Source organism: Lactuca serriola, chromosome 3 (assembly GCF_051521515.1).
Source record: "Lactuca serriola cultivar US96UC23 chromosome 3, Lser_US96UC23_V15, whole genome shotgun sequence".
Classification (NCBI taxonomy): Eukaryota; Viridiplantae; Streptophyta; class Magnoliopsida; order Asterales; family Asteraceae; genus Lactuca; species Lactuca serriola.
In genome coordinates, this window is record NC_136410.1 from 19,634,988 (window position 1) to 19,707,076 (window position 72,089).

Sequence of the window (72,089 nt, forward strand, 5' to 3'; positions counted from 1 at the left end):
CTCCAAGTAATCAACTACTACTACAAGGTATGTAATTCTACTAGCTTTATTTGATTCAAGTACCCCATGCCATGCTAGTTAGGATAAGAGCCTTGGAAAAATAATTATTTGCATGTATCTTAGTCAAACATAGATCCAAGGTTTCTAAGGTTGCATGTACACCATAGGAGTGTTAGAATGCTCAAAACCCATCTGTTGTATCAGAGCCTAGGCTTGTTTACTTGATACTTGATGCACATAGCTTGAAAATCGAATTTTATGTTCACCGCACGTATGAACTCGACGAGTCCATGAAGAAATGCATGCTACTCGTCGAGTCTATTCACGCACTCGACGAGTAGAGGCTGCAGTGTCCAGTTTTTTGAGTTTTGCTGCTGGAAATGGACTAGAAACATTATCCTAAAATCTTTTGGTGTTTTAAAACTTGTTTTAGATGGTGTAATGTTTATTCTAATCCATTTACAATGGCTATTATCAAAAATTACAAGTTTTATATAAGTTATTTACGATTCTTGAAATTATTGATAATCATGTTCTTGTACTTATGAACTAGATGATCATAGAAATTGTTTGTAACCTCCTTGGTAGTTTAATTCTTGATCATTATGTGTTTTAATGGAGTCCATAACTTGTCCTCAAGTTATGGAAAACCAAAGGTCACACTTTAATTAAAAACCATTATAAGAACACATGAGTTATAAAAATGAAGAGTCTTCATTTTAATACTCAATTAACTCATCAGTTATGAGAAATGTAAAGTTTGGAAAGTTTACAAAACTTGCCCTCAAGTTTTGGAACAAGTAAAGTCATATTAAAACTTTAGTTCCAACCCTTAGAATTTTAATTATTAAAATTCAACCCTTATACTTTATAATATTATAAGTTAATAATAATAATAATATATATATATATATATATATATATATGTATAAGAACAAAGTCGTCTTACCATTAGTAGGCCTCATTCATGAATCCGGTCTAGAAGGGGGGGGGGGGGTAAAAGGTTGTTGTCTATAAAATGGCAACTTAATGGGTGTCCATTCTCACCCACCGCTTCCTTGATCTGTGGAGGGTCGTTAGCCGAAAAAGGTAGGACATTGACTATATTTCTCATTTAAGTATGATGAATATACTAAAGTAACTAAACCTTATTAAATTCTCAATCTTAGTTACTTTAGGAAAATGTGAATAAGGTGCTATTCCATGAAATTACACTTTGCACTTTGCACTTTAGTTCCCTATCTCATTTAAGTATGATGAATAAGGTCACTCTGTACGTTGCCTTGACTACCACATGGACCTGGTCTCATATACTCGGGTCGCAGATCCCCATAACCCAAACTTATGTACTACATCAGATTGAGGATCCTCCCCCACATAATACCCAGTTCTCCCCCACTTAGGGTTCGAACCATCGCCCATTGACATACCAAACAGACCGCACTACAGACTGGCCCACCAAATGTACCCTTCCCGACTCATGGAAGGTACCGCATAACACTCGATGACCTTCCAGATAATGACCAAATAACTCCAAGTATCCCGAATCTCAGATGAAAACCTTGGAATCCTCCCACTGTGACTGCCTCTGGTCACCCAAAATTTCGTACCGACACACCTCCGGACATCTCGACTGCCCCAAATTAGTTACGAATCTCAACCCTTACTGTCGATACACAACGTAGATAATGAGGGCCACCGCCCCGATATACTCATCTTGATTACCTGAAATTCTTGCTAAAATATGCCTTACTATACTCACTAAGGCATATCCTTGTGCTCATCCATCTCAATCCCCTCTGATGACTCTCTCACGGTATAAGAAATACCTCACAACAGACATACCACAAATACTCTGGTGAAAAATATCACAACTATATGCTACCCCACAGGGCTTACCTCCAAACTCTGAAACCAGAAACTCGTTATCTCTTTCGCTCCACACGGAAAGCGGAAATAGTGTAATTCTCGTCACATAAAGTGACATCTCAACCATCGGCTGATCACTCAACCCACACCGCAATCCTCCACAAGGAATTATCTTCACTTCTCCTTGAGTCCCGCGACTCCAACTGGAAGCTTGCCAGTCAGGCCCCTTGGAATCTAAACTCACATTTTTCTTCTCAAGGTACACTTTGTTGAAGCTCGAACGACAAGGCCCTCTGGCCCCACAACTACCATATCCACTCTCAGTCTGAACAACCTCAGCGGGATAACTGGTAAGGACGGAAGCACTCTCTGCTCCACATCATGGTACCCGAACCATGTTATCTTCCCCTCAATCTGCTACTTAAAACATATGGAATTCTCCCTGTTTCAAGTATGGTTCCTCATCTTTCAATAGTACGGTCCCATACTATCTGCCATATATACCCATACTTTCCACACGGATCGTCCCAGATTTCCTAGTTAGCTACTCGACCTCATCGATCACCCATACCTATGCACATGCCCGCTTTCCAGCAAATACTCACCTCTAAACAGCACACTCATCGCACTAAAATTACTCCCTACGCAATCCTAGGTTCTCACACTTCCCTGCAATCAGCCGCTGAAGAACTCCTCATGATGCTAGCCATCTACCTCCTGAATATCTTCATATTCACTTAGTAGCTGACTCCCATCATCAAGAGTTCTACAAAGCACAAAGCAAGCAACATTCGGGCATCAAATATCCTCTTCCAGCACATAAAGCCACTCTAGCTTACAACTCTAAATGCTCTATCCACAACTCAAAAGGCATCACCGAACTCAGGCAACCCTACCTCTCGTGGGTATCTAACTACCCTCTCAATAGATTCCTCAAATGCACTTCTAGGTATCTCTCCTAGATTACTTCTCTACTCAAATCTCTCTCTAAAATATTCCTGCTAGGCATTCCTACTCAGCACACACATAGAGCAAATTGCAGATAATATCAATCAATAGAATCCCCTAGGCTAAGACATCATGAATCAGGCAACTCTAGACCTAATTTCTGAAATACCTAGCCTATCCTCTAGCATGCAACTCTAATATCTCATAATATAAACAAGTAATGGTATTTTGGAAAATCACCGCTTGGGCTATGGCTGATTGTACACACTGCTCCATCTTGTTTTCTCTTTAAACTCTTACTTGTTTTAGAAAAATCATTTCCTTTTAGAAATTTTTCTCAAATCCTCAGTTTGAGTCCAGACATACCCGAGAGTACATCCGAATCCCTCAAACCAAGGCTCTGATACCAACTTGTAACACTGTAAATTTTCAAATAAAATTTTCATTTTTAAAATCATATAAACTCAATATCACATTTCTCAAAAATCACAAAATGTATAAGTTGTCAAAACACAAGTCAACAATGTTTGATAAAATCCCAGAATCCTCAAAATCATGATCTCTAACTGGTGTGTACAATCAAGCTGGAGCCTTCTTGCGATCCTGAAAAGTACCTGAAACACATATCATAAAACACAGTAAGTACGAAGCTTAATGAGTTTCCCAAAATACCACACACAATAATTAGCCTTTCATGGCTATATCTCGATAAGGACCCTCCGGTCCATGTGTCTCAGTGAGGACCTTCCGGTCTCACAACTCTGTTTGGACCCTCCGGTCCGAACTCAGTAAAGCACAGAATAATATACAACATAAATCACAAAGAAAAATGCATGATATCACATAACTCAGTATAAGCATATAAGACCCTCCGGTCACACTGCATTACCACTCAGTTAAGTATAGTGAGAAGACTCACCTCAGATGATGAACACCTCCTATAAATGTTGTTGTTGCACACCTGCCTCTAACACTAAGCCAAACCCATAATTAACCCAATTAGGATCTAAGACCAAACCCTCATTCATTAAGTCTAAAGATATTCCACTAACCGTCCCATAAATAACCCAAGCCCATTGGGCCCACCAAGGCCCAACCCTTAAACTTAAGACCAAATGGCAACCCCAACACAAGGGCCCAAGACACACACACACACACATATATATATATATATATATATATATATATATATATATATATATATTCCTCTGATCCAAAATCTCCAATATAGCAAGCCCAAAATCCAGGCCCAACACTTAAGGCCTAATAAGAGATTTACCCCAAAAAGCCCACAAAGAGATTACACGGGGCGTACCTCCCTTGGTACGCTCAGCGTACACACAAATCCTAATCGGGGAAACTAGACTAGTATGCGAGGCATACTAGGGCTTACGTGAGGCATAATGCTCAAGTCCAGAAACTCCATTTTCGACTTAACCACTTCAGCCCATAGCATCCAAACCTATGGGAAGCTTTTTTACAAGCTCCTAACTGATAAATTTGGCGACTTTATCAGTTTGCATGGCTTAATGGGACCAAAATTCCAAAATAACCATTAAGACTCTCTTAAATCCTCTTAACACATGCATGAAGAAGTCTAGACGACCAAGTTCTCATTTTTATGAATCAAGGCAACCCAATACACTTAAAAGGACAGGAGATTTGCTATGGACTTCACCAAACTCACAAAGTTCCAATCTTGGGACATAAAACCCTAAAAATGGACCCAAAACAAGAACTATCACAACAATGAGCAAGTTTCAAACTTTATACATCTAGAAGATGCACCAACAAGGGTAAAACTCAGATCCACAAGTTAGAAGCACAAGCTATCCTCTTTCAAGACTCATTCTTCATCAAGAGCTTCAACAAAAAAACACTTAAATGAGCCACCACACTCACACAATCCATGGAAACGAGATTAGGGTTTTAAGAGGAGTTGGAGGTTGGAAATGGTGGCTGAAAATCGGGCCATCATGTTCCTTAAATTGGGTCACCTCAAAATATTAGGGTTTACATTCTTTGTCTAATACGCCCAACGTGCCCTCTGGTATGCCCAACGTACTAGGTGGTCTTCGCGTCCATGCTACGCCCAAAAGTACTTTGAGCGTACACATACTTACACCTCTTGCGTACTTATCTGCCACCCATTTCTCAATAAGGACTAAACCTACCAAAACTTCAAACTATCATAGCTTCTTCGTTATAAGTCCGTTTCCAAAGAACCTCATATCCACGGAAAGGTGGCGAGAAGCCCTATGCTTCTAGTAACTCCTCGTAGCCTTAAGGCTTCCTCATGCCTGGGTTACAACCCACGAGCCCTAAATCATAGACGATCCGAAATAGGATGTTACAAACTCACCGAGTTTTCCCTCATCTCATCGAGTTTCCCTTTCACCCAAACAGATCGGGAAAAATCCCATTAACTCGTCGAGTTTACTAATAAACTCGTCGTGTTGGCTAGAAATCCAACCTCTTAATGCATTAAGCTGATACTTTCGAATCTAGGGACTCCAAATCTCAGATCTCAATCGAAATGATGTCTAGAAGGGTAAAGTTTCCAACTTTACCCTTAAGAGCCATCCACATAGAAGCAAGCTCAAACCCTAGGCTCTTTATAGAGAGTGTTAATCCATAAAGCCCTTGAACTCTCCCATTCTAGCCCCAAAACATAGATCTGGTGTCCAAAGGTTGGATAATCACGTAAAGTTTCCAACTTTACATCCATGCAAGCTACAACTACCCTTTAGACTTTAATAAGGACATAATGAGGGACTTATTGCATGAATGGGGCTTGGAAAAAAGAAAAGTTTGCAACTTTCAGCCATAAGAAGTCATGAAGCGTTTAGATTTAACATAATAACCCCTAGATCCTTCAAAATCTTGGCTAGCCCAAACAAAATCCCATAAACATGTCAAAACTTCCCTTAAAGAGATCTAGGAGATAACAAAGCAAGATGTCGAATTTATACCTCAAGAAGACTGCCTTTGGTGAAGAGTTTCTGGATCTATACTCCTTCTTCTAAACAAGATGCTTCCACATTCCAAGCTCCCTCCAAGAACCACCCAAAATCAATTCTCAAGGCTCGCACACTCAATCTCGAAAGGATAAAGAACTTAGGGTTTTCTGGACAAAGGGAGGTTGGTAAGGCGGCCAGCCAAGGGGTTAAAGTCCTTTAAATAGGGTGCATCACCCTTAAATTAGGGTTTCATCATTATCTGTCAACTCCTCGAGTTGGAACTCCCCGACTTGTTAAGTTGGATCCTTAAAAGCCGCAGACACAAAAATCTCTACACGACGAGTTGGAGCTCCCCAACTCATCGAGTTCTAAAAAAACCCAAAGTTGAGAAATGAAATATTACGTGGACCAAGCGTTACAAAATTACCCAAAATATCCATAAGGTCAACTTGGTCAAAGTCATGGTCAATGGTCAAAGATAAAAGAGTAAAAGGTCTCCCCACAGACAGAGTACGCCCTACATACTCCAACTCTACACCCAACATAGAGGGTGGCTCGACTGATTACGAGGTCCTTTGGGGCTACGCACTGCATACCCTTAGGTACGCCCGACGTACTCAACCAACTTCCTAATTCATTAGTAAGTGATTACTCCCTTAAGACCCTACATCCAAAACTGAAATCCAATCCCCAAATAACCTCCTTAGTCATAAATTTTCCAACTTTATGATATTTCATGGCTAGGAAGTGCTCAAAATCCAAACCCTAACTTACTACCCAAGACCCAAGCTTCAAAACTCTTGCATGGATGGGAGAAAGGGACTAAAATCACATTTTTATGACTATAAACACTTAAACACATCTAAAAGGATAGCTCAATTGGTCTAGATTAAGCCAAGATCTTATATACCAAGTTTATGGGACAAAAAGGCACAAAAACACAAGAACTAGCAATATTGAATGACATATTCATCAAGTTCATAACTTTATACCTTCTAGAGCTTGATAGAGAAGGTTCTATTGGATTAGGTGTCTAAGCTCATAACTATAATTGGTATTAACTTGAATTGATAATAGCACAGTCATTTTGGGCCGCCCTCTAAGCTAGCAATTGGACATGATTAGATTGGAGAGAATGTTGATATATTATTTGATTAATCAATTTGAATAAATTATTTTTTAATATATTATGAGAAGAATACATTAATTAGAAATCATAATATTTAATTAATAATTGATCAAAAATAATCAGAATTAATTTTGGGATTAATTAAATAATGCAGGGGCTGTTTGGCTATTTATTGATAGTTAAGGAAAAGGCTTTAGAACCTCCTTAAGAGAGGTTGGACGAAATCTTCTAGGTATGGCCTAGAAATTTCGTCCATAGGCTCTTGGATTGAGGCCTGTGGGCTTCTTGGTCACAAAGCAAAGGGATTAGGGTTTCCACCCTTAAACACTAGCTTTGGCTCTAAGCTACCTCACCTATATAAAGAGCCTTGGCCTTCACATTTTCAGCACTCCTAACCCTAAGAAAGATCTGGCCGAAATTCTCATTCTCCTTCTCTATAATCCTTAGTTGCTAGCCGTGGGTGTGAACCATCAGAGACACGACACTTGTAGTTGGTTTTCTTATCTTATGAACTATTTCATTCATAGGAAAGTTTTGTATTCTAGAGATTCATAGTATGTTTCTATATGTAAAAGACATACATCAAAATGAGCTTGCATGTGCCCTAATAAATTAGAATTATTTTGATTGTTTTCCGCTTATGGCATTGCAGCTGTAACTTAGATTTCCCATCAGTGGTATCAGAACCTCGTGCTTTCTTTAATGTATTTGCACATTGGTGAATCGAAAAGAAACCTGGTTTTGATTTAGTCGCAAGTCACAACGTAAGCCTTGAAGCTCACGACGTGAACTTGGTCAGATCCGAAAATCTGGACCAAATCTGGTGTACCTAATTTCTTGGATGATTATCTGCTATATTTAATTGCTAAATTTGATTATATATATATATATATATATATATATATATATATATATATCATGATGATTTGAGTGTCGTTAGCTGAACGAGTTTGATAGGACAACCTAATCATCACTAATAAGTATAATGAATTATAAAGTAACTAAACATATTTTTATAAAATTTCCAATCTTAGTTACTTTAGGAAAATTGTGAACTTGTATGCTAACCCATGAAATTACACATTGCACTTTATGAGTCATTAGTAGAGCGCGTGTGGTTAACCAACACACTAATAGGGAGAATAAAGAGTGGCAATGGAGGTCTCGAAAATTATCATTGATTAATGGAGCGCGTGTGGCTAATTGACACATTAAAATGAGATGATAAATTATATCGATAGTACCAATTTAATTTGTATGGTTATTCACATATTGTTTGTGATCCTCGGTATCCCAATCACAAATGGAAGGGCATAATCGATATTAAATATGCCATTGAAAAGTTTAATGATTCTCAAAAGGATCTAGGAATTTCATTAAAACTAATTTCGTTCAAATCTCATTTTTCAATGGTGAAATTAGTAAATCGTCACTTACCTACCTTTATGTAATTTACAATTAGATTACGTCATCCCTTTTCTAAGTTGTAAATTATTTATTTGGATCCTAGCCTTGATATTTCATTTTGGGTTTTATATTGAGGATTGTTCTTATCTAACTAAAACTATCTTTCTTCTCTTTCAGATGTCTACTCCTACTGATGCTTCTGGTTCCTCCTTCTCAAAAAACAACAACTTATCTTTGTTGAACATCTGTTCAAAGTTGCAATTGGATGGCACCAATTACAATAATTGGATGCGCAACATCAAGATGACCCTTTGCTTCGAGGACAAAGAATACATCCTTGAAAAACCTTTGGATGAGATCGACGAAACGAATGCCACTCTTGAAGAAATGGTTGCCTATAGGAAGCACTATAATGATGCCAAAAAAGTTGTGTGCATCATGGTGGCGACAATGACTCCAGAATTGCAAAGGCACTATGAGGATTACTGGCTGTACAAGATGAACACGGACCTTATGGATAAATACCATAAGCGAGCTCGTCGACAAAAGTACGAGGTGGTAAAGTCCTTCATTTCTAGCAAGATGAAGGATGGATAGTCTGTGAGCAACCATGTTTCAAGGATGCAATGTTACGTGGGCAAGCTAATCAAGCTCAATGTGAATTTTGATGAAGAGTTGGCAATCAACATAGTGTTGAACTCTCTGCCAAGTTGTTATGATCAGTTCATATTAACCTATCATTTGAACAAAAACAATGAAACTACTTTGTCACAATTGCACAACCTCCTTCAAACAGTTGAAGCAATAATAAATGGAAAAGCTATTGCCTCCTCTCCTTCTAATGTACCTGTTCTAGCCATAAGGCAAGGGAAAAGGAAGAAGAGGAAAGGTCCTCCCAAGCAAAACTAGAAGGGAAATTCCCAAGTCGTGTTGTCAAGTACAAGACCTAAAGGAAAATCTAGTTCTGATGCTCCCCCTGTCTCTGACCCCTAAAGAGGCCACTTGCTTCATTGCAATGACAAGGGGCATTAGAAACAAAGCTGCCCGAAATACTTGCAGGATATCAAGGATGGCAAGGTGAAGCCAACATCGATAGGTATTTACACTATCTTATCTAATAACATCATCATATTCTCGTTCTTAGGTCCTTGATACAGGATGTGGGTTTCACATTTGTTCTGATTTGCAGGGGCTAAAAAGAAGTGATGATGTGGATCATGGAAGGATGAACATAATCATGGGGAATAGACGATTTTCACCTGTCACCAAGATTGGAGTTTATCATTTAGTGCTTAGTAGTGGGTTAGGGTTGGATTTAATAAATTGTTGCTACTCGTCAGAGATGACACGAAACATCATTTCATTTCATGCTTTATTTAGACAAGGTTTTAGATATTCTTTTAATAATGAGAATGGTTCTATTTCTGCTTAAAAATGGTGGATTTTATTTTGAAGCTTTACCTTGTGATGGCATGTATGAAACTATTATGGTTGTAGACAATTTAGGAAATAGTGTTTTTTCATACTGATTCATCTAATGCTATAGACAAAGCGTGCTTGTGGCATTGTCGTCTTGGACATTTTAACAAGAAATGCATGGCCCAACTCCAAAAGGATGGAGTGTTGGAATCATTTGACTTAAGATCAGATGACACATGCGATTCTTGTTTATTGGGGAAGATACAAAAAATCACCTTTCACTGGTTTTTGTGAAAGAGGTGAAGGATTGTTGGATCTCATACACACAGATGTGCGTGGGCCCTTCAGATCCACCACAAGGGATGCAAATCAATTCTATGTGACTTTTACTGATGATTATAGTAGAGATGGATATATCTAGTTAATAAAGTGTAAGTCAGAAACCTTTAAAAAGTTCAAAGAGTTCAAACATGAAGTCGAGAATCAATTGGGCGAGAAGATAAAGATGCATAGATCCTATAGAGGCGGTGAGTATCTTAGTATTGAGTTCCATTACTACCTCAAGGAATGTGGAATAGTTTCACAATTGACTCCTCCTAGGACACCACAACTTAATTGTGTAGCTGAGAGGCGTAATTGAACCTAGTTGGACATGGTTCATTCCAGGATGAGTCAAACTTCACTTCCAATCTCATTCTGTGGGTATGCCTTTGACACTGTCGCCCACATTCTTAATCTTGTCCCAACAAAGAAGGTTTCCAAAACACCTTACGAAATGTGGACATGGAAGGTTCCCTCATTAGCACATATCAAGGTTTAGGGTTGTGAAGCTTTCATTAGACGAGAGACTCACGACAAGCTTGAACCTCGAAGTAAGAGATGTAGTTTCATCGGTTACCTACAAAAGTCCTTTGGATATTTGTTCTATAGACCTAGTAAGAACGTGGTCTTCAAAGCACGAAGGGGGGTCTTTTGAGAGAGAGAGAGAGAGAGAGAGAGCTCATATGCAAAGAGGACAGTGGGAGTACAATTGATATTGAAGAAATTCAAGAATCAAACGATGAAGGAACATCTGAAGTCTCTAGGGCTCAAACTAAGGAAGAAATTCCAATTAAAGCAATTGACGAGTCATTACCTCCTAGGCGTTCTCGTAGAGTTAGAATGCCACATGAGTTTTATGGTTTCCATGCTACTACAGATGGTGATACGTTTATCAGTGATAGTACACTGGTAAATTTAGATGAGCCAGCTAACTACAAGGAAGCCATGGCAGGACCTGAGTCAACCAAGTGGAAAGAGGCAATGGACAGTGAGATCAAGTCCATGTATGACAACCAAGTTTGGAATTTGATTGATAATGTACCAGGTTGTAAGATAGTTGGGTGAAAGTGGATCTTCAAGAAGAAGGTCGACATGGATGAAAAGGTACACACTTTCAAGGCTCGATTGATTACGAAGGGTTGTACTCAAACCCTAAGGGTTGACTATGATGAGACCTTCTCACCAGTAGCTAAGATAAAATCTATTAGGGTAATGCTAGATATGGTTGCGAAGGGCTTTACTCAAAGTATCCTAATAAAGTGTGTAAGCTTGAGAAATTAATCTATGGATTGAAGCAAGCTTCTTGCAGATCGAGAATTCCAAGAGGGTTTTATGGATGCAAATGGTCTGGGAAAAGTTGCTTATATTCTGGGGATAAGGATTTTGAGAGACGGAAGTAAAAGGCTAATTGGACTTAGTCAAAGTACATACTTGGAAAAGGTGCTAAAGCATTTTTGTATGGAGATCTCTAAGAAAAGAGGACTGCCCATACAAAGTAATACCAAACTGAGTAAGACTCAGAGCCCGAGTACTAATACAGAGATAGAAGAAATGAGTAGAGTTTCATATGCAAATGGTCTGGGAAAAGTTGCTTATATTCTGGGGATAAGGATTTTGAGAGACGGAAGTGAAAGGCTAATTGGACTTAGTCAAAGTACATACTTGGAAAAGGTGCTAAAGCATTTTTGTATAGAGATCTCTAAGAAAAGAGGACTGCCCATACAAAGTAATACCAAACTGAGTAAGACTCAGAGCCCGAGTACTAATACAGAGATAGAAGAAATGAGTAGAGTTTCATACACTTCTGCAGTTGGATCTATCATGTATGATATAACATGTACTCGCCTTGATGTGGCTTTTTCTTTGAGCATGGTCAGTCGTTATCAGGGAAATCAAGGTAGAGCTCACTGGATAGCAGTTAAGAATATTCTCAAGTATCTACGAAGAACTAAGGACTGGGTCCTTGTACTTGGTGATAGTGATACGTTGAGAGTAATTAGGTATAGTGACGTCAACTTTCAAACAGAAAAAGACAACTTTCGTTCTTAATCTGGCTGAGTGTTTACCTTAAATGGAAGAGCGGTAACCTGGAAAAGTTCCAAACAGAAGACGGTGGCTAATTCTACCTGTGAATCAGAGTACATAGTAGCGAGCGAAGCATCAAAGGAGTCTATTTGGTTGAAGAACTTCATCGGAGACCTTGGATTTGTTCCAGCCATCAAGGAGCCAATGGAGATTTTTTGTGATAATGAAGGGGCGGTTGCCTTAACAAAGGAACCAAAAGATCATGACAAATCAAGGCATATCGATAGAAAATACCATTTCATTAGACATAGAGTAGAAGAAGGTCACCTCGTCATGAAGAGGGTGTCATCAGAAGAGAATCCAGCAGATCACCTCACAAAGGGTCTGAGTAGGGTCAAGCACATTCAACATGCTAGGAGCATTGGTCTGAAGGATAATATTAGTTTTAGTAGTTAGATAGGTATTTAGAAACTTGTAACGAAATAAATGTAGTTGAATTTTGGTGATTAAGTAATTGAGATTTATTTATGAGTTAGATTACTACCTTTTATCTATTGTTTATTTTATGTTTCATTTTTCATGTTTTACTTCCATAATAATTGGATTATTCAAACTCCACAGTCGTTTATACTTTTGGGAGTAAGTAATGAATTAAGGCTGTCATCAATTGGGTTGTAGATTGTCTAAGGGTTTAGACATATCAATGGTTTGCTGCAACGTTCATGAGTAGTTGAAAATAGGGATTTTAAGTATTTAATTAACCGATGCTCAGAGAATTACTTCATAGAATTTATCACGAGTGGTTCTGAGACGATAATATCTTATAGTCTTTAAATGAAGATATATGAGTTGTTACAAGTTGGTTGTGCATTGATGATATGTAAACACATCAGTAACTTGATGTTATAAAAGGTATTATTGTGCATAATTTGATGAGTAGATAGTACAAGCATATAAGTTAAAGTTTATTTGTTCCTTTTTTACCTTTATGGGGAAAAAAGATATCTTTGGGCCCCTCAGTGATTTGGTGTTGACTTATAGTGTCGGTCCCAGCCAAGACTTGATTGATGTGTTCGATTTGAAGTTCCATGTCATTACAAATCAGAAATTTGTAAACAAAGTATTGGGCAATGAGATTGATTCTGTTCAATGTATCATATCCTTATGATATCTTGCAGGATGGAGGATTAGATAATCACTTACCTTAGGACATGTTATTGACTAGGTTAGAATTCGACAACAGCTTTTGGTAGCTACAATTTGCTAATCAATTTGGATGATTATACTAGCAGTTATAGTTATTAGACTTATCCAAATGGGAGACTTTTGGATTAGGTGTCTAAGTTCATAACTATAATTTGTATCAACTTGAATTGATAGTAGAACAATCCTTTTGGGTTGCCCTCAAAGTTGACAATTGGACATAATTATATTGGAGAGAAGGTTGATTTATTATTTGAATAATAAATTGGAATAAATGATTTCTTAATATATTATGAAAATAATATATTAATTAGAAATCATAATATTTAATTAATAATTGATCAGAAATTAATCATAATTAATTTTGGGATTAATTGGATTAATTAAATAATGCAAGGGCTGTTTGGCAATTTATTGATAATTGAGGAAAAGGATTTAGAACCTCCTTAATAGAGGTTGGACGAAATCTTCTAGGTAGGGCCTAGAAAATTTCGTCCAAAGGCTCTTGGATGGAGGCCTGTGGACTGATTGGTCACAAAGAAAAGGGGTTAAGGTTTCTACCCTTAAACCTTAGCTTTGGCTCTAAGCTACCTCACCTATATCAGGAGTCCTGGCCTTCACATTTTCGACACTCCTAACCCTAAGAAAGATTTGGCCGAAATTCTACTTCTCCCTCTCTATAATCCTTTGTTGATAGCTTTAGGTGTGTACTATCAAAGGTACAACGCTTGTGGTGCTAGCTACCAAAGTTTTGAAGAAGAAGGATTCAAGATTGTTGACTATAAAAACATAAAGGTTATTTTTCTTATCTTATGAACTATTTCATTCATTGGAAAGTTTTGTATGCTAGAGATTCATAGTATGTTGCTATATGTAAAAGATATAGATCAAAACTTGTCACAACTGGCCTTTTTGGCTAGGAAATTTCATTCTTAAGCAAGGACTCTTATGAGACTTGTGCTAACACGCCTAAGTGTTCAATATGAGTTCCTAAGGAGCCATATAGTGTTAGAATGCAAATCTCTCCAAGTATAGTGAATCTCTCCCAAATCTCTCCAAGTATAGTGAATCTCTCTTAAATCTCTCCAAGTATGTGAAATCTCTCCCAAATCTCTCTAAGTGTGTGAAATCTCTCCAAGAATAGTGAATCTCTCCCAAATCTCTCCAAAATAGTGAATCTCTCCCAAATCACTCTAAGTATGCGAAATCTCTCCAAGAATAGTGAATCTCTCCCAAATCTCTCCCAAATCTCTCTAAGTATGCGAAATCTCTCCAATAATAGTGAATCTCTCCCAAATTTCTCTAAGTATGCGAAATCTCTCCTAGAATAGTGAATCTCTCCCAAATCTCTCCAAGTATGTGAAATCTCTCCCAAATCTCTCCACGAATCTCAAATCTCTCTCAAATCTCCCTAAGTACCTTCCTCAATCGAAAACAACTCTAAACCGGAAGAGGAAACCCCCCAAAAGGACCCTCTTGGTCCGGAACCTCTTGGTCCCGGACTCCTCTTGGTCCTGAACCTCTTGGTCCGAAACCCTCTTAGTCCGGAATGCCTCCTAAGGAACCAAGAGGACTCACCACTTCGGAAGCCTCTCATCCAGACCACCCATTCCGAAATCGCGCAGCTCTGGAAGCCTCTTGCCTCGCCTTGCCTCGCTTCGGAAGTTGTAGCCGGCTTTGCACCTCGGTTCGGACTGTTGGCTTGCAAGCGACTTCGGATCCGAGAAGGTCACTCCGGATCTCACCTGTGGACTCCGGAATTAGGAGAAGAGCTTCGGAACTCACCCAGCAGCTTCGGAAATGACCCAAATGACTCCGGAAATTAGAAGCTGACTCCGGAACTTCTCCTAAGCCCTTCGGACCTTCGCATGAGCATGATCCCACTCCGGATTTTCATTATTTTCGGACTTTTTCACCATTTTAAGGCATTTTGACGCCGGAAATTACACCAAACTTGTATTTTTCCTATCCTAAACCCCTTAGACCCCTATTTTATGCTAAAATTAATTATTTTAAGCATATTCTTCACAAATATAAATGTTTGGGATTTAGGAAAACCTTATCCTAACTCAAGAAAAGGACAAAGGGATTGACCTTGTGGTTTGACGAAATTCCTCATTTCCCATGCGAATCACAGTATTCCAAGCTTTACCCATCAAATATCCATGCATGGACCACCAGATACCCATGTACCAAAGATTCCTCCCTTTTCCTTATACTCCAAAGCAACGACAGTGAGGGAGTTTAAACCCCACTTTCTCTTTCACTTTTCCCCATTTTCTCTTAAAAACTCATCTTCAAGCAAGAACAGAGGATCTTGCTGAAAGGAAATTTCTCAACTTCTTCCTGAGAAATTTTAAGGTAAATTCCTCCATTCATCTAATATTTAATTATATTTCAAGATGAATCCATATTATTTTATTCATAAGAATATGTGATGATCATCCTTATGAAAGCATCCCTCCCAAGGAAGTTCCTCATCTCAGCAAGAGTTTAAGCTTGAGATCTTCACTCCATAACTCCAAACAACTCCTCAACCAACTCAAGGTGAGCTTCATACCCCCACCTTTTTCCATGTTTTAATGTTTTTGGGGGAGAGTACAAGTCAAATCTTGCCTAAACTCTTAAATGACTACATATATACGTATGTTTGTATGTGTGTGAAATATTATTAAATTATTATTTAGTAATATACTCATGAATGATAGATTTCTAAATTTCACAAAGAACAAAGGATACTTTGAACAAAAGAGACTCCCAACTATTGAGTGTGTCCAACTTAACCCCTTTATCTATGCTTCCATGTTTAAAGCTAAAAAGTTATAAAAAAGGATCTTACTAAGTGGACACCATTTCTAGTGATTTTTCGAAAATAGAAACTTTGTGACTATTTAACTATCAAGGAGTATTTTATAAATATTCAACATAAAAGTTTGCGTCAAGAAAATATACAAATAGAGCCTTTATGACAGAAACATTTGCATGTCATAAGCTGCTGTCATAAAACTTCCAAGAACATAAGTAATGTTATATATGTCATAAAACAGAAAATACGTGTCATAACCGGCAGTTATAAATTTATATAAATTATAACTTGACACTTTTTCTCTTGACTAAAATAACTTATTTTTCAATAAACAAAAAGGAACGAACGCGAGCACCTAATTAACGAGCACAATCAACGATATGGAACGAGAACGATATTTATATTCAATAAGTACGAGCTTCATTATTTATCTAACAAATAATGAATCTCTAACGATTACTCAAAAGGCTGTTAATATTCTAGTCAGACAAATCTCAAAAGTACCTAAATATAAAAATATTAGTGTACGTCTAAGTCCTGTAAGGAGTTATAGCTAGTGTCTCCTGGAGGGAGAGCGGGAATTTGTGTATAGATCTATACGGGGATGACACTCTGCACCTTCGTTGTTCGCTACAGCTAGACAGGCTAGTCTAGGGTGACAAATGTCTTTTCCAAACTGAGGGCACCTGAGAAACGCCAAAACAGGCATTCCGTCATGATTAGTATGGTTATAACGACTTGCTAGAATATGTTATATTAACTAGAAATTTATGTAAGGAAAACCTCATAAATAAATTTTGGCACGTTGTGTTGACTATCCTACACGTGATAGGTGATGGTCCGCATTTGTTGTGTTGACTGTCCTTCTTCATCGCGTAGAATGCCCACAATAGCCATGTGGATTCTTTCTCCTAACAAGTATAGAGTCGTAATACTGCTATTTTACAAATTAAAAAGCGTAGGACTCAATAGAAAACGAATTTCTACGATTTTGATAATGATAAACTAGAACTTATGAATATTTTATAGCAGAGAATATAGGATTTTCTATAGAAAACGAATTTCTACGATTTCGATAACGATAAACTAGAACTTACAAATATTTTATAGCAGAAAATATAGAATTTTCTAGAGAAAACGATTTTCTACGATTTTCGATAACGATCGATAAACCAGAACTTACGATTATTTTGTAGCAGAAAATATAGGATTTTCTGGGGAAAATGATTCTTTTACGATTTAGATAACGATAAACTAGAACGCACACACTCAATTTTACTCGATAAGAGGAACATGATCTTCAACCATATTTCCTTTTTGAAAATAAGGGATTTTTCTTGAGATGGTTGATTGTTACTATTCAAAAGAACTATTCTCAGACACAGCTCGCTTTTACAAATCACACTACTTTTCAAAATCATTCCTTATAAGGATGAACAAAAGTAACGACATGCACATATATATCCATGATTTTCAAGGCAAGACATCAAACGATTTCATAGAAAATATCTAATTTTCTGAAAGTACAACGAGAACGATTCTAAACAAGTGTAAACGATTTTATACAAAAATGCTTATGAACTCACCAACTTTTTAGCTGACGCTTTTCAAAACGACTTGTATTCTCAGGGATCTAGTTAGCAGGTAACAAGGGACGCTGATGCAAGACCATTTAGCTGTAGTTTGGATTCTTTTCTACTTATGCAACTTTTGTGTAACTCGAAGAACAAATACAATATGTAAACTATGTAAGTTTGTTATCTCAATGTATGATGTTTGGATTGCTCTGTTTGATATATATTCAATTGTTATGATATTGCACAATGAAGTCACCCGCCACCGGACGTTTCCGCCGTCTGGTCCGGGGGTGTGACAGAACTAGCTAGGTTACATGTGCCCTAATCAATTAGAATTGTTTTGATTGTTTTCCGCTTATGGCATTGTAGTTGTAACTTAGATTTCCCATCAGCCAGATCCACAAAGCTTGATGCTCCTCAAATGCTCTTTAATGGAATCCTACCTTCAAGGATGAACACAAAACACTCAAAAAGCTCAAAAACTATCAAATGAAGATTAGGGTTTGCAAAGGATTGTTTGGGAGGATGGAGGCTGAAGGTGGAAGGGATTGATGTAGGTTAAGTTGCTTAAATAGGGCTCAAAACCCCAGATTTAAGGTTTGCATGACTGACGAGTACGTCTTGCGTACTCATTGAGTACCCCCGGCGTACTCACAAAGATCTGCGTCCAAACTTAAGGGCTTACGCCTTGTGTACGACCCACGTATGCATGACGTAAGGACCATTTTTGCAAAACTTAAATACTTTAAGGCAAGAAGGAAAATACCTGATTGGATGGGTATTACATTTAAGACCTTGTAAATATGTTGTGTTATGCCAGGTTAAAACATTTTAAAGGTTGGAAAGTAGGAGACACTGAGGCGAAAAAGAAAATGTACAACATTAAAGTTGGGAGGTGGAATGAAAAAATTCATAGCAAGTTTAGAAGACAAAATGGAAAGAGTTAGTGTTGAATTTTAATTTGAATTATTTAGTCTGACTTACTACAAGTTTATAATAAATAATATATTTATAAAAAAATGATATATATTTAAAAGTGTCATACTCGAGTCGTCTTCGAATTAAAAGTCTTGGCCCTAGTCACCTCGTTTACTTAAACCCGTTACTTAAATGTGTCAAAATATTTTACCTAAAACCGCTAATTTCGTATGGGGCTCGTGTCGAGTTGGCATGTTGTGTCAAATTTTGTCAGGTTTAGTAAAAATGTTATTTCGCATGTTAGCTAAATCAACCAATCATGCAACAAAATAAAACTATAATAACTAAAAGTATAATAATTATTATTTTTGATAGTTGTTATTAACCAATTAATTTTGATAAACCATAATATCAATTATATATATATATATATATATATATATATATATATATATATATATATAAAGAGAAATTAAATTTTCACTTATCTTTTATGCCTACAAATATTCTTATTCATTAAAAACATGATAAATGTCATTATTTCACAATTTAATGTAATTTAATTTGATATATATTAAGAGAAATTAAATATCCTCCTACTTTTTGTTCCTACAAATCCTCCTACCTAATTAAATAGTGACATGTGTAACATTTAATGTCTATTTAATGTAATTTTAGTATGCTAATATGATACATGCCTTGATTTAATTGGGTAGGAGGATTTGTAGGAACAAAAGTAGGAGAATATTTAATTTCTCATATGTTAATAACATACCTTTAATAAAATAATTAAAAAAATATGGATTGGTTATCATGAATATAGATATTTATAGACATGAAAAATAATAAATAATTTGTCACCGTGTTTTAACAATAATTATGTTTTAACCATAATTATATATGCAAAAAATAAAAATAAAAAAAAAATCATATCATATCATACATACTTATAAAGCTAGCATTTTTTTTTAATCTCATGCATTTGAAACCCCCTTTTGTAACTTTCTCAAACCACATTCATTTGAAACCCCCATTTTTAACTAATGCAACTCAAAAGTTTTCTTAATTATAATTTAACACTAAAAAGTTTTATAACTTATATTATGTTTAATTAGCATTTAGTGAAAAGTTTACTATAAAAAGACCAATCTTTTGTGTCTTTTGTGTTATATAAAACCTTACATGTAAGAAGGATTTGAAGATATTGTGATTCAAAAGTTTTCATATAGTTGAAGCATTCACGATCCAAATATGATGATTTGAAGAAATAGGTTATATTGCATCTATGGTAATTGTAATATGATTTTTTCTTTCAACCAAAACAAATGAAGTTTTTCTATTCTTTCTTTATATTCAGTTTCTCTTTTAATATTTATATGTGATTTGTGTGTATTACTCAAATTTGAATGTGACTCTCCATCAATGTTTTGATTGGAATATCTTTCTGATTCTTCTTTTTCAAGAAAAATATTTTGATTGCAGGTTAGTGAAGAATTGTCATCAAGTTTCTATGGTTGAATGATGTTAAATGAAGAAAAAAGATTCATAAAATGGATATAGGTTTTTTTTGTTTGACCAAAGTTGACGAATGTTAGTTTTTTCTTTTGATTTAAATGTATGTTTATGTAACATCTTTATTTATATATTCAACCACCCAATGCTCTTATTTATTTGATTGTAGTTTTTCTATTTTGATTATGTTTATTTTTTATTATTTTTTGTTGGGTTATCCTACACAACATATTTAAAAGACAATATTTAAAAGATAACATAATTTTAAATATTTGATATGTAATTATGATAGACTTATCATGATATGTTCTTCATATGAAAGTAATTTATCCATATTACTACCACAAGAATTACATATGACATTTACGAATATATATATATATATATATATATATATATATATATATATATATATATGTGTGTGTGTGTGTGATTTGTTTAACATGTATATGCACCTATGTATGTTATAAATTTATAAATAAATATCTTTATGTTTAATAATTGAAGGGATTAAAATGATGCATCAAAACCAATTATTTAGAAGAATATAATAATAATAATAATAATAATAATAATAATAATAATAATAATAATAATAATAATAATTATAAATATACATTTCTAAGTACCTCATTCATTTGAAACTCACACTACAACTCAAGAGTTTTCTAATTTACGTATATTTATTAGTTAAAACTCAAGAATTTTTAACTTATGATTATTAATTAGTAATCACTAATAACCTTTTATTTTCCTTTCTTTTATAAGGTTGTAAAGTTTTGCTCATTAAAAACATTAATGTATTTGAAGAGATTTATGATTTAAATATGAAGAGTTAATATAAATGTTATAATAGAAGTCTTAGTGTTTTTATGTTATTAAAAGTTATAGTGTTTATTTTTCATATTTTTTTTATTATTCTTTGCATATATAACTTTTTTAATACAAATGTTATAATAGATGTTTTTCTATTTTTATGTTACTAAAAGTTGCAGTTCATATTTTTGTTCATACGTTTTGTTACCCGTTATATTATCATTCATTTGATATATAATTTACACAATTTTAAACGGTTTATAAAATTATCAAATAATTGTATATATCACAATGACTTAAAAGTTAAACTATAGTGTTTAATAAAACTAATATGTTAATTATATGTTTGCTTTACTACTAACATTTTGTTTCAAAATAGAAATATTTAATAATAATTTAGCAAAAGTTATTATTTTAACTATATAATTCTATTCTCGCGCAATAGTGGGAATTCGCCGAGTTATATTATAAAGGAAACATTTTTCCTTTCACCACATTCATTTGAAACTCTTATGTATTTTTTCTTTCACCACATTCATTTGAAACTCCCATGACTTTTCAAATTCTTTCTAATAATAATTATAAGTTTGTTAATAAGGTTAAATAAATATCAAACCTAAAGTGTAATCATATATAAACTAAATTTCAATATTAAAATAATATCTATACTTCTATTTATAAAGTTATGTTTGTTAACTTTTAACATATTATACTTAATTTATTAGTTTTAATATATTGTTGGATGTAAACCATTATAATTTTAAAGACATAATTTTAGAACAATTTGTATAAAATATTTAAATTATTAATTTGAATATAACATTACAGAGTCAACTTAAATATAAATTTTAGTTTAACTTAAACAACCCAAAGAATATTTTCTAAATAGTTAAAAGTGATTAATTGTAGTGTTTTTCTAATAATGATTATAAGTTAGTTAATAAGGTTAAATAAATATCAAACCTAAAGTGTAACCATAAATATACTAAATTTTAATTTTAAAATAATATCTTTACTTCTACTTAGAAAGTTATGTCTTTAACTTTTAACATATTATACTTAATTTATTAGATTTAATATGTTGTTGTATGTAAACCATTATCAGTTTAAAGTTACAACTTTTAAACAATTTGAACAAAATACTTAAATTTTTAATTTAAATACAACATTACAATATCAACTTAAATATAAATTTCAATTCCACTTAAAAACCAAATAATATTTTGTAAATAGTTAAAAGTGATAAATTGTAGTGATAAATGAAAAAACTAAATTGTAATATGAATTTAACTAAAACATTTCCTAAAAATATTTTTATAATCGTTAAAAGTTTTCAAATAAGTAACTTAAAATAAATTACAATAACAATAGTTAAAAATAACTCTATATAAATGATTATATTGTTACCTTTAAAATCAAAAAACAATGTTTGATGTTTTAAATAATTATAATGATAGAAATTAAAACATTAAGTAAAAAAATTCTAAAAAATTAATTAACAATAACAACAACTATAAATAATATTAAATCATATATTATATTTAATTGTATTCATGTGTAATTCGCGGATAGAAGTCATTCAAGTGATTCAGATTATGCAATTATAATAGATGTATATATATTCATATAATTCAAAATAATCAATATATTATATCAATTTAGTATATATGAATTATTATATCAAATTTAACAACAATGTTATTGTTATATTTAAAAAAAACATATATTTGTAAAGACTTCAACTATATAGGTGCTTCTACGCAACGTGCAGACATTCGAAAGGAAGCATTTTTTTCTTTCACCACATGAAGGAGCAATTGATTTTGCTCCTACGTACTTATACATATGTTCCAAATGAAAATTTGGCAAGAATGATGAAACAAAACTTGCTCCTGTATGGAAATTAAATCTATTATGTTATTCATTTCATACCTCCCACTCCTTTAGCTTGCTCCTGTTACATGGTAATTAAATCCCTTTATATCACTCATTTCATAACTTCCACTCCTTTAGTTTGTACAATTTCAAATACTCTAAACGGATTACGAATATCGGTCGGTGAAGGTAATATTTTCTACCGAAGTTAAAGCCTCAACATAGAATATCAAAACCTTTGCATTTCAGATAGTGTAACGCCCGGGTTTCAAAGTTAAGCATTTTTGTCAATGTAATAGTCTAGGTCAACTCTTGTAACTCTTTTTGAAGTAATAAAAATGAAATATTTGAGTATTATGTGAATTATATGTGTTTATTATTTAATTATAAATGTATAATTAATAAAGAATAAAAATGAGCGTCAAAATTAAAGTGTGAGATAATCCCGATATCTCTACATAAAGTTGTAGAATATGTCTCAAGGTTTCCGTGCATATAAGGAACGCCGAAATCCGAGTTATAACGAAGAAGTTATGACCCGTCGAAGTTTCACGACAGAACCGGCACGATACCGGGAAGCGTGAATAGTGAATTTACGATAGAGCGAGATTTAGCCTTAGTGATCTAAACGAAAGTCGTAGAATATGTTAAACTAAGAACATCGATAAAAAGAACGCCCAAATCTGACTTCGTATGAAGAAGTTATGAGATTTTAAACAGACCAATCATGTCTCGGCTTGTTAAAAATATAACTTTAAAAATAAAGTCAAAATTAGCCGACGGAGTCTAAACGAAAGTTGTAAAGTACGTCTTCACCTACGCGTGGATATAAAGAACGTCAAAAACGGAGTTCGTATGAACGAGTTACAAATTATAACAGCATATTTACGTATTAAAATAAAGTATAAATCATGTATACGTACATATATATATATATATATATATATATATATATATATCATTAGAAAGGTATCGACGATGCGGTCATTATAAGACTAATTTTGAGTTCTTTCGACATTAGTTTAGTACAAATATCATTAAATCCATTTATAATAGTATTATAGAGGGGTGTTTAGTTGTTTATATAACTAAAAGGTCATTAAGTAATTATGGAGGGTAGTTTTTGAAAATTCAATTAGTATAAATAAGAGCCTTGGGCTCTCATATTTCTTGCACCATTCTCTTGATTCAAGAGTCTTTCTCTCCTTATCCCCCGAGCATTTCGGTCCCTCGTGATTCGACTTCTCTTTCTGTAGCTTAGTATAGTAAGGTGAGCGCTGAAGCGCTGCACGAATCTTTCTTAGAAAGATTCAGCGACGAAGTTCTGCCTCTGCAGAGCCCGACTCCTAGCTAAAACCCCCTTGTAAGTAAACCTTATTTTAATATAGCTTATATTTAAAATTAGTATTGTTATTATGAACTTATAATAAATATTTGAGCTATTATTATAACTTATATAAGTGTCGTTATAATATATTTTTTTAACTACTCGCGGTACGGGGAATCTGGTTTAAAGGGCCGCATAGGGTTGTTGGATTTCAGAAGTGCTATATGCCAAAATGGTCCTGCCCTCCGGTGTTTTATGTCTGGCCCCTGTCTGTACATAGTGGTTGGAAAATATTGTTTAACGCTTATATAATAATAATAATAATAATACTAAGACTAATAGTTGGTCACGGTAAATATTAGACTAAAGTTTAGCGATAATAATGCTAGGTTTCGTCGAAGGAAAATAGAATCGTTAGAAGCAAGCGCTGCCCAATTTTGGAATCATCACCTTAACAAGTGAGTGCATAGTTACTTTCAACTTACACATAGATATGAAGTATTTTATATAAATTACGTGTTATGTGTGCATATTATCTGAATACTTGCTATCTATGCTAGATGAACGTTGTTATACATGTTTTCAATGATTTAAACTGTATATGTATTTTATATCTACGAAAATGTTGGGGTAAAACATGGGTAGATGCAATAGGTGATGTGTGATAAAATGATGAGAGGCCTCGATGTTGATGTTGTTGATTCTGTCATCTAGCGGAGTATGGATGACGACCACGGACTCTTCTAGACAGTCCAGTGGAACACTAGCAGGCTCGCAACCTGTAGGTGTTTGTGAACGATGTGTTCACCGGTGTACTCCATCCCCCACATGGTTGCCTTTAGGACATTTATTGCTGAGGAATCCCCTTAGCAGTAGTGTCCGTCCCGATGATGATCCTTAGGCTAGGTCCCTTATGATAGGTGTTTAGGGACGTAAAGTGAGGATAACGGGAACGGGTAATCGGGTTATTGTTGATCGATGAAATTAATAAACTTATTTATTGTGGGTTGAAAACCCTATGTGCTCACCAGGCTCCCAAGCCTGACCCACTCAGTTTTATGTATTACAGGTAGTGACGCATGAGCATAGGTGTGATGTTTTGGACGAGGGATTACGGATATAGGCCTGTAGATATGAAATAATGTAGTAAGGCTTATATTGTACTGTTTATGCTTTTGATCTGTACGAACATGACATCCCGAGTCTTTTAATGAAATACATTTCTATGGAAATGCTTTTGATAAATCTTTATCATATTTTTGTTTTGGGACAAATTCCGCAACACTTTCATTTAAAATGTAACTCTGATTTTTAAACAAAGCATAAACAAACCGGTCTTTTCTGGCCGTGATTTTGGGGATGTCACAGATAGGTTTCCATAACTATATTTGTTCCAATCTTACTAAAGAATGCAAGAACATCAGGTCTACCCACAATTCTTGAAGAATATGAAACTCCAAGAATGAAAAAAAATTTAAAGCCTTTAAATATGAAAGAGAAACTCGAGCATAAAGATTTAATGGCAAAAATTCACAAGTTTTACAAAATCTACAATGAAAAAATGCGAAATTAGATGTCTTAAATTACCAAACACTACATGCAATAAGTAAGTTCTCTAATCCTTTTCAATAATTTTCAAAAAATGTGAGCCAACACATGTAGGGTTTACTTAAGAAACTAAACACATGCGACCATAAATGATAACTAAATTTAATCAATTATCGAATAATTACATTAGATACTAATGTGTACATAAACATTACATTTACAATTTTAAACTAAAAATAATTTTGCATTATTTATTTGGATAAGTTATTTGTAAATCAAAAAATATACATACTATTTAATCGCATACAACCTTTATGTACAACCTATTCATAATAGATTAAATCATATCAATTATAATGTAATAATTTTGTTAATTGCGCCGCATTAGCATCTTATTTGTTTTAAAAATCATAATTTTTCAATTAACCATATGCTTAAAAAGAATGTTAGCTATTTATTTTAATATAATATATAATTATATATAACCACTAGACGAATGTCCACGCGTTGCGCAGTGGGGATAATTATGTAGTTTAATATGGTTATATATGGTTTAATGTATTGTGAATAAGCCATACATAAAACTTGTATGCGATTAAATAGCATGTATATTTTTTTATTTACAGATTTTTTATCATAATAAATAATGATTTTTTTTTACTATTAGTTTAAAATTTTAAATGTAATTTTTATGTACACATTAGTATATAATGTAATTAGTTGATGATTGTTAGATATGGATTCTCATTTGTGGTCGTCTATTTATGTTGAACCTCATAAAAATACATATTTAACGACTTTTGTTAGTTTTACTATTGAATAGAAAATGGTGCCGTATTTTAAGTAATATAAAAAATCTCATTCTCAATCTATTTTAAGATAGTGACATATTTTAAGTTAATATAAAAAATTATATTCTAGAACTAATGAAAATAAAAAACAGAGCCAAAATTTTTAACTATAATAAAGTTGATTCCAATTAAAAAGTGCTTAATCGAAGATAATATCATTCAATAAACATCATAAGATATTACGTTATATTCAAATGACAGACATCATTTTTGTAAGAGTCATTCAAAATATATGAGACTATAGTGTCTAATACAACAATGTAATAACCAAATGACCCTAACATATTTTAAATGAAATATAATTATAATATATTATCTATGCAACTAAATTTCTGCACAACATGTGAGATTCGTCTACTATATGGTATTCTTCAAATATATTATATTATAGTATAAACATTATATTTGGAAAACCACTTTGAGTTATATTGTGGTTTATAACATTAAATTTATGATGGGCTGTATTTGACACACATTTGTATATTTATATCTATATTTTAAATGAAATATAATTATAATATATTATCTATGCAACTAAATTTCTGCACAACATGTGGGATTCGTCTACTATATGGTATTCTTCAAATATATTATATTATAGTATAAACATTATATTTGGAAAACCACTTTGAGTTATATTGTAGTTTATAACATTAAATTTATGATGGACTGTATTTGACACACATTTGTGTATTTATATCTATATTATATATTTAAAACAAATTTTTTATAAACATCCAACCTAAATATTCATCTTCAAGTTTTTTTTCTTCGCCACGTAAACAAACTTTTGTTATAAAACCAAAAATTGAATAAAAGACACTTAATTGTATGATCATGATGTATTGTATTTTGATTGGGGCTTGTACAAAACATGCATGAGCATATATTATTAATTTATCTCTTGTTTTGGGTAATTCGAATAGGATAGCTTCAAATCCAACGTATCAAAAGGATTACCCATTTACTAAAGTCTAAAACTCAAAAACCCAAACACGTTCTAATACCATACAAATGCATGAAGTTTTAGCAAATTATTATCTCATATGAATTACCATTGATTATATGTGATTAATTATTAAGAAGGTGGAAAGGTTTGGGGGTTTCAAATGCATGAGGTTTTAGCAAATTATTGTGGGGGGTCTGGAAAACCACTTTGAGTTATATTGTAGTTTATAACATTAAATTTATGATGGGATGTATTTGACACATATTTGTGTATTTATATATATATATATATATATATATATATATATATATATATTATATTATATTTAAAACAAATTTTATATAAACATCCAACCCAAATATTCATCTTCAAGTTTTTTTTCTTCACCATGTAAACAAACTTTTGTTATAAAGCCAAAAATGGAATAAAAGACACTTAATTGTATGATCATGATATATTGTATTTTGATTGGCTTGTACAAAACATGCATGAACATATATTATTAATTTATCTCTTGTTTTGGTTAATTCGAATAGGATAGCTTCAAATCCAACGTATCAAAAGGATTACCCATTTATTAAAGTCTAAAACCCAAAAACTCAAACATGTTTTAATACTATACAAATGCATGAGGTTTTAGCAAATTATTATCTCATATGAATTACCATTGATTATGCGTGATTAATTATTAAGAAGGTGAAAAGGTTTGGGGGTTTCAAATGCATGAGGTTTTAATAAATTATTGTGGGGGGTTTCAAATGCATCACAATCAAAGAAAAATACAAGCTTTTATAAGTATGTAAAATATTAAACTATATAATTATTTCACTTGTGTAAATTAAATAGAAGGAAATTAAGTGAATGAGGACCGTTTAAAACGAAAACGGACGGTTGGTTAGGGCCTTTGTATTGAAACCGGCGACCCAAGACCCGCAAGAAATCTCTCGATTTGTATTGAAACCGGAACAGAGATGGAATCCTCGCAGACCACCGGAGCAGCAGCCTCCGGCGGTAATGGTACGCTTAACCCCCAAAACAACGATGCTTCACCTGCTGAATCAACAGTTACGGCAACTACTTCGTCATCCGACGATCCCAAGCAAAACCTAAACCAAGTCATAAATTCAATTCAGAAAACCCTAGGAACCATCCATCAGCTCTACCTCACTGTCTCTTCCTTCAACGTTTCCTCCCAACTCCCGCTTCTCCAACGCCTGTAAGTTCTTTACCTGTGTATTTATCAATATGATGTATTTTCTTAACACGAGCCTGTTTCAAGATTGCAATACTGACTCGCTATGTCAAATAAATTCATAATCAAATCATCTGCTTTTACTTATGGAATCTGAAATTTTTTATTTTCTCTATATGCAGAAACACACTTGTTATGGAGATGGATAATATGGCGAAATTGTCAGAGAAGTGTAACATACAGGTTCCGATGGAGGTCTTAAAGTAAGAATACGATAGTCGATAGCTTTTCTATTGAAAACTCTTTATAATGTTTTAAATTATAGTTTTCTGGTGTAATTGAATGAGTTTATACTTTATAGTTTGATTGATGATGGGAAGAATCCAGATGAATTCACGAGGGACGTTTTAAACAGCTGCATTGCTAAAAACCAGATCACTAAAGGAAAAACTGATGCTTTCAAGGTTTGTATGCAACGTTCTGTATGTTTAGTTATCATGAATCTACTAATTTGCACATAACTATATCTCTTTGCATATATAGGAGTTATATTTTCTTGTAGGACTTATTCTGTAGTCTAGAAGCATCTATGCCTCTGTAAAATAAGTTTTTGTGGAAATCTTTAGAGTTAGTTGTGCAGCATACTTTTGCAACTTTTAACAGTTTAACTTGTATCTTGTTTGCTCTTTGTATCTGTGATCCTGGATTTTGAAACCACTTTAGGATTTTAGGGTTTAGGGCATACCTTCTTCTCTACTTTGAAGGTCTCTATTGTGATTGTTCAAGCAATGATTAATTTTAGTAGCATCTAGGAGTTCCCTTAAATACACTTTCTTTAACGTAGTTAGTCTAGTTAAAGCTGCAAGCTGAGTCAAATATATAGAATTTGACTTCCATCTGGCTCTTCTCTTTTGAAGCAAGTTTCTTATATACATTGTGGGTGTTTGAACACTAAGAAATGGTTGTCTGTTAGAGGAATTCGCTGAATGCTCTGTTCCATTTGTTTTGTTTCTCTTATTTAGTCGTATTCTTATAAATGCATAAAACAATTCTTCCTGCTTATTTATCATTGCTTTACTACCCTCCTGCTCATTAGTCATTAGTTACAACCTAAAAAAAACTTAGCATCAAACCAAAAAACAAAACAAAACAAAACAAAACAAAACAAAACAGGACAAACTTTTATTTACCTTATTAGCAGATGCAACATCTTGGTAATTAGAATATATGCTTGAATCATCTATCAAGTTGTAGTGTAAATAAAAATGGCAACTTGTAGTGGAACACATATCATCTATGTATATGAAACTCAACATAGTCTATTTACCCTTAACCTCTACCACTTTAACCATCCGATTCACAAAATCAACATAGTAAATTACAAAAGAAAATGAAAAAAACCCAATAATAATCTATCTATCTATCTGTAGTAGCCACATAGCAATCAATAGTCCATAACCATAGTGGTGTAGTGGTAGCCAAAATGCCAAATAGCGATATAATGGATACGAAAAATAAAATAAATGTTAGAATGAAGAAAGATGCTTCTTAAAAGCCTCTTAAAACAGGCAAAAGAATAGGTGATTAATCTTGTAAGTATTTAGATTAGAGATGTATATATATGTTTGTAGTTGATACATGGATAATCAATCTGCTATTCTGCTCTGCATATATATATATATATATATATATATATATATATATATATATATATATATATATATATATATATATATATATATATTATGTATTTACTAATTACTACAGGGGTTGAGGAGGCATCTTCTGGAGGAACTTGAACAAGCATTTCCTGATGAAGTTGAAGATTATAGGGAAATCCGTGCATCTTCTGCAGCTGTTAGTTCTCTAATATCCAAAACCCTAACCCATGTTTTACTATCTTTCCATTTCTTAAATCTTACTTGTAGTTAGTTTCATATGAATATGATGATGCAGGAATCAATGCGCCTTGCACAAGCACAAACCATGTTACCAAATGGAGATGTCAAGCTCAAACCTGAGATCTAGTAAACTTATTGTTAAAAAAACCTTTGTTTTAAACTCTCTCTTTCTCTCTCTATATATATGTAAACAGGTAAACATCAACGTTGATGCTTTCATTTATCTGGTTTTTTTTTCTTTATATACAACTGTATGCCAACTTCTATGTTGTTTACTCCAGAAACAAAAGCGACACTCTAGTCCTATCATCTATCTCATCTCTTTAGAATTCCAACCACCTCTGAAGATCCATCCCCAAGCTCTCTTCCCATCCTTCAATATCTGCGATTTTGCTTTCTTCTCCAAGGTACAAAAATGGAACCCTAATTTCTTGTTTTTCATGGTTTTCCGTTCGTTCGTTGTTTATCCTATCTTCAGATTCTTCACTGCCACTGCTGCTGTTTCCATTCCTCTCCGCTGCATTTCTCAGCATCTCCAACTAAATCATTCATCAATTAATCTTTACAAAATTAATTACGTCTGAAAGAGCGAAACTAGTTGCGTTGGGTTTGGTGTTTTTGAATTTTGAGGTAGGTAATATACCTGATTAAGCAGTGCCTGATTCTCTTTCTTGAGAGATTCAGACTTAGAAGCAAGCGACTCATAATTGAGCTTCAAGGTGTTGTACTCTTGCTCAATCTGCCTTGATTTTGATCGCGCTCTTTTGTTCTGGAACCATATCGCCACCTGTCGAGGATGTAACCCGAGTTTGTTAGCTAACTGGTGTTTCATCCTTAACTCCGGTCGTGACTCTGTCTCGAACATGTACTCCAAGAAGCTTATTTGTTTATCTGTAAATCTTTTCCGACTTTCGATTTTGCTCTTCCTGCCTTCTGACATTCTTTCTTTCGACTCTTTTGACTCTCTCTTTAACGACTCTTTAGCTTAGCTGGGAGTGTTATGGTGTAAAGGAGTAGTGAGTATTTATTATATATAGTCCCTTCTTTTATGGGATTTCGAAGGAAGGACAGGTGTACGCGTTGGAATTGACATGGATCTTACCATCTTTGATTCTTTCTCTTTCTTCTCCATCTATTCTCACTGCATTGATGACTTGTACCTTGTACCTCTACAGTCTACACGTACATGTTATATTTGTGCCAAGTTCTATTTTCTGTAGTGTCACTGTCGCAATACGTGTGTAAACCTTAGTTGGTTATAGACTTATAGTTGTTACAACAGACTGGGACTATATGTAGTTTGATGGTAATTGTAGGGAAGATGAAAGTACAAGTGAGTATAGCGTGGAGGTATTGGTATTAATACTAATAGTGGGACTTGGTAGGTAATAAAATTGAGTGATGGTGGATGTGGGTTCCATCGCCTTTAATTGGATTGACCAAAAGGAAAGGAAGCAAAAAAAAAAAGAAAAATTGGTGAAGAAAGGAGTGACACGTTTGTGGAAAATGACAAAAGAGATAAGATACTATGTGCCAAATGGGCCAATAAGGTGACGACTTGTGTGATGGGGGAGGGATCCTGATAGCCATTGTGTTATTATATATTTATTATTACTATTTATTATATTCATATGTTATATAAATAAGAAAACGTGTACATGTAACCACTAAACGTTTTTTTTATTTGTTTATTCTTGTCCTTTGGGAAGAAAGAAGTAGGTCTCACCTTCAGATATTTTTATTTTCATTGTTGTGTTTTCACATCAACCGAGTTCTATAGTAAATTTTGTATATTTGGATTTTGGGATAGATTTGCAAATCAGACTAATGAAGAACATCTATCAAATTACTAGTCCTAAAAGTGATGACTGATGAAGGCAAGCTGCTTATGTTTAAAACCATCAACAACCGCCTCATAACTTGAACAACCTTGTCTATTGATTGTTTGGAAATAACAATATACTTTGAAAAGTAATGTATCATTGAATTTAACAGCCTAGTTTTTCAAACATTTAAATAAAATAGTAAATGTGTATTAAAACTACTTTCAACGGATGTCCGTCCAACCAATTTTAAAGACCAAATTTCATAAAGTGGTTTTTAGCTATATGTGAGGATGTAGTGTGCAATAGATGGACGCTGTAATGATGGTACCTTTAGGCCATAGGGTGTAATACTACGCTTACAATATTATTGAGTGTCATATAATTATTATTTTTCTCACCCTACAAAATTGGTGAGTGTCATATCCCACCTTTAATCTACTTTATTTATTTATTCTTAATTGGTCACAAAAAGAAACAAAGGAGGTGCGGTAAAAGCTTGTGGTACAGTGGCCATACCACAATGGCAATTGGGGGTCGGTGTTGTGTTCACTGCACACTACGATGCCAAATCAGCCACATTAGTGCGCGGTTTAGGGTGTATCCACCGGCCTTAAGATCACGACTATTTGCATTGTGAGTTGGCGCAATGAAGGATGGGAGTGTTCACCACCTCCTTGAATCTGCTCATCTATTTCTCTCTAGGCACACTCTCAATTTGTACCATATGTTTTAACACTTGTATGTTGGGAGTGAGTTTGGAGAGATTAATTATTTGTGTCATGCGCATGGAAGTGAAAGGAAAAGAAAATTAATGTGACATCTATATGAGAAATGAGTTAGAAGGGTTTGAGATAGATGGGCCCCCTCTAGGCCTTCACTTAAAGTAATATTAGGGAAATGCCCCTTCTAGGTCTATATATAGACATGGATTCCGTAGAGCTACATCTGAGGGCTTCGTGAAATTAACTTATGCTCTGAGGAATCGATTTAGCATATGTGTAGAGCTACATCCGAGGGCTCCGCGAAATGGCAATATGGTAAATTAAGGAGGGGCATATGCATAAAATTGACAGATCGATTCCTCGGAGCATAAGTTCATTCCTCATAGTAAAAGTTCATTCCTTGGAGGTAGCTCCGCGAAATTGTTCTTTAGATTTTTTTTTGTCACATCGATTCTTCGGAGCATATGTCAATTCCACGAAGCCCTCAAAGGCAGTGTTGCTGTATCCGTGTCTATATGTGAAAAATACAATTTTCTTGTCTATTTTTTGTAATCTACCACCAAAAAATGTCTATATAAGTCCATTTCCCATAATATTATTAGGTTTGAAAAGCTTGTTGGACGTAAAGGGTCACACTACATGCACCTTAGTAAATAACTTATCAAAATTCCATACTAACACTGTAAATGAAACATTCCAACTATTAAATTAGAGAAAGAGAGAAATTTAGCTTAATAATTTAATTACTTTCCAAGAAACAATACAAAAAATAATCATAAAGATTGCAGTTCGGCCTTCATGGGCTGTGAATTTAGCTAATGAGATACAATTTGTCCGATTGTCATTTTTTGCCACTGAATCCTCTTATCTTCCTCATACAAACTTTGTTTTATCTGATTATTTTTTTGTTATGTTCTTTGTAGCAAAGTATTTTTATTGCTATATTACACTCGATATTTGGACATTGGGAAGTACTCATTCAATCTCCAAAGTAGGTCTCTCGGGTTGTTGAGACACTTACCATTTTTTCCCAAGATTATTGTTTTTTTTTTTTTTTTTTTTTTTTGACTTCTTTGGCTAAATTGTTTTATCTGTTACCACTTTTTGCCCCAATTTTTCTGATTTCCACTTTTTGGTTCCTTGCATTTCATATAGATTCATAATTTAGCCACAAAAGTTTTAAGAATTTGCCACTTTTGGTCCTTTGTATATTTATTTTTACCATTTTTGGTCCCTTGCATTTTATATATTAGCCACAAAGGTTTCAAGAGTTTTCCACTTTTGTCATTTGCATTTACCAAATGTGACCCCTCAGGTTTTTGTCATATTACTTTGTGGAGTTGACACTTTTGGTCCCCCACCTTCGACATTCTCAATAAATTTTTTTGCCTAGAGTTGGCGCTTTTGATCCTCCGCCTTCGATATTCTCAGAAAAAAAAAACAAAGAAACAATGAAATATGTTAACATAAAAAAGACCGCTGCAAAGAGCAGATCACCATCTATTTAAATTACAACACAGTTGTGACATTTTGACCACAAATGTTTACCTCATTATCAGTTTTGGTCCATGAGTATTATACACTTTGTGGTTCCCTTAAATAAATGGTCCTTGGATTTTGTTGAGCTTGACACTTTTGGTTCTTATATGTGTTTTGCTATTATCCTATTTATTTAGTTTGCTATCTCGCATCTTTGCCATAAGTTAGATAAATGGTCTGTTTGTTGACTTATTAAAAAGTCATCCACTTTTGATTTTTTATGTTGTTTTAATTAAATGCACCGATTTCTATGTTTTTCTTAAAAAAACGTCTTGAATGAAGACCGCGATCACCTATGAGTTCCCTTTATTCGTTTCACATCAGCTTTATGGTATATCAAAAGTGTAAGAAATATATGTAGGAAACAAAATTATTTTGGTAATCAAGAAACTAGATTACTTTCACAAAATATGTATATTCATTTTATGTGTTGATATTTCTCTCATACGATGTCTCGGTTACCAAGAAATCCCAACTGAGGATAGTCTATGACTTCAAGTTTTTCCACTCCATTCCAAATCCCAACTTCTATTGAGGTTTTGGCCCCCAACCCTTTGATCTACACTTTTCACCGTGTTTGTAATCAAACTTGCATTATATACAAGTGTGCATGTCACACCTATAACTTGTATTAGTTTGAATCCTACATTTGGCACTCGTATTTCGGAATAGACATTCTTATTTTGAACCAGCTTTATGTCCTATTATATGTTCTGCAAAATTTTAAACTGTTATTTTGTTTTATCCATAGCTCAAATGTACAAACCCGTAATCTGACTCAAATGATGTTGCAAAAGAGTTTTGTGGTTTTAAAATATGGTAAAGAAACATTTTGAAATCCTTGGTGAAATTTTTTTTCCCAAGTCTCGGTGAAAATTAAAAATAATTTAAAATTATTTATCGAAATGTTGACTTCGAAACTTGAAATCGGGCCATTCAATCTGGGTGGTTATTTTGGTAAGGTTTAATGTCATAAAATAACTACTAATAAAATAAAAAGTATATTAGATTGTTCTTTAGGTATCTTGTTTTTAGTTGTAGCAAGAATATCACTAGTTTTATTTATTTATTTATTTTTATACAAATTAAGTAGCTTTCCACTGTATAAAATGATATTGAATAATTAAATTCTACGTGTCCTTCATTATGACATTGAATGTGAGTATGTGACAAAATTTGTTTATTAGGTCTATTTAGCGTTGACATTAGGTCAATTGTGACATTTGTATCGCAAATTATTTGTTTAAAATGTATTCTAGTTATCAAGGTCCGAATTGAGGATTTAAATGCTCAAGATGAGCTGGAAAAAAGGTCATTAATACATAATGTGTAACAAATTAAATTATAAACTAATTTTTTTTAGCTTGTGTAATTGTTTTGGAATATCGTTGATTATTCACAGAGGAGATCGACTGATCGTGTACTCGACTCAACTTCTGAAGTGCATGCCTGCATGGTGGATTGGTCAATTGGTAGATATGGAGTATGAACTATCGTGTATGATTGGGCCTAATACAATATATAAAAAATATATATATATTTTGGGCCTCTAAATAATTAGGTCATGTACAGCTGTTTATTTTACTCTCTTAAAATTCGGCTGTGCTAGTAATATAAAATGAAAATACAATAAAAACCTAATGAATATAATTAAATTAATTATAGACGATTTAAAAAGCAAATTACGTATTATGTTGTTTTTTTGACATAAATCTTTTGGTAATATGAACAAATTTTCTATTATCTTAAAATGTTTTCATCAGCAATCCAATATTTTATTGAAACAGTTAATTTTCTCTTTTTAACCATTGCACAAAACAATTGTAACTTTTGTTAGTTCATTAACAATTAACCAACACTTTTTAAACAAAAATATTAAAACACGTTTATTTTATTCCAAAATAAGTTAAAGGCTATTGTTTAATTGTAGGTCCTTTTGAAACACGGTTTCTTTTGCACACTACCAATCAAGCTTTCTGTCAATAAGTACCTTTACATGAAATGTTGGAGCAATTCCATTTTTACTGTTGCTTCGAGCTTTTCAAGGGAAACGCATAATTTCTTTTGTTTCGTAATATATATATATATATATATATATATATATATATATATATATATATATATATATATATATATATATATATATATATATAAGGTAAAGTGAATATACCTAACAACCTTATATAAACTTAGGTACCTAACTCCATAATACTACATCGATTTGTATCATATTTACATTGTAATTGTCTAAGGTTCTTAAACTTCAACCCCATAACTTGATTACTTCCAAAATCTTTGGACTTTCACCAATATCTTTCTTTTACATCACGTCTTTCTACCGAATACCATCTGATGGGCTTCATATCCTACCGCTACAAATGAAAGGATGTAGGAGAAATATAATGATGAATTTGCAAATTTTTTTGAAGTAAATCAAATTTAGGGATGAAGTTTAAGAACCCTGGATGATTGCAATGAAAATTTAATGCAAAATGACGTAGTTTGATGAGGTTAGGTACCTAAGCTTATATAAGTTTGTTAGGTATATTCACTTTACCCATATATATATATATATATATATATATATATATATATATATATATATATATATATATATATATATATATATATATATATATATATAGGAGGGTTCAATTGAGAAAAAAAAAGTTGAGAATGAGAAAATCAATCTCAGCCACACATTTATTTTGCCGCAAAACTCCGTCATACCGACGGAAATAGATAACGGATAAACATGTGTTTCCCAACCAAACATGTTTCCTTAAACTATGTTAATCATTACCTTAAAATGTGTTTGGATTAGCTTTTGAAAGGAAAAAGTCAAAAGTTAAAGTGTTTGGTTTAACTTTTACATGTAAAATGACTAAAAATGACATGTTTATATATTTACATTGAGTTCATTAATTTATCAAAATTCTAATCAAAACAAAAAAATAGAATACCACAACATATCATCAAGTTCACAGAACTGTTAATTCATATTTCATCGAGTTCACAGATTGTTAATTCATAACATATCATCAGCTTCATATTAATTTCACAGCATATCACATAACTGTTTTTTTAAATGAATTAATTTCAGAAATCGGGAGGAACATCACTATTAGAGATGCTAGAAAATCAAAAATAGACAGGAATATCAATTCAATTTGGAAATATTTCATCAATTTCACAGCATATCAATTTCATAAAATCAGGCTTCATATTTCATCAATTTCAGAAAATCGGGAAATATTTCATCAATTTTAGAAATAGGGAAATATTTCATCAATTTCACAGCATATCATTGCTCCTGAAAATCGGAAATAGACAGGAGGTTGGAAATCGACTAAAAAAAACTGATCGGAGATGGAGAAAGGCCGGTGTTGAAGGTCGTCGGTGTCTCCGATGCTGCTGCAGGTCGCCGGTGTCGTCGACTGATGTTGCAGGTTTGGAGATGTGATGCGAGAGAGAAGAGGGTGAGCGGAGTGAACGAGAATGAGGGAATCGATAATATGTGAATGAATGGTAGATGAGGGTATAATGGTAATTCAATATTTTTAGCTGGTGAAAAGTTGGGAAAAGTCAGGTAACCGTGACTTTTCAAAAAGACTCAAATTACTCTATAGGAAAAGTCATTTTCAAAAGTCTTTTTCCCTTTACCAAACATCTTTTTGACTTTTTCCAAAAGATAAAGTCAAAAGTCATTCTAAAAGTTTAACCAAACACCCTCTTAATATACACAAAAACATATATATATATATATATATATATATATATATATATATATATATATATTTTATTCACTTATGAATAACAATAGCTGAAAATATAAAAAAAAAATTATTTTATCTTAAAACTATATCAATATGGATGTCTATTCGTAGAGAATAAAAAACCATGAATTTTGGTATATTTAAAATCATTTTCGATTAAAATAGCTTTTTAAAAAATAAAAAAAACAAAAAGACTATGCTTTTGTATATATTAAGATAATGATTAGCATAGTTTAAGGAAACATGTTTTGTTGGAAAACACATGTGTTTTCCTTTCCCATTTCTGTTGGTATGATTGAGACTTTTACGGAAAAAATAAATAAGTGGCTGAGAATGATTCCCCTATTCTCAACCTTTTTTATTTTCTCAATTAAACTTATATATATATATATATATATATATATATATATATATATATATATATATATATATAGGCTCAAATGTTTCTACTTTATATTGTGTTCATGTAAGATTGATTTTAAATCAATTATTTTAGTTATTTAAAAAAATAATTAATACATATTAAATCTACTAAATGCATTACACATTTTACTGACGATAAATCTTGGATATATCAATGTGTAATTTTTTTGGAAAACGGCAAATATATTAAAACCCCATCAAGACGATGGGAAAAGAGAACAACGAAAAGTGAAAAAAGAAAGAGAAAAAAAACGAGCAAATTACAAACAAAAGAAATGATTAATGTTCCACACTCTCCAGTCATGAACCTTTATGCTTGCACCAAGAGAAAGTAGTAACCTTTATTCTTTCTACAATACTCGCCGGATTTGTTGGAATTTTATCAAAGATCCACTTGTTTCTAGCTGTCTAAATGCCCCATAAATCTCCGCAAAGAATTACAGTTAGTAAGCTTCGTTTCTTTCTACACTTGGACCATCGATAGATAAAAAGGACCATGTCTTTCACCGATGTAAAGCATTCACCTCTGATTTCACACCAAGATAGTATCGATTCCATCACTGATTTTGCAATATGACATAAAGTCAATGTGTGATCACTAGTTTCCTCTCCAGCATTACATATACTACATATAGTGACAGGAAGGGTAACTCCCCTTTAACTGAGTGCCACAACAACTGGAATTCTTTCCTGTTTGGCCCTCCATATGAAACATAGAATCCTGTATGGGATCACTTTGCACCAATCAAAGGGCCCATCACTAACAATATGACTCGCCAAATCGATTCGTTCTCGTAGCAAACTGACAATGAATTGATTCTCAGACGAAAAACTAGAGACCCATTTGTTTATCTCTGGATTCCATGAAACAACCTCACTACGATCAATGTTGAGATTAGCCAAGCACCTGCTAGACTTCATGATGTTTTTCCAGACCCCTGTGATCGAGTAGTTGCCAAACACAGTCCAGTGTCTTCCTGATAGTCCATGTAAGCAGTTGATCACTTTTGCCCAGGGGGCAGAATTGTCATTTTTTAGTTTCCATAACCATCTAGTGACTAAGGAGAGATTAAGAGATTTAATTGAGCCGATGTGACAACCGTCAATTTCCGGTCAAGTCAAAGTCGACTAAAGTCAACTAGTCAAATCGGTCGACTCAACTAACCCTTGTGTACTAGGGCTTACGTTAGGTAATTACTATACAACTCGCTATTCTAATGAGAAATCATCAATTGAAAAGTTCGTATATCTAGATTTCCTTAACCTAAAAATGTGGTAAGTAATGAACCAAACCGATAAAACAATGTTGTATACTCATCAGGAGTGTGTAAGATTCTTAAACATGGCTTAACGAGGCTTACAGACCTTGTGTTGCGGAGCCAAGCACTCAAGAAGGTCACAAAAGAAGCCTCTCCCAATCTCTTTCACTCTATCTCTCTCTATTTAAAATCTCTCCAAGTATGTGAAATCTCTCTAAGTATGTGAAATCTCTCCAAGTATGTGAAGTCTCCCCCAAATCTCTCCAAGTATGTGAAATCTCTCCCAAATCTCTCTAGGTATGAGAAATCTCTCTAAGTATGTGAAATCTCTCCCAAATCTCTCTAGGTATGAGAAATCTCTCCAAGTATGTGAAATCTCTCCAAGTATGTGAAATCTCTCCCAAATCTCTCTCAAAATCTCTCTCAACTTTTTATAATCACTTGGGGCATCCCGACCCTCGAATTAGTCGAAAACAGCTTGAAAACGAAAGTCTACGCGAAAAATAGCCTTAAAGAGCCGAACCCTCTTAAGGAGTCGAGCTTGTTAGAAGCGAACTAACCTATCTCGGACCGAAGTCTCGCATAGACCGAACCTAAAGGTCCCTTCGGACCGAACCTTGCCTGAGCACCGAACCCTACCTTCGCCTTCGCCTCCTACCCCTTTCGCTCCATTTCGCCTTCGGCCCAGCAGCAGAAGGGGTTGAACCTCGGCCCAGTACCGAGAGGTCTCGCAGGTAGGCAAATTTCACCCGGTTTTCGACTAGTTTTGCATTTTAGGCCCGTTTTTAATTATTTTAACGCGGTATTTTCACCCAAAACTTTATTTTAACATATAAGGCCCCATATTTATTAATTAATCACGTTTTTGGGGATAAATCTTATCCAAGAAGAGTGGGTGAAGTACAAGAGGTGGAGTGTTGACTTTTCTTTAGTTAATGACACAAGCAACCACCCTCACACCCACTCCATGACCAGCTACACCTCCCCACCACCCCTAGTCACTTCATTGTACTTTTTCCATCATACTCTAGCCATAACCATGTTCTAGTGGCTGGGAAAAACCCACCTCTCTCCTCACTTCATTCATTTCCTCTCATTCCACCAAAAGATCAAACTCTTTTCTCTCAATTTCGAGACCTCCAAGGCATTTTACAAGGCTTTCCTTCTACTTTTGGTAAGTATTATCATCCTCCATATGATTATTTCACTCATTTCTACTCAAATCATAGATTTCTTACACAAACTCCTTCATATTTGTGTTAGATTCTCGAATCATCAAGGCATCTTCTTAGTGTTCTTGAGTGGAACACTTCTTTTCTTCGACATTCATCCACTGAAATCACACAAAGTGAGTTCATACCCCTATCTTTTCATGTTTTTCTTAAGTTTTAAGGGGGGGGGGGGAATACAAGTTAAAACACAACAACATAACTAAACTCATCCAACAGCTTTCCTCAGAAAAGTTTAACTCCATTCACGGACTGTTTTGGCCAACTTAAACATTTTAGTTTTCAAAACTGTATTAGGTGCAAGTAGTTCAGATTTATACCTTTAAAATGACTACTTGCACACCTCCATACGATTTTTCTACAATTATGGGGATTTTTACAAAACTGTCTATCATTTCAAGAGCAAATCCGGACCAGTCTGTGATTTTGGACTTTTTCACACAAGTTGGAGGTCATTAAAAATCATAATAAAATGTATGAACAAACTAGACTCATTTCCCAAACTCTCAGAATTTACGGATTCTGATTTGGACCTTTGATGATTTTTCTATAAATTTTCTAAGAACAGTAATAGAAATGTTAACACTAGAAAAATGCTATCAACTTCATTTGCACCTTGTAACTTGTTGAGCAAGGTGTGTATCGTTATGTGAATATATGTTTTTACATTACATGTCATTTCGTCTTGATGTATTGGCATACATCAGAAAACAAATGGATTTTTACCTTCATAAGTATGGAAATTAATTAGTTGTTATATTGCATGTTATTTCACTTTAGTAAAAGGTATATATACTTATCGGTAAACAAAAAGGTTTTTACCTTCACAAATACAGTAGTTAACCATAGTAAACAAAGTTATAACTATTACATTTAAACGTTTTGATAAACTATAATAGGTATGGTTTATGTCTCCATTAACACAACAAACACATTTCGGAAGGTTTTAATTCCCACAGAAAAAGGTTTTACACTCACACACACCACTAGGGGTGTTCGTTTGGATGGATCGGTTTGATCTGATCCAATCAAGTAAATCCAAATTGATTTCGGTTTTCAAAACATGGATCCAAATTGTCCAAACTAAATTCAAATCCGATCTGATCCGATCCAATTACAATTCGGTTGGATCGATTTTTATAATTATGTTTTCAAAAACCGAAACATTTTAAAACGAGATATAATTATAATATTACCCAAATTTAACCAAGAAGAAAAACAAATAATTTAGTTGTGATTTGAAATTTATAAACAACTAATAAGAAGACATATTATAGCTCAATATTTTATAGATACAAAACTTTCGAGAGAAAATGCATATCAATGTTTTTTTATCGGGTGAAACGTTTTGAGCGTATTTGAAAAAATAAATTACAAAATTAATAAATAATTAATGATATATATTATAAATAGATAAATAATAAATGTTTATTCGGTTTTTTTGGACTTTTCAGTTCTTATTTTATAAACCAAGACCAATCCGAAATCCAAAACAATAATTCGATTTTATTGAAAACCAATCCAAAAATCTGAATATCCGAACCAAATAATCCAATCCAAATTGTCCAATTGGATAATTCGGTTTTATCCGAATAGTGAATAGCCCTACACACCACACATAAACTTGTTAACTTAAATTGTGAGACATTCTTCTCAGTACTCCTAGAGTACGGGTTAAAATTTCTGGTAGTTATAACCAGAGTCGCTTGTAGGGAGAACGTGATAGTTGTGTATAGATCTATATTGGGTTTGACACCCCACACCTTGCTGCTAGCTACAGTGGGACCTACAGGTCTACGGGTGACAAGTGTTATAACATTTTTCGACGCCTGAGAAACATCGTGGCAGGTTCATTCAGTGATAGTATGGTTATAGCGACTCACATAGGGAGTTAACAACACATAAAGTTTACGGGGATTTTTATAAATCAAAAAGGGTTTTATGTCGATTTAAAATCACTTTTTATATCAATAAGTACGGATATTACTGTACACTTTCGATCTTGGTATTTAAGACTACACATCATTCTTGTAAGGAAAATATTCGGTTTGGGGGTGTGACAGCCAAGCCCAATACCCCCCCCCCCCCCACCTTTTTTGGGTCCATGATCTTTTCCCACTTCACCCAGCAAATGCTTTTTCTCCCGTATTCTCTACTCCGGATAAAATTTCTCCTTATTTTTTCAAGAATGTCAATGACTCCATTAGGGACAACAAAGATGGACATGTAATATATCAGGAGGTTACCAAGCACTGCCTTCGCAAGCGTAATTCTGCCACCAAAGCTCAACGTTTTAGCTTTCCACACTGACTATTTTGATTGGAATTTATCAATTATCGGCCTCCATTCGCTTTTTAGATTCATGTTCCCGCCAACTGGGATTCCAAGATAGGTAAACGGTAGCGCCGATGATTTACAACCAAGGGGAGAGGACCAGTTCAGGATTTCCGAGTCAGAAGCTCCATTCCCAAACACCGTCGATTTTCCGAAATTCACTTTCAGCCCAGATGAAACATAGAAGCATCTCAAAATATGAGCCAGATTAGCAATGTTTCTCCTCGACCATTCACCTGTAAAGAGCGCGTCATCTGCATAAAATAAGTGAGATAAACAAATGTTAGAGTTTAGGAGTTTTAACCCATTGAACACCCCTGTATCCACTACCGTCTTCATCGCTAGGTTAAGGCCTTCCATAGCAAGAATGAAGAGGAAGGGAGAGAGAGAGGGTCTCCCTGCCTAACTCCCCTAGACATTGTGAATTCAGTGGTTGGACTTCCATTGATGATTACCGGTGCTCTCCCAAACTCCAGGAAATTTCGGATCCACTTTCTCCATTTCTCCCTAAGCTTCATTGATCCATGATTGAGTCAAGGAAATACCAATTCATGGAGTCAAATGCCTTGTTGAAGTCTGCTTTGAAAAGGAGCATCTTCCGTTTTTTATTCTTTGACCAAGTGCATAGCTCATTGACTATTAACGGCCCCTTCAGAATATTTCTGCCTTCAACATAGGTCGATTGCACCTCATCAATAACGCTTCCAATAACTTTGTTTTAAAGCTAACTGCTAGCAATTTAGCAATTATTTTGTATAATGAGCCAATCATGCTGATAGGTCGAAAGTCCCCAAAGTGTAACAGATCTTTTGATTTGGCTGCAAGGGAGATGAAAAAGGAATTGCATCCTCTTGAGAATTTACCACCAGCTTCAAAGTGCTTTACCAAACCCCAAATGTCATCACGAAGCAAGTCCCAATATCTTTTGAAAATTTTAAAGGTGAATCCATCCGGTCTCAGGGATTTATCACCACCACATGCCCATACTGCGTTTTTTATCTCCTCCAAAGAGAACTCTCCCTCAAGGAATCTTGCGTCCGATTCCGAAAGTTTACGGAAACTAGGGTGTATGAAAGAGGGTCTATTTGGCTATTTTTCATAGAATTTCATCTCGAAGAATTTTACAGCTTCCTTTTTTATTTATATCGGGTCAGTTGTCCATGAACCATTCGCCATGATTCCATGAATATGATTCTTTCTGTTTCTGTTATTGACATATCCGTGGAAAAAACGAGTATTTTCATCTCCATCCACTTCCCATTTGATTTTCGCCCTTTGTTTCAGATCCATTGATGTCGCCCTAGCTTTTTCTTCTTCCGTCAACGGTCGTGTTTTTGCTAATGCCTCTATCTCAACCATTCGTTTTTTCAATTCGTCAAATTCTTTACTGCCGTTTCTTATTGCATTTATTCTCCAATCCTTAATCGCCCTTTTGATTGTCGTATCCCACAAAACCTTCACTTGCTTTCAAGACGATCCCATCGAATTCATCATTCAGCATCCAAGAGTTGAGAAGCTTAAATGGGAGAGGACCAAAGTCATCACATCGTGCACGAAGAATTATTGGAGAGTGATCAGAGAGGTCTCTATCCAAAGCAAAACAAGAAGAAAGTGGGAAGGAAACTAAGAATTTGTTACAGACAAGGAAGCGATCCAACTTACTTAGTTTGGCACCCTGAGTTTTGAAGTAAGTAAATCTTTGACCTCCCATTTTCAAATCACTGAGTTCCCCGTTCTGAATGAGCAAATTGAAGGAAGATGCGCTCCGATGACAAAATGTAGAATTGATACGTTCATCAGCTCTACGGACTACATTGAAGTCTCCCATAAAAATCCACGAGTCTTGCACGTTTTATTGCCATCAGCTCGTCCCAAAGCTTTGTCTTTTCGCCTATCAATTGGGGTTCGTATACGTTCACCAACCCAGTGAGTCTGCTAATACCAACCAAATTCCCTACTACCACAAGATAGTTTCTCGATTTTATTATCTCAACCGGCGTGAACATCTTCTTATCCCAAATAGTAATCAAGCCACCAGATCTACCTGTAGTATAAACTTGTTCAAAATCACAGTCTGAGTCTCCCCAACAAATCGACACATTGAATGGGATAGAGGATTCGCCCAACTTCGATTCTTGGATAGCAATCATACATAATTTATGATCGTACCTAAGCTTACGGACCAGTCGGTTTTACATTTTTCACCAATACCTCTGACATTTAAAGACATAATATTTATTGTGATAACGGGTTCTCACCTACTTCTCCAAAGGCTTCCAGTAGAATCGGATTGTCTGCCTCCACTTGAAAGCCCAACATCTTGCCAATCTCCGGTGTGTTTCTGATTTCAGAAGATGATGAAGATAGTTCTTCATCATCCGATTCCGGCAGAGGAACCGACGATGGACACGGGGTACAATTAAGGTCAATTTCTTTTTAACTAACTAGATTAAAAAAAAAAAAAAGGATGGTAATTGTTGTTGGATATTGAGGGTGTAACGAGTCAACTTTGAAGAACACTGCAATGACATTGGGCCCATTTTCCAATGGCTTTCTAAAGCGTTGGAATTAAAAGTCAAAAAGTTTAAAACCTATTTTCAATCATCACGCCTTTCGAGTTTTTTTTAGTATCAATAATAAGTCAATAAGCTTCCAAGTTAAAACTATAAATTTTATAGTGGTTAAAAAACCCTTTAATACGTTTTTAGAAGTATAAGAAATTAAGAACTATATAAAAATTAAAATATTTTAAATGTTACTTCAAGTAACTTGGCTGTAAAATCCTATGTTAACTTGTATTTCCGTGTAATTTTTAGTTTGTAGTTTTTGCTGGTCTTTATATTTTCCCACCATTCTAAAAAATTGTTATTTCAAGTAACTTATGAATTAAAAGGTTTTATGCTTGTAAAGAAAAACAAAATAAGTTCGTACTTTTACTTTAAAATGTGTTTATTTTATTTTATTTTCATATGTAAATTTTCTGTAAATTATGTTAATTAGTCATTTGAAGCTAGTAATATTAGTTAATAAATATACATGTTAAAAATTATATATATATATATATATATATATATATATATATATATATATATATATATATATCTAAAAAATGTTAATTTATATATTTTAATAAGTTTGTATTTTCTAGGTAGAACTTAAGACTTAAGGTTTTCATATTTTTAAATAAAAGTTAATAAAAATACAAGCATTGTTTTGCACGATTTGAATTTTTTTAGAGACATTAAGTTTTTAAGAGGTCCGTAAATGAAATAGGAAGAAAAATGAAGGCGATCATGTGAAGTATAAAAAGGAGATAAAATGTTTATTGAAAAAATAAAGTATTTTCAGAAGACGCTCGTATATTTTTATTTAGATACAACTCATTTCAGAGTAATGAACAATTAATAAACAAAAGTTAAGAGAGATTATCAAATGTGAAAAACTAAGAGTCTACTTCTTGATTGAAAAATTAAAAAACTATCAACAGTCTTAAAAGGTCTATAACAAGTTTATTTTATTTTTATATAAATTATTTTATTATTTATAAACATTTGTAAAGTTTATAAATATTACTTTTATTATTACAAAATACATGTTAAAATTAATATTTTATAAACACTATTAGGATTTTTAACTATTTGCATTACATTTAACGCAATAAGAATTTAATTATTTTATTATGAAATAATTTATATCTAATATTAAAATTAACCCGATTCAAATATTTAAATGCTTTCATTTTTAGTTAAAACTTAAAACATATTGTTTTCCTATGTGATATTGATGAGTTTGGGATCCCAAGTGTCATTGCTAACCCTAGAAAAAATGTCATCATAAATAGATGCATCTACAAGTAAGAATATCCTAGATTAGATGAAAATCCTTAATATAACACCCAAATGAAATATTAAAGCTAAGACCTAACACAATATTTTACAATTCGGAAGAGGGATGCCGTAATCCAATTGCAAAATATTTGAATGTACGTAAATGACGATTTACTAATTTCCCCCATGAAAAACGAAATTGATTATTAAGTTTTAAATTGGATTGAAATTTCTAGATTCTTTTGAGATTCATTGAACTTTTCAATGACATGTTTAAATCTCGTTTGTGCCCTTCAAGTTTGTGACTGAGATGCCGAGACTCACAAACAAGGTATGAATAACCATGCAAATGTGCTTGGTACTCTTAATGTTACAAATCATCTAATCAATGTGTCGGTTAACCACACACGCTCTATTGATCTATGATTAACATCAAGCTACCCTTTGCCACCCTTGCTAGTCCCAAATTAGTGTGCTGGTTAACCATACACGCTCCACTAACGACTTAGCAAGGTGTAAAGTGCAATTTCATGGAATAACACCATTTTCATATTTTTCCTAAAGTAACTAAGATTGGAAACTTAATAAGGTTTAGTTACTTTATAATTTCATTATACTTATTAATGAAGATTAATGTCATATCCTACCCGTTCGGCTAACGACCATCCACCAGTCAAGGAAGCGGTGGGTGAGAGTGGACACCCATTAAACCACAATTTTATAGGCAATAACTTTATACCCCCCCCCCCCCCTTATAGACCGACTTCGTGAATGAGGCCTACTAACGGTAATACTAACTTGTCTATATATATATATATATATATATATATATATATATATATATATATATAAGTATTAAGTTTTAATATTATAATAGTATAAGGGTTGAATTTTAACTTTAAAAACTGTAGGGTTTGGAATTAAATGTTTCATAAGTGAGACTTTACAAATTCCAAAACTTAAGGGCAAGCTTTCAAACTCTTCATTTCCATAACTAATGAGTTTAATGTTATTTTAATGGATGAGACTTCTCATGTTCCATAACTTGAGGACAAGTTATGGAACTCATTAAAACATTTAGATCAAATCCAACAAATAAAATTATCATATAATTCATATATATATATATATATATATATATATATATATAGAAGGTTGTAGAACTCGTTACTTGATACCTGTTCGGCCGACTACCGAGTAGCGAGTACTCAGGAGTACTCGGATTCGGTAATTCATGTAGAAATATTTTTAAGGAAATTATATATCAAAATTATAAGTTAAAATCATAAGTTGATTGAAAGATATAGCAAAATTAGATACATGTGAATACATCAAAGCTAAAAAACATATAATGGTCTCACTTCGTAAATACTTACTGAAAATTTAAGATATATATATATATATATATATATATATATATATATATATATGTAGTAATAATCACATGTGTGTATTAAATAATAAATCATTAAGTATATTATACATATTAATCACCAAGTTGACCAAGTTTTACAACACTACTCAGTTCAGCAATGGGCCGATCAGGGAGTACTAGGATTCTTTAACTCGCCTTGGTAAGAGGCCGAGTAGCGAGTACTCGGAGGAGTAATTGGCCAACTCGGCGAGTTTTACAACACTGTATATATATATATATATATATATATATATATATATATATATATTATCTTTAAAAGTTGGGCAGAGTATCTACCAGGCATAATATTATCCTAATGTTATGAGCATAGTTATCTAACTAAACTTATGCAATTAGTAATAACTATATAATATGTGTATTTTAACATGTATTCCCCCCTAAAAAGTTTGGAAAATAGGGTCGTGAACTCACCATTGAAGCGTGAAACCGTTGATGTAGGGTTGAATTCGGATGTTCGGAACTCGGGAGGCGATTGGGATCGACCGGACTCGAGAGTATAACTTAATGATAGCTAAAATATATAAATGTAGGGTTTTCTAGGGTTTTTTAAGGGATATTTCGAAGTAGAAACAAGAGAAAGAAAGGAATTAAGGTGTGAGAAATGGATATACCGAGACATGCTATTTATAATAGTTTTTAGAGTACATGCCATGCATTTGCATGCTGTGCAAGTGCACCCGAGCCACTAGAAATTACCACGTACCGCCTTCTAGAAGCTTTTGGAAGTGCCAGACGCGCATCGCACGCCGCACAAAATGTTGATTGTGTAAAATCCACAACTTCCTCATATGAGCTCCCTTTTCAACGTTCTTAATATCCACACGTAGCTCTCGACATGTACTGCAATTTTCCTTTAGGTTGCATTGGCTACTTTTGAATTTATTTTTAGCCCTTAATTTTATAAGATTTAATGATTTTGCGAAAATCATATATCTCTCGTACGAAATCCGAATTTGCCATTATTTTTCTCAAAATTCTTTTCTCGATGAGTAGTACGATTCTCCTTTTGGTGATTTTAGCTAAAACTCAACCATTCTCTTTGTAGCTTTTTGACGTTAAAATTTTGTGTGCACGGTTGATTTTTATATTCTAAAATTCATAACTAATTCATACAAAGTCGGATTTCTACGAAATTTAGATTTTCGAGATCACATCGATGTGTACTCTCAATATACATATATATATATATATATATATGTGTGTGTGTGTGTGTGTGTGTGTGTGTGTGCACTAATTTTTATGGTTTCCTAATGATTCGGTTGATTTTTCCTATTTATCTTAATACGAAACTTGTATTTTTTATCATAGTTTGATATATACTACGTAGTAACTCTATTATACATGACATTTGTTACTTTTAGCAGATCGGTAACAATTTTCGCAATTGTTACATAGTAAGTCGATGCCTTTTATTATTTTAATCTCTCATCATCCATCATCCTCTTTATTCTATTCCTCCCTAATTACCCATTACTACCCAACATATTATAGGTAAGAATATACATATATAGTAAATTGTATAAAAACCGTCTTATAATATTTCAGCTTAAACACATATATCATTTAATTATCTAGATAACTCATATATATGTGTAAGATGAAAGTAACTATGCAGTCACCTGACAAAATGTCTGGTGATTAGTGAATTGGCCAGAGCTTTGCCTTACACCTTTTTCCAAAAGACATATATGTACATAATGCTAAGTCTTAGTCTAATTTCATATTTCATGGAACTTATTATCCTAAGGAATTAGATTCCTCAACAATCTCAAAGTTTACACCAAGATCTATCAAGTAAGGATCAGCCAGTTAGGACACTTGGGAGGCAGGACCATTTCGGCGTATAGCCTTTCTGAAATCAAAAACCAAGCCGACATGACCATTCTAGCCACCTCTCCTGTAAGTAGATCAATCAGTATAAAGACTTGGAATAGTTTATAAATCTTAATTATAGGTTTCTTGTAACGACTTATACCTATAATCATAATTTACACAGAGGCAGAGTAATTGTAGCTCACTTACAAAGTATTAATGATGAGAACCGAGATCTAAGCGGGTATAATAATGACTTGGGATCTCCTACTCGAAGGCTACTACTAAATGAGTGCTCATGGGTGTCTCTGGGATTCACCGCAGGCAAAAAGCAAAGGGAAAAGGGTCTATAAGAGGGAATATTGAGGGGGAGAGGGAGAGAGAGAAAGAGAGAGAGAGATGCTCTGGGGGATGAATGTGAGTAGCTTATAGGATATGATCTATTTATAGGTGATTTTTCAAGGTGTGCCACGTGCATCTGGGGTGCACATCGTTTGCTTCTGCAACATCGCTCCCCCGGCTCCTGCCACATGTCGCGATATTAGTGATCTATACACGCATCTTCTAAAAGGTGCCACGTGTCATGCTCCCATGGTGCCATGTGTTAAAATCTCATGGAGCCAAGTCGACATGTCTCTCGAAGGAAGGCGGCTCCTGACCATGCCACGTGGTGCCTTTTGTGGTGCAACGTTGCCCCGCGCGCCGTGCTCTTTGCGCGCATGTTTTTTTTTTCCAAATTTTCAAAATGGCATAACTTTTTCATACGATCTCCATTTTTGATGTTATTTATATCCCCTTAAAGCCCTCATCGAGATATACGAATTTCCTTTAGATCCCAATAGCTAATCCTCATTCTATCAAAAATTTATATTTTTCGTAGGCTTAGGCTGTTGAATTCGCTGCGGGAATCATAATTCTCTCATCCAACACCCGTTCTAGACTGTATTTATATTGTCAGATTCATTTTAATGAGAATTTTGGTTCTCGTTTAGATTGTTTCGGCTAACAATCTATCGAATAGATTTTCGATTTGAACACCCGCGTTGTTGCGCTGAAACTTCGAAAAATCATAACTTCCTCTTACGAACTCATATTTGGACGTTCTTTACATGCATGCTCTCAGTTTAACGACTACTATGATTTTCATTTTGATCCATTAGGCTAAAAAGTAATTAATCGAAATTTCACTTTTTAGGATACGCAAATTTATGCCGGTTTAATCGCGAAACTTCGAAGAAGCATAACTTCTTCATACGAAATTGGATTCCATCGTTCTTTATATGTACGAAATCCTTTTCACATATACTATGACTTTTTTAATATTATTTTTCCTATATAATACTATATCAAAAAGTCATTTTTAACGCTTATTATCTTTAAATTGACTAGCCCGAATTAGCAAGTGTTACACTAATCCTAATGTATACATCAAGATCTGTCAAGTAAGGAACAACCAAGTAGGATCATATTGGAGGTAAGATCTGTTTGGTATACACTATTTGGAAATCCCACTTTAAACATCTCACTAAATCAAGCCTAAACATCATTCTCGTAGTTAGATCAATCAATATAATGACTTGGAATCACTGATAAATTTTATTTAGATGTTAATAATAACGACTATGAACATAAATATAAGATACACTTGAAATAAAATAAGTGTAGCTTAACTTACAAAAATTATAGCGAAAACCGGGAAATTGCGTGGGCAGAATCCCGACCTGAAAGATTTTGTTTCCCGGGCCCTTTGGTGCACTAGAACCCCACTACTTATCAATAAAACCCCCTAAAGTTGGATCTGTACAAATTAGGAGGATTTGAGGGTGTTCGGAAGGTTTGGTGTGAGAAATAGGCTAAAATCCTAGAGTATTTATAGGATGAAGGGGTGCACGCAGCACATAGACAAGAGGCATGTCGTGCCTCAGAGATGTGCTGGCCCATTAGATTTTCGCCATGTGTCAGGCCACAATTTACCAACCTTGCCTCCTTCTAGAAGTCGACACATGTCACCAACTTGTAGTGCCACAAGCCCAACTCTCATCGTACCACGTCCCCTTGTCTCTCGGAGAAAGTGGTTGTCGACCACACCATGTGGAACCTTGGTGCCACGTTATCACGATAGGTAAATTATCGCAAACATTCGGACGACCATAACTTTCATGTACGAGCTCCATTTTCTACGTCCTTTATATCCCATGAATCCTCTCGACGAGCTCTACAAATTTCATTAAGGTCTTCAACTCTCGTATAAATTGTTTTATCTAACTACCAATCGATTTGAATTTCGATTTTTGTGTCCACACTCTGTGTTGAAAATTCAAAAAATCATAACTTGCTCATACGAAGTCATATTTGGACGTTCTCTATATGCATACTCTCGGTTTTACGATTACAATGAATTTTGTTTAGATTGCTTAGGTTAATAAGACACCTATATAAAATTCACTTTTTTTAACGCGTATAGCCGTACCGGTTTAATCGCAGAACTTCGAAGAAACATAATTTCTTCATACAAAGTCGGATTTTAGAGTTATTTATATGTACGTAATCCTTTTTACACTTATAGAACTTTATCTAAGATTATTTATCCTAAATAGCCTTCTATCAAAATTTCATTTTATCGCTTATCGATAAATTCCAAAAAACACTTATAATATGTAGTCTGCAACGCACAAGACTAACGATATCCCTATTCTTGGGATTAAAATATAATAATTATCACTTATTATATCTTAATTTTATAGCCCGGAGCTACGTGCGTTACAGATATTGACCCTTTCAGAGGGTGTTGAGGACTTTATGGTGTATTGTGAGGTTTCAATCAAAAGTTTAGGAGCGGTGCTCACACAACGAGGTAGGGTTATTGTCTATGCTCCCATGCACTTGAAGCATCGTGTATTCGACACTTGATCTGGAGTTGGGGGCAGTGGTTTTTGCTCTCAAGATTTGGTTGCACTATCTTTATGGGGTCCATTGTAACATCTACACATATCAGAAGAGCCTGAGATATCATATAGATCAGCCAAATCAAAATATGTGGCAATGTAGGTGGCTTGATGTTGTTAAGGATTATGATTGTGAGATCCGTTACCATTTGGGGAAGGCCAAGGTGGTCGCCAAAGCCTTGAGCTACAAGGTGGCTAGTACTCCTATTCGAGACTTATGTATGAGGACGACCATTATTTCATGAATTCTAGATCTGATCAGGGAGGCTCGGGTCGAGGGAACCAAGAAAGAAAATTGGAAGAAAGAGAAGACCATGGTTAGATTGATAGATTCATCACTGACAATCAAGGGTTATTGACCCAGTGTGGGCGGGTTTAGGTTCTAGTTTCCGGTGCAGTCCGTCAAACATTATTAGAGGAGACGCATAAGCCTAGGTTCTCAACTCACCCTAGAGCCACAAATATGTATCAAGACTTGAGGCTCGGTTATTGGGGGCCTTGCATGAAGAGATATAGATTGGTTCGTTGAGAGGTGCTTGACTTGTCTAAAAGTCAAGCCCGGACATCAGAGGTCGCACGACAACTTACAAGACCTAGAGATTCCCATGTGGGAAAGGGGAAAAGGTCACCATGGATTTTATTACAAAGTTATCAATGACGGCTAAGGGATTTGATGCCATTTGGGTGATTGTCGACCGCCTGACCAAGAGTGCCCATTTCAGTGCTACTCGAGACGGTTCTTTGGCCAAGAAATTGGTGTGTATATATATATATATATATATATATATATATATATATATATATATATATATATATATATATATATATATATATGCGAGAGATCATTGCTCTCTATGGTGTGCCAATATCCATTATATCTGATGGAGATGTTTGATTTAGTTAAAGTTTTTAGAAGAGGTTTCATGAGGAGTTGGGTACTAGACTGCACTTCAGCATTGCTTATCACCCGCAGACAGATGGGAAAAATGAACGATCTATGCAGACACTCGAGGATATGTTGAGAGCTTACGTTATGGATTTTGGTGGGAGCTAGGACTACTACCTTCTTTTAGTCGAGTTTCTGTACAACAACTATCATTACAGCATCGATGGACCTCTTTATGAGCTTATTTATGGGAAGGGGTGTTGGAAAGCAGTTTGCTGGGGGGAGGTAGGCCATAGGGTCATGAGGAGCACTAAGATGGTGTTCTAGACGATGGAGCTTATATGACTGATCAGAGAGAGGTTACATACATCATAGGGCCGACAGAAGAGTTACACTGATAGGCGACGGTCCGAGTTGGACTTTCAGGTTGGAGATATGGTCATGTTGAAGGTATCACCATGGATGGGCCTTATACAATTCAGGAAGTGGGGTAAGTTGGGCCCATGATTCTTCGGGCCTTTTCGAGTGGTGGCTAGGGTGGGCAAGATGACCTACTGATTAGATCAGCCTAAGGAGTTGAGCCAGATTCATAGAAATTTCCATGTTTCTTAGCTTTAGAAGTGCTTGGTAGATGATAATGTGGTGGTCCCATTAGACAAAAATCAGGTCAACGAATGCCTAAACTATGTAGAGAGACCAGTGATGATCCTTGATAGGAAGACGACGACCTTACGCAACAAGGTGGTACCCTTGGTCAAGGTGTAGTGGCTGCATCAGAAGGGCTCATAGTAAACTCAGAAGCCCGAGGAAGAGATGCATGAGCACTACCCAAATCTATTTTCAGATGAGGATTTTAAGGATGAAATATAGTTCAAGTGGGGGAGAATTGTAACACAAAGTTCCAAGCATAATTAGTTTTGTAGTTTGGGGCATTCAAGACTTAAATATAAGATTTTGTGCTGGCCACAACGTGGTGGTGATAACATCACGACGTGGCAACATCAAATGACAATGTGCATTCCTTTAGAGTACCACAATGTGGAAATATATTGCCCACGATGTGGCAACCCCTACATGAAAAACCTAATTATCTCAACCTTAAGATCTATTTAAGGGATGCGATGGCTAGGGTTTGCACACCCTCAATCTTCATCACCACCCTTTCACCCCAAATAAACAGTAGCCTCTATTTTTGTGAACTTGAAGCTTAAGTGGTGATTCTGTTGGGTTTTGAGCATTCTAACACTCCTAAGTGTACATGCAACCCTAAATACCTTGGATCTATGTTTTCTCTATTATACATGCAAATAAGATCTTCCAAGGTATTATCCTAATCTAGCATACAAAAACAATGAGTGTAACAAGATAGAATACATACCTTTTTGATGTAGAAAGTCTTCATGAAGCTTGAGTGCCTAGCCCCAATAATGTGGAAGCCTCAAATGGAATCACAATCACCAAAACACTTAGAATAACTTGAGAGAATTCTACAACTTATGAAATCGGCTAGCCCTTTTCACTTCACACACTAGTGTCCGATTTGGTCAAGAATAAGATGCTTATATAGTTAGGGTTACACCATGTAAGCCCTAATTGACATGGCCTTTCATTTCCATGATCCATGGGTACAAATACACCATGGAGCATCCATGGACCATCCTATGGGTTTTAGCCCAACTTGATTATCCATGGAGCATTAGCCCACTATACAAGTATGGATGATTTACACAATCAACCCATATATTTAATTAGTCTTCTTTTGATCACTTAATTAATCATAGATTAATTCTTGATCAATACTAATTAAATAATCTTATTATTCTTATTATTAATATACTAGAACTTATAGTATATTAATAACCATAAGTGTCTTATTTCTCTCATTATAGTCTATCCAAGTGCATGATGGTATGCAACCCAAATGGACCATGCCGGGTCGGGTCAAGTCTTACCAATTATAGTTATGGACTTAGACATTAATCCAACAGTCTCCCACTTGGATAAGTCTAAAACTATTATTGCGTATGACTTCAGGAACCAACTGGCAATCGTAGCTCTCAAAAGCTTCTGTCGAACTCTGACCTTGTAGATGAACTCTGACCTTTGTCAATGACTTGTCCATTAGATAAGGGATCATATATTCCTCCATTCTAGATATCGTATGGACTGAGACATGGATTATAATCATTCTCTCTGTCCATTTGTTGTTTCCCGATTTCCGATTTATGACGACTGACTAATTGAACAAATCAAATCAGTCCTGGCTCGGCCGAGCACTTCCATTTGTCATCATCAAATCATCGAGGGGCCCACAGATATCACTTTTATCCCGAAGGTAAAAGGAATGGATAAACTTCGACTCATATGGCTTGTTCTACTACTTGTTGAATCATACACAAAGGCACGTTTTATAGCACCGAGTTACCAAATGCGTTTTCGTGCAATCAATGTACTATCAACTCATAGTAACAACTCATATCTCTAGGTTTGAAGAATATAAGATATTATCGTCTCATGATCACTCGTGATAAAATCTATGAAGTGATTCCAATGAGCGCGGGTTGAATCCAATACTCAGAACTTATGAGCACTCATGAGTGTTGTAGCCCTTTGTCCAACGCCTTAGACCTCTACAAGCCAACCCATGACAGTCTTAATTCATATCTACTTCCTACATATGACCGACTGTGGATGGTTTGAATAACTTAGTCATTCCGGAAGAATAACCTAGTTTATTCGGGAAGTCAAAACATGCAAAATGAAACACAATAATAATTGAATCCAATATGGTATCAACCCTTTGAACATAAATAAAACACCTTTTATTTATCACCATATGATTACACATTATTCATTGTATACTGTTTCAGCTATCAACTTTATTCTTGAATTTAAAACAATAGTTGTCCCATGCTCCAAGAATGCACACTATGTTTTCTAAACACTAGTCATGCCATACACCAAGTATACATACTATGTTTGTCTATGATCTTTACTTTGTGAACTAGATCCATTGAACATAACTTCAATGATTCTCTTTTCACACTCCCAAATCCTTACTGCAAATGCAAGAATTCCAAATTCATGCCATTTACTGAAATCTGTTAGATTCTAAACTTATATGCATTGAACCTCTTGTAATGATTATGCCCAAAGTCAGAAAGACTTAACAACAATCATTACAGAGTATTCCAAAGGAGGTCAGCTCCTTGGAAACATCCTTCTTGCATTAAGTTTCCTAATCTTACACAAATTGAATAATTTCTAACTTTGAAACATTTCCATATTCCATTTTGACTTTCACTTCTGAACAGGAGTTGCCTCCTTACAGATTATGTCAATATGGTCCTTTCAAAATTATCTCTATACTTCCAACTGTCCTTGAGCACCCAATCTTTGGTAAACCTTAGATTGTCCTCGACAATTGTTTAATCCTTTTAGTCATATCCAGTTCTAAACCTTTTCACTTCTTAATGCCCTAGGCATTTTGGAAAATTTTAGAAAGGATGAATATAGCACATGTAATCGATCCTATATCCGAAGCATATGGGACACGATTCATGATGTCTCACATAAAGACTAAACAGTCTTTTGCTATAACAATTCCATTTCAATTTGCCAAGTTCTCATAATTCAGATTATGAAAAGGGATGCCGTAATCATAATCGAATTTTAGAACGCAAATAATGGACCCATATATAGAATTTCCTTATGTTGAGCCATTCCAACATGAAATTCATATATATATATATATATATATATATATATATATATATATATATATATATATATATATCTTTGACTAAATGATTAAAACCTCACGATCTAAGCTTATAGATTTGAGATGAAGTATAATTTCCTCTCCCTTAATTATAGCAAAACAACTTTTTCCCAATTGAAACTTTTGTTTTCTATAATTAACATTGCTAACTTGCAATACTTATCATAATTATCATGCTCCCACTCACATGATGATTATTAGCATAACACTTATGCTCCCACTAGCTTTGACATGTACTCAAAAATTCAGCTGGACTTCTAGAAATCAATACTTCATTGACTTTCTTACCAAAGTTCAGATTTCTGATACTAGATTGTTTTGATAAGACTTTATCAAAAACATACACCTTCCCTTAGATAGCACACTTGTGTGTCTAAACAATTATGAAGAGGTATGCCGTAATCATAATGGTTAGACCTTTTTGCCACTTCTCACAAGTCCAGGTTAGTGTGCCGGTAAACCACACACGCTCCACTAACGACTTTGAGAATGCAAATATCACAATTGCTATCTAGCTAAAATCTACTTAGTGAAAGTGTTTCCTCACCATCATTTTCATGAATCGGTGAGAAACCTTATGACACTTAGATTTATATGGTGTATGAGTTCCTACCCATATGAATTTATCAAAACCATAATCACAAGACAAAGATAATGACAAATCCAAAACCATATGGATTGAACTCAATCTTAATTTCTTGCCACCTGGCAGCTCAAGGGCCTGCCATTGCTTCCAAGTTGTTGTGCAACAAATTGAGAACTCTAAGAACTCATATGCAAAGCCAACTTTAACTGGAATGGGCACAGAATATGTCAACACGATAGGTTATAAACCGCAAGTCGTGTGCTAGTGAAGAACTTCAGGTTTTATTCTTGATTAGTTCTTGAGACTTTCAAGACCTTTAAGACTCCCACTGTCCTCTTGACCTATAAGACTCCCTTGTCAAATATCCAAGAGATAGTGTGGATTCTAATCAAGACAAACACTTCACACAATTGGTCTTAGTTGGTCTTTGTTTTATCCAAAACATCACAACTTACCAATTTCAAATGTACAAGAGTAGAAAACTTTTACTCTTACATTTGACAAGTGTTTTAAACCTTCTTTAAGACATGTCACTCAAGTTACAATCTTGGAGTATGACTCTCAAAATTGTTTTTGGAACGAAGTATGACTCATCTTCATGATTTAACCATTTCAACAATTCAAGTTCCTCTTCTTAGTCATAAGAATGCACTAAGATTTCCTTAGAGAACTAATTTTAATATGGTTTCTTAATCAGTAAGATGATCACAAAACTGATACTAAAGTACTCTCCCATCTTTTCAGATTTGAGAAACTTTTATCCTTCTGCCTAATTTGATTCTTCTTATTCGCTCTGCCATACATTGGAACCTTTTCCAATGTCTCAGAATTACACTTAAGCTTGTAAGTATAACCATATTTACTAAGCTTTAGTAAATTATGACGAATAATGTTATCGATCTTTTGTGGTGGAATTGACCAGTGCACAAGAATGTGTACTCGATCCCTTAGTCCTTCACTTAACTCACACATCCATGTGAGCAAGTAATTAGTCTTAATTTTCCAATACTTGAAGGTTCTCATTCATCATGCTATACAACTTGTAGGATTCCAAGTTCCGGTCCAATTGAAACTTGGGTGATGAGAATCTTTCCTTATTTGGTAAATCTAGACATTACCACAAATGAAAGAACCAATTTCATATTTCCACTCTTGCTATTAATGGAATCGTATAAGCAACAATTTTTCCTCAAATGCCATTGTAAGGATATTTTAAAATAAATAAAATCAAAAATTTTCTTTTATTTTAAAACTTTGCGGAAAAACTTATCCTTACAATCCATATGAAAACTTGTTGTTATCTACTCCTAAGCAATATCTCATAACTCCTAAGAAGTAGCTCAAGAATCCGATCTTCAAACTATGCGATAGAAATCCATCTACGCCATCAGATTCAGCATATTCTTTCTTTAAGTTTCTTCACTTTTCTTTGATTCTTAAAACATCACCATGTGACCCAGTCCCATCATGTATCAGGAATCTCAGAATCGAAACTTAGCAGAGTTAGATAGTGGACTTTACCTGAAGTAGAGTCAAACTTATTGACTTTAACTTCCTTAGGTAAATTTGGCAGCTACGCAACCAATGCCCCTTCCTTTGGCAATATAAACATATGGACCCTTTGATAATGGTACACGGGACTATCACAGACTTAGCTTTTCTCTTTACCATGTGGTCAACCGAGTTGACTATGGCCGATCACTTTCCATTGGGAAGAGAGAGCTTTACTGGATATCCAATGTCATCATTGTCAATGTCCATAAAGTTTTAGGAAGTTGATCTTAACAAATAGATAAGATCATTAAGGGTCTTGTCATAGTCTGTTTCATAGGTGTTCCAAAAGAACTCACTATGTGACTTAGAAAGTAGTTGAACCACCAACTTTCTCAAGACTTTGACACCCAACTCTCCCGGCTTGTCAATATGTGACTACATCTCTAAGATGTGACCACACCTAGACCTTGCCTTTCCAATTGGGCTTGAGTGACCTTGAACTTTTCAAAAACTTGTGGGTTAGGGAGAATAATTGGAGGATGTCAAAAAAGTATGATTTCCATAGGACATCATCTTCATTTAGGAAAGCTTGTTTCAAGAGATTTGGGAAGATCATATATGTCTAAACCAGACATGTTGTGGGAGATATTCAAGATAGTTGATTATAAAGTCCTTAATATGACACCCAATATGAAATATTAAGGCTAGGACCCAACAAACTATTTTATAACTTAGAAGAGGTATGCCGTAATCCAAGCTATAAAATATTTGAAGGTAGGTGAATGACGATTCACCAATTTCCACCAAGATAAACGAAATGTATTATTAGGTTTTAATTGGTTTTGAAACTCCTAGATCTTTGAGATTCATTGAACTGTTCAAAGGCATGTTTCAATCTCGAGTGTGCCCTTCAGGTTTTGTGACTGGGATGCCGAGGATCACAAAACAAGGTGTGAAGTAACCATGCAAATCACTCGGTACCCTTAATAAATTATCCCTCAATCGATGTGCCGGTAAACCACACACGCTCCATCGATACTATGATAAATATTAAGTCACCCTTTACCTACCTTGTTAAGTCCAGGTTAGTGTGCCGGTTAACCACACACGCTCCACTAACAACTTAGACAAAGTGTAAAGTGTAATTTCATGGATTAGCACCTTATTCACATTTTCCTAAGTAACTAAGATTGGGTATTATTAAGAGTTTAGTTACTTAGTATTTATCATTAATACTTTTAATGAAGGGAGAATTATAGTCTTGTCAAACCCGTTCGGCTAACGACCCTCCACCAGTCAAGCAAGCGGTGGGTGAGAGTGGACACCCATTAAGTTGCCATTTTATAGGCAACAACCTTATACCCACCTTATAGACCGGCTTCGTGAATGAGGCGTACTAGCGGTAAGACTGACTTTACTCTTATACATACATATATATATATATATATATATATATATATATATATATTATTAACTTATAATATTATAAAGTATAAGGGTTGAATTTTAACTTTTAAAATTCTAAGGGCTAACTTGGAATTCAAGTATTCATAAGTGAAAACTTTTCAAATTCCAAAACTTGAGGGCAAGTTTTGAAACTATTCAAAACTAATTAATTCCATAACTTATGTGTTTAAAGTAGTTTTAATCCAAAAACTCTTCAAGTTCCATAACTTGAGGACAAGTTATGGAAAACTTTAAACTAATAAAAGAATTAACTTTTCTTTATTTTATAACTTATGAAATTAATTAAGGTTACACTTTATTTATTAATGAAGTGACTCTTGAACCTCCATAACTTAGGGACAAGACTCTTCATCTTTTGTAACCATTGCCAACTTTTATGAGTCTTATGAAACTTAAATGTGACTTTTCATATAACTTGAGGACAAGTTACAAAAACACATTTTAGAATCAACTCTTAGATTAATTTGGATTGAAAACTCATAATCAATTAACTTTTCTATTAATCTAAGCAACTCATAACAACAAGATAATTCAAATCAAACTTTTTCATGTAATTAGCCTAATGATGTGTGTAAATTCAACTAGTCTTATCCCTACTTTTTATTAATAATTTGAGCACGCAAAGGCAGTGAACCTGTCTTTAAGTGGTATAGATTGATAAGTGAGGTATCGAACTCAGGGAACGGGTAATTAAACTAATAGCTAATTTTAACTAAAACAAATAATAAAAGTAAAGGGTTTTTCTCTAGTTTTGCAAGACTAGAAACTTAGACAAACTAAATTAACTAATTAACTAAAGCAACAACTATTCACCAAATTTGATAAAGATGTTTCTATTTAGGTTCAACCAATTCACTCCTATGGTTATTTAAGTTAAGATGGATTAATTGCTATTGGTTACCAATTATAATAGTTAGGTTCATATTCATTACTCCTAACCCTTAGACAATTAACTAATTTAAGCGTTGATCAAGTGTTTAAACTAATTAATTCCCTAGATTAATTATTTGGATTAAATAAGATTTGTAATGGTTAATTAAGTTATTAATTCAATTAACCTCTTGTTGATGGTTTCTCAAACAAGCTCACACATTAATCTTCCTATTTTCTTATTAATCTTAGTTTCATAATCATTACTTCTAAGCATATGTTTTAGCATTCACATAGACATATGAGGTTAACAATTAAGTGATGTTCATGCAACCTAATTGCCTTCCAATTAACAGAAAATAGTAGTGATTAATACATAAGGTTCTTTAACAAACTTAATTTAATAAATCACCAATAGACAATTAAGCAAAAATTAATAATTAAACCATAGGAGTTCTTCGGTATTCCCCAAACAGAAACAAAAACGAATTTAGTTCATAGTTGCAGTAGAAACAAACACAAAAACAAAGTTTATTAGTGCAAACATGTTTAATTTCTAAGTCTAAGTGGTAGAATTAACCTAATTGCTTGAATTCTTCCAACTCTTGAAGCTTAGGGTTCCTTAGCGCCTTCTGAACCTTTTAGTCGCAGCTGATCCTTCAAAAATCGCCAGGAATGAATTCCCATGGAATAAGGATTCGTCTTTTATAGATATCCCAAAACAGAGGGTACTCGGCGAGTAGCAGAATCAACTCGCCGAGTAGGGTCATACTTATCCGTCTTGAATTAGCAGTTGTAGTTATCTTCTGGCATATCGTCGTGCACTCGCCGAGTAGGGTCGATCTACTCGCCGAGTAGATCTCCTTCTTTCACTCTTTAATCTTCACTTGCTTTCCTTTTCTCCTTTTTGCCTCCAAGCATATCTTTTGGACTGAAAACACAATTCACCACATTTTAAGTACCTTTTGTCCACATTATTCTCATAATTAATCAAAAATAACTAAGAATATATGTTAAATAATTAACTAATTATGCACATATCACCTAATCACTAAAGTAATTCAAAACATGAATCTATTGACAATTATCTTTGAAAATGGATTAGCATGAACATTACCACATCAAAAACAAGTTTATAAGTTCAAAAACAACTTAGGGTAATGTTCCTAGTCCATTTCTATCCAAAAACCTTGAAAATATGCTGTCTGGGGCTCCTACTCGGCGAGTACATGAACCTACTCGGCGAGTAGGATGATTTTACTCATGGACTCGGCGAGTTCATCAGTGGACTCGGCGAGTCCAGTGCCCAGAAAGCCAGAAAATCGAGTTTTTCAGCATTTTTCAGCAATTTGCATCAAGTATAAAAGAAAACTAACCTGGCTCTGATACCACTGTTGGGTTTTGAGCATTCTAACACTCCTAAGTGTACATGCAACCCTAAATACCTTGGATCTATGTTTTCTCTATTATACATGCAAATAAGATCTTCCAAGGTATTATCCTAATCTAGCATACAAAAACAATGAGTGTAACAAGATAGAATACATACCTTTTTGATGTAGAAAGTCTTCATGAAGCTTGAGTGCCTAGCCCCAATAATGTGGAAGCCTCAAATGGAATCACAATCACCAAAACACTTAGAATAACTTGAGAGAATTCTACAACTTATGAAATCGGCTAGCCCTTTTCACTTCACACACTAGTGTCCGATTTGGTCAAGAATAAGATGCTTATATAGTTAGGGTTACACCATGTAAGCCCTAATTGACATGGCCTTTCATTTCCATGATCCATGGGTACAAATACACCATGGAGCATCCATGGACCATCCTATGGGTTTTAGCCCAACTTGATTATCCATGGAGCATTAGCCCACTATACAAGTATGGATGATTTACACAATCAACCCATATATTTAATTAGTCTTCTTTTGATCACTTAATTAATCATAGATTAATTCTTGATCAATACTAATTAAATAATCTTATTATTCTTATTATTAATATACTAGAACTTATAATATATTAATAACCATAAGTGTCTTATTTCTCTCATTATAGTCTATCCAAGTGCATGATGGTATGCAACCCAAATGGACCATGCCGGGTCGGGTCAAGTCTTACCAATTATAGTTATGGACTTAGACATTAATCCAACAGATTCTTGGTTCCTTGAAAGAGAAGAAGGTGTTCCTTGAGCATAGATCCAACAAACAAGCTCTTTCACCACCTCATTAACCATATTATGGACCATTGTATGTCTTAAAGTTCCAATATTTATGTGTTTTTCCTCATGATCTAGAGTTCTATGCTATTTCCTTCAAGTTTGGGAAAGTTTGAGTCAATGGATTCCATAACCTTGGCAACTTTATGGATCCTTGAGGTCTCAATGCAGTTCCTTGTTCCAGAACCTTGGGCTACGTATTGAGAATTGGTCCCTAGTTGTTGTATAGGTGACTCGTAGTATCATTTCTTGGATTATACGAGTTTTAATGTTTATCTGCTAGACTGTGAGGTGCATTTTCTCACTATACTTTCTACTGCAGTATGTATCCTTGTGTGTGGGAGGTTATCATGCTATATTGATCAGTTAGACCAGTAGATCTGCTATGATTACTTGTGTTTGTTCGTATTGTTGATGTGTATATATCAACTTATTATGGTTGGGTTGAGGTGGTCCTACTTTGTGTTGTAGGCCAAGATACCTGGGCGGTCTAGGTGTATTATAGGCCTTGTGAGGTGGTCCAATCAGACTATAGGCATAAGGAGAGCAGTCCAAATGTATTGTAGACCTTACAAGGCGGTCTAGCTAGACTGTAGGATCATGTGTGCATGCATTGTGTGTGTATTGTTGTGTGAGGTATTTTGGGGAAACTCACTAAGCTTTGTCTTACCGTTGTGGATTCAAATGTTTAAGGTACTTCAGAGGATCGAAGAAATGTGAATGTGTGATCGTACACATCATGCAGGTAGTTTTTATTTGAGAAATGTTATTGATATTCAGATTTTTTTATGATTATGTTTTGAAATAATGTTTTGGGCACTTTATGGTTTTTATGAAATATCTTTTGAAAATGAATATTGTTTACTATGATTTTTGGGACGTTACAACATAGGGGGTATATAGATCCAATTTAAAAAGAAAAGTAGAAAATGAATAAAATAAGGGTAATAGGTAATTCCATAAATATTTAACTCCTAGCTTTAACGGAGTTAATCGTGCTTGATTATAAGACAAAATTTCATAATTGGTCCCTATGCTATGCAAAATATTGAACTTTGAAGACTTCTACGAAAAATGTCACACCAGTGGTTCTTATGGTTTTGAAAATTACATGAATCATCCTTCTGGTGTTAACATTAACTTTTGAATAGTTTTTTTTTTTTTTTTTTTTTTTTTTTTTTTTTTTTTTTTCTAAATGATCAAAATGCATTTGGACCAAATCTGAAAATTTTGTATACCTCATGGATTAATTCTCTCTCTCTCTCTCTCTCTCTATATATATATATATATATATATACACACACACACACACACACACACACACACACACACACTAACAGTTACTCGAGCAAAGTGGCGACGACCAATATTTTCCGAACGATGATTAATTAGTTTTGGTGAATAGTTTCCTTGCTATAGAGAAGGACGATGAATAATTTCGTTTTGTCCTTTAGTTTTATTTCAACAACCGGTTTATCTTAGGTCATTCTATGATATGTAATGCCTTGGAGTTGAAAAGCCAACCAAAATCGGATATAAATAGTATTCCGTGAAATCAATTTCAATAATCCAAGTGCATGCGATCATACTATTTCTTTTCAAAACTAAGAATACATAGTGATAGAAGGCGTCAAATAATTTTTTTCCGGTGAAATTTAGCTGTTACTTTGGTTTTGGTAACAGATCATACTCTAAAGATCATATAATTAACTGATAAATATCATTTACCATTAATAAATATATTTTGAAAAAAAAAATACAAACCCTTTCAAACTATAAAGGTATTTTTAATTTCAACACAAAACAATAATATAGCTATATTTTTAAACCAACATAACAACCTATTTTAATTTTAAAATAATGTTATTAAGTCATATTCGACATTATTATTTTATTATTATAACAAACTATTGTTATTTCTATCTAATATGTTTGATGTGCCTAATCATCGATAGATTTGTTAGTTAAGCTGTTGAAGATAGTCCAATTAACATTAATGTCATTATCCAAAACTTAAAAGATTATTATTATTTTTTTGTATATGTATAGCTTGAATTTTATTTATAAAAACAAATTTTTTTTTTATTTCGAATATACATAAAACATAATAGATAAGAAAATAATCGTTTAGTGTAATAAACCGATTTATTTATTTTCATTATTTGTGTGTATCTATTTTTAAGAGGTTAATGGAATAAACATATTTATTTATTTCTATTATTTATGTGTGTATAACGATTGGAGTTTGGTAACCTATTGTTTAATGTTTAAATATGATAATCAATCAAACTGTTAAGACGTACGTTGCTTATCGCCATATAGTTGAAAACCCGAAAAACCTTGAAAAACTTTGAAAATCAAGGAACATCAATGCTTATTGCGTTAATCAACTTTATTTATTTAATGTGCTTAATACATATAACTTCCATCATGTCCTATTCCACAGCCTCTTGGATCACTAAACATATTTTCCGACAGCTAGCACCTAAATGAATCATGGATTTCATTTCCACCATGTATTTTCTTCTCTATTGCCTTCAACACTCAACACTGGTTCACCTGCTAGTTTGGAAAGAAACCACATCATAAAATATAAGTTTATATATCGACTTATCTAATATAAAGTTGAAAAGAGATTATTTCATTAAAACTTTGACGGTTCTGGACTTTTGGTATCAAGGCCATAGGTGGTGGATTCATTGTGCTTTTTTCCAATGTGAAATCCATTATGAACAAGAGGAAATTCATTCTCAACAAAATTTAGAATTAAATGCAAAAAAATAACAATATATTTCCATTAATTTGATTTCAATAGCATCCTACTTTTATATCTCTTTTTAGTATTAGAACAGAGTTAACAGACAAATCAAATGAAAGACAGAAAGCAAAAAATCACATATCCATATGTTGAATTTTCTTCTTCATTTTAGAAATTAAATAAAAAATCAATTAAAAAGCACAGAACCGAATTCGTAACCTGGTAAATCAAACGAAAAATAGATGTGGAAAAGCTTACAAACTACACTTGTGGAAGATTAATAATTTCAAACCAATCTGCATTAATACAAACTTCTTATAATTTGCCTACACCAAGCCACTTTCCTGTAAAAAAAGATAACAAATACAAAAATGGTTATAAATGAATAATTTCTTTTAACAAAGATATAAGGAAGGTACCAAACCAAAAATGTCTACCATTCAAACCGTTCATTACACTTTGGGCAACCTTTCAAAGAGAAACAAGATAATTTCAGTTACCTTGTCAAAGGTATCTACAAACCCATACGATGATTGAAATCCAAAAATACTGTCATCTGTCAAATATCATGTATGTCACACAAAGAGAGATTTTTCATTTTGCACTATAATTAATTCTATATTCCAATCGTATTAAAATAAGAAATATAATCAATCTGAAGTGAAGTACCATATTACTGGTATTAAAATAAGAAATTTAATTAATGTGGGTTGTGAAGTACCTAAAACAACAAAGCCGAGTGAATTGGTATTAATAGGCCGTCGAGCAGATTCCTCTATCCTCCCTAATAAATAAAGAACTTTTTGTCATATGTCACACTCTAATTGATTTGGACATATGTGATTTTGTGGTTATTTTCAATTAATTTTTTCCACATGATATTTTATGGTTTTTTTTTCATTTTATTAATTTCCATATAATATTTAAATGTAATAATTACAATAAATGTAATAATAAATGTATATGCATTTCATTAATTGACTGATTTCTAATTTCAAATTTTCTAAATTAAAGTTTCATTAGTTTTTTGTTTATTTATCTAAATTATTTGTTTAATTTTAAAAAAACAAACAATTTAATTTTAATAATTCAATATATTTTTTTTTTTATAAATTCAAACTTATCAAATGTTTAGAATTTCATATTTTTTTTAAAAAAACGAACCCATGTAATACATGGGTCTTACAGCTAGTATATTATATGTGAACTGATTATCAACATTAGATTTGACTCTAGGCACATGATAATATACTTTCTGCAGGAAAAACTGTCAAGAATGAATATATATATATATATATATATATATATATATATATATATATATATATATATATATATATGACTTCATTGAGGGGTTTTTACAAACACCTTCTAGTCACATGGATAAAATTCGATAACTATAGTAAACAATGAAACAAAAATCGAGAAAGAGTATAAAAGATCTTTGGGTTTCAAGTTCAGAAAAAACGATTCAAAATATGAATATGAATTATAAAAATAACATCTTAAAATTAAACAAACTCACCCTTTGCCCTAATCGTATGTGGAACAAATCCATATCTTCTTCTTGATCAAAGTTATTCATTAACTGCAACCACAAATCAAAATAAAAAGGTAAACCAGTAAGATTTGGTATTTGTATGGATATAACCAATGTTTATGTGTAAAAGATGTATGTAAAGCTTACCTAATTTTGGTGGTGGCCGGTACGATATTTTGGTGTTGTTGGTATGATGCAACTGATTACATTTAGAGAGAAGAAAGGAAATGGATTGAAGAGAGAGAACTGAAATAGGTGCATGTGATGAAAGAGGAAGGGGTAAACCGGAGTGCAGACAATGTGGGCGGTGATAGCTGTTTGTGATGATGCATTTTTTATGCTTCCGTGGTGGGTGGTTTTGGTGTTTGAGAAGGAGATGGAAGCAGGCATAGAAGAAGGAGCGGTTGTGTAGAAGAGGAAGAGTTTTTAGAAGAGGTGATAACATATGTATGAAAATGACTGAACTTTTGTTAGAGCATTGGGTGTGGGCAACAAGGTGCAACACCAAGTTGTGTCACCTCACATGCCACATAAGCAAATGGTGTTATAACACCAAGTGGGGAAATGAGCAACAAAATGCAACAAGATGCAACAACAATGGTCATTAAATTCATCGGTATAAAATCATGTCGTTTCAATTCGTCGCAACGCCCACGAGACTCGCCACAACGAGATGCAACGAGTTAGGGGGGTGGTGTTCCCCCCATTAAGACCGCATTATGGGCATCCAGGTCAGCATCTCTCGTTCTCGTTATGGCCATACCATGTGGTCTTAAGGGGAAGGATGTCAATATTTCATGATGAAGTAGACTCAATCAAATCAGAAATCAAAGGAAAGGAAGTTGGGTTAGTTTTGGTAGATGCCGATGTATCGGCAAAATATAATATTATTTTTTATATAATTTAATCTAATGTTGTTTAAGTTAAAAATTTAATATTATTTTATTGGCGGTGTTGTATTATCAACTTAATCATTTTGACGTCTTAAAAAAATAATATTATTATATTCAATCTATTTATAGAAATAATGAGATTTTTTATAAGATAGTATATAGATATACACACATTTTATTTTTTCTTTTTAAACAATTTGATAATTTTATTTTTACCTTTTTGACCTTTTGTTTTTTTTTAAGTTTAGTTATTTATGGATTTTCTATTGTTTATTTTGATTCAAGTAAATGAACTTAAATTCGATAACCACCATGTGGAACCATTTTTTCTTTAATTTTTCTTATTTTTGAATTGAATTGGTAATGTTTTTTTTATTATGTTAAGGTTCATATTTTTTTTTACTTGTATGCTCCATCAAATAACTGAAGTTGTTATTTTTATTTATTTAAAATAATAATTATGCTAAAGGTTATATTCAATTATGTGTTTTTAAATTTTCCATAGTAATATACTCTAATTCATACATTTTTCAATTTTCGTTTTTTTTAATTTATTGTCAAATTTTTTAATTTTGTTCGTATTGTTTTTTTGTTGTATTTGTATTTTTTGTTGTTTTTATTTTTCATCAATTTGATAATTTTTTTTATGATCTTTTCCAAAAAGATTAGAATATATAGATATATTAGAGTATATTACAACTTTAGTGTTTGAGATTTTTTTTGGTTTTCTATTTCTATGTAATTTTGGTAGTTTAAGATTTTTTTATTTTTTTTTTTTATTTTGATTCAAGTAAATAAAAAGGTTATATTTATATTTTTGATTTCCGTCCACCTTTTTTATTATTTTTGTTATTTAGTGTTTACTATATTTATGTTATGACAAATTAAAATTAAAAAATCAAACACTTTGTTTATTTAGAATCAATGTTTCAATGTGTGATATTTGCGATTTATAATAATTAAAATAGGAAAACTATCTAAAATTTTTAAAACGTAACTTGCAAATTAAATCCTATTTCTATATGTGATATCAATAGTTCAATTCAAGATAATATTTTTCAATTTGATAATAGACTAAAATAAAGAGTAAAAGAAATAATAAGAGTTAGATTCTATGATTAGTTTAATTATGTTTTTAATAGTTTATATTCACATGCAGACCAAATTACACCAAGAACCAACAAGTCGGGAACCGATTTAGTAGGAAATGAGAAAAATGCCAAATAATAATAAGACAAAACTGCAAATTTAGTCCTTGTGGTTTGCCAAAACCTTTGGATGGGGTCCAAAAAGTTTCCAGCTTGCACCAAAGGTCCAAAATCAAGGTTTTCATGAGTTTTTAGTCCATTTCGTCATTGTCCGTTTGTTTGGAGGCGTTAATGCCATCACGTGCCCTCCATGTGAGGGCATTTTGGTCATTTTAGGTCCTAGCCTCTGTTGCCGCCACTTCAATTAATAAGATTGCAGATTGTACTTCACTCCTTTGTCTTCTACTCATACCTTAATTAGCCAGACGCAAAAACCCTAACGATTGTCTGAGAATTGGCTTGTGTTCATGCTTTTTAAAATGTGGGGACTTAGAAATGTTGGAGAGAATGTTAACGTTCAAGAAGTTTATGGTAAGATTCAAACTTTGAAAAAACTTAGAAAAACTCTATATTTGATGATCAAGCTTCAAACTTTGAAAAACTCTAATAATCGTCTCTTTCTGTTTTGAAGATGGTTACCCCAACATATTCTCTATTGAAATTCATCACGAAGGGATTTTCACAAAGTTTCCAAATATCAGGTATATTAATGGGCAAGTGAGGTACTTTGATGTTGTCGACATCGATGAAATTTTTCTTTATGAACTAGACTTGATGATGAGAGAATTAGGGTATAATGGTACTGAAATCATGTATTACCATT

The 72,089-nt window shown here is 33.7% G+C and overlaps 2 protein-coding genes and 1 long non-coding RNA gene across 3 annotated transcripts; 2 read left to right on the forward strand and 1 right to left on the reverse strand.

Annotated features, from left to right (window-relative positions):
* Positions 1-23,975: 23,975 nt before the first annotated feature.
* On the forward strand, positions 23,976-25,411 carry LOC145094290 (uncharacterized). The gene is made up of 3 exons (XR_013703260.1): positions 23,976-24,148; positions 24,502-24,570; positions 25,182-25,411. It is a non-coding gene; the product is annotated as an uncharacterized LOC145094290 (long non-coding RNA).
* A 2,934-nt stretch (positions 25,412-28,345) lies between these two features.
* Positions 28,346-30,813, forward strand: LOC145091619 (mediator of RNA polymerase II transcription subunit 10b-like). Its single transcript, XM_079029376.1, has 5 exons — positions 28,346-28,676; positions 28,835-28,915; positions 29,014-29,116; positions 30,420-30,509; positions 30,609-30,813. Exons 1-5 carry the CDS (start codon positions 28,432-28,434, stop codon positions 30,678-30,680), a joined length of 591 nt encoding a protein of 196 aa, XP_078885502.1. The 5' UTR covers positions 28,346-28,431; the 3' UTR covers positions 30,681-30,813.
* LOC145091620 (uncharacterized) lies at positions 30,741-31,748 on the reverse strand. Its single transcript, XM_079029377.1, has 2 exons — positions 31,197-31,748; positions 30,741-31,092 (listed from the first exon to the last, which is right to left on the reverse strand). The coding sequence occupies exons 1-2, from the start codon at positions 31,491-31,493 to the stop codon at positions 30,877-30,879; spliced, it is 513 nt and encodes a 170-aa protein (XP_078885503.1). The 5' UTR covers positions 31,494-31,748; the 3' UTR covers positions 30,741-30,876.
* Between the last annotated feature and the right edge of the window lie 40,341 nt (positions 31,749-72,089).

Coding starts and splice junctions, on each gene's coding strand:
- LOC145091619 (XM_079029376.1), top strand. CDS start 28,432: ATGGAATCCTCGCAGACCACCGGAGCAGCAGCCTCCGGCGGTAATGGT. Junction 29,117..30,419: donor GAAAAACTGATGCTTTCAAG/GTTTGTATGCAA, acceptor TAATTACTACAG/GGGTTGAGGAGGCATCTTCT. Junction 30,510..30,608: donor TCCGTGCATCTTCTGCAGCT/GTTAGTTCTCTA, acceptor ATGATGATGCAG/GAATCAATGCGCCTTGCACA.
- LOC145091620 (XM_079029377.1), bottom strand. CDS start 31,493: ATGTCAGAAGGCAGGAAGAGCAAAATCGAAAGTCGGAAAAGATTTACA. Junction 31,093..31,196: donor ATCAGGCACTGCTTAATCAG/GTATATTACCTA, acceptor TGAATGATTTAG/TTGGAGATGCTGAGAAATGC.